The sequence below is a fragment of the Mus musculus genome, chromosome 8 (genome assembly GCF_000001635.26).
Source record: "Mus musculus strain C57BL/6J chromosome 8, GRCm38.p6 C57BL/6J".
Lineage (NCBI taxonomy): Eukaryota > Metazoa > Chordata > Mammalia > Rodentia > Muridae > Mus > Mus musculus.
In genome coordinates this window covers 103,987,991-104,060,079 of record NC_000074.6, presented here as the reverse complement: position 1 = coordinate 104,060,079, position 72,089 = coordinate 103,987,991, and the positions used below count along the sequence as shown (strand labels likewise).

Below are 72,089 nucleotides of genomic sequence, written 5' to 3'. Positions count from 1 at the left end.
TAACACCCATAATGATGCATCCCTGAGACCACTCTCTGTCTGCTGTGGGATCTGAGGAGGAGGATGGGGTGAGGAGAGCCTCTCCTTCCCTCCCGTGCTGCTTTGCCCTTTCCCTTCTTCATGACAGAATGCAGTCTGTTCTGGCGTTATCCTTACCTCCTGCCTCAGCCCAGGCCAGTGGTCTTGCCCTGGCCCTGGAGAAATACAGTGCTGGCCTGGAAGGTTTCCTGCCAGGGCTTTGGAAGGGTGACCCACAGGCCAGCAGGGACACAGCCAGGACATCCTTTTCCTAGACCGTGGGTGCATTCCTCTAACCAAAGCCCTTGCTATTGGCTTGCCGTGTCAGCCTCAGGCTTCTTTCATATTACCGGTCCAGGTCAGGATCTGCTCAGGAAGCAACCAGGTTGGGGGTCAGGCCAATAATCTAGTGTGGATGTTTCCTCTATCCGCTTCTCTCATTCCCACCTTGTCCTAAGAACACCCCCCCATCCATTTTCTTAATAGAGATAAGGATAATCAAGCTTGATTATTCTTATAATAATAATCAAGGGTCTCAGGTATGATGGTGCACTGGAAATCTCGGGGCGATTAAAACAGACACGAGTGCCTGGGATCTTAGAGTCCCCTGTATTCCCATTTGAGCCAACCTCTTAGGAGACGAGGTCTGGACACCAGCATTTAAAACCTTCTCCCAGGCCAGGCTGTGGCAGTGCCTGGCTAGAAATGCAGATGACAAATACACAGAACAGACCTTCAGCCAACGAGAGTCCGTGTGTCACTGCTGTCTATTGTGCTGAAAGTATTAAATGGCATTATATGTTAAGCTGTTCATTTAGTGAAGCCTGTGAACTAAAGCGCTTCATTAATTTAAGAAATCCCTAATAGAAGAAATACAAGTTTACCTACGTAAAGGGGGTGTCAGCGAGAATAAGCAGATGTATTTGGCACCCCCCCATGGACAGGGGAGAAGAAGAGGAGGGGAGGAGGAGGGGGGAGGGAGGAGGAGGAGGATGGAGGAGGAGAGGCTGGTGAAAGGAAGTAGTGAGTCTGTAGGATGGAGAGGTGGAGGAGGTTGTCAATGGCCTGTGGAGAGCAGGTATTGGAATAGGAAGGGCTTAGCAGTTTGGAGAAGTCCCCCACAGCACGTTGGAAGCTTGGTTGCTGGATCTAAGAGAGGCTGCCTTTGTAGGATCTCTAAGCTAAGGCCCCAGGGGCTGCCTGAGCCGAGATTTTCCACAGTGAAAGAAAGGAGGGAGAGAAAAGTCGAGTCCCTCTACTTGGGAAGGTGGAGGTGGGGTGGATATGAATATTTAGAGGACTGGGGGAACTGGCTGTAGATATAGATCCCCCAGGCTTTTTCTCTGATGAGGCAGGCTTACTTCAGTTTGAACTCAAGGCAGTCAGTCTCTCAGTACCATAATCTTGACTATCCAGGCTGCGCCCACCCGACCTCAAGAAATAGAGGTTAGATTTCGCATCACCTAGGGATGGAAGGCATAAAGTTGGACTTAATTGGCTATTTAAAAAGGTGCCATGATGTTGTTACTGTGACAAGAGGGTATAAGATTCATACTTATTGTCCTCCCGAGATACAACTAACACAGTTGACTACAGAACAGTGTTAGCAGACCACAGGGGAGCCTAGCAGGTGGCCCGGGGGCTCCTGTCTGAGAAATAAGTTGACTGAAAAAGGCGAACTGTGCTCAGAGCCACCCTTCCAGCATAGGAACTTCAGAATGGCGGCCTGGAGGAGAGAGACACAACTCTTCTTGCTCAGGATAAGGAGGGTGGGTCTGGGAGGCATGCATGTTTAGGATGATGGGACTGGAGGTTGGGAGGTGGGGATGGAGCTGTTAAAAATACAGATCCCTGGGCCTTATCTCAGTTTAGAGTACAGCAACCTGGGGACCTGGGAATGTGTGTGGTTGACATGCAGACTCTAGGGACTGACATTCAGTGTGAGAGGTAGGGAGAGCCAGGGACCAGGGCTGCCCTGGATAAATGCGGACAAAGTCAGCTGAAGGAGGAAGCCAGGGTACATGTGCGCAGGACCAGATTTCCTGACAATTTCATTCTGCTCCTGCCTTGGGGCTACAGACTAACATTGTTCCTGGGGAGCACATTTCAAGTTCCCCCCACTTGGTGTCCACTCCTGTGGCAGGCTTCTTCCCCCAAGTCAGGTCCTAGTTGAAAAAAAAAGTGTGTGCGTTTCCACCTGGAATTGTCACATCTACGGAAACATGCTAGTCTGTCTAATCTAAGCATCTAAATTGGCTTTTCTTTCCACAATGCTCACCTAGGACACCTGGCTGCTCTGTTTGCAGATTGCTTTTCTCTGTGATGAGCAAGTTGCCTAAGATGTAAATAGAGGAGTGGAAAGGAGGAGAGGCGAGGGAGATTTCAGTGGTGCCCGCCTTGCGTACTGCTTTGGAAGCTCATCAGTGTTGGTCAGTTTTCTGTGTCGACAACAAACAAAAACAAAAACAAAACCCTAGACGAGCCACTTAGAGAAGAGAAGGTTTATTTGGGTTCATGGTTTTTGAGGTTCCCGTTTGAAGGATCAGTTGGTCACGTTGCTCTGGATCTGCGCTGAGGTTAACACGTTATGGCAAGAAGCGTGGCTGAGCAAAACTACTTCAGGCACAGGTCTGGGAGATGAAAGGGAAAGGGAAAAAGGAAGAGACTTGGGTACCTCCAATTCTGTCAATGACCTAAAGGCTTCCTGAGAAGGCCCCCTCCCCTCCAACGGTCTATCGTTTTTCCATTTCCTGGGGACCAAGTCTTTAATGCAGGAGAACACTGAATATCTGAACCCCAGCAACACAAGTCACATGGCAGGGAGGCCTGGGGTTCCAGTCAGAGGGTAGGTTGACTTTAAATGGAGAATGATGCTCGGGGTCACAATCCCAACATAGGAGTTTCAGAATAATGCTGGGGGGGGGGAAGGGAAGGAGAGAGAGAGAGAGAGAGAGAGAGAGAGAGAGAGAGAGAGAGAGATATTGAGAGATTCCCACCTTTTCTAAGTCTAATTTATTCACATCAGCTTGAGGGCTGATGGGCTGCAGGGTTTAGCAGATACTCAGCACAGCATCAACATCAGCATCAGCACCAGCATCAGCACCAGCATCAGCATCATTTCCCGGGATGGATCCTGTTTGCCACATCTACAAGTTCCCATCATCTAACTGACACCCTTCCACACCTTCCCATCACATTAATCCTACATGCTGCAAGGCCTGGCCTTGGAGAATTCTTTAGCCACACTTTCCCATCAGTTTCTGGGTCTCTAGATGTTCTGTGCATCATTTGTTGAGCACGTGACTGACTCATCCAAACACAGACGTATCTTCCATAGACCTATCTTCTCCACACTGTTGCTTCTGCTGATGACCGTGCATACCCAACTCCCACCCCATCAGGTTCGAGTTCAGTGTTCCAGAATCACTGGGTCCAGATGACAGCTCCTCTGTTCCAAGTCACTTCTGGGTGCTGCCAGACTCTGAGGTGCATACTACCTGTTTTGTTTTGTTGTTTTCCATATTCCCACTTCAGCTGGTCCCAGGCTGCTATCTTTGCCCATTCCCCAAATGATGTTTGCGTACAGGAGAGAGGTCTTATGGCCTCCATGATAAAACAAGATAAATCATTTCTTTCATCCCAGCACTAGGAAGGCAGAGGCAGGAGGATCTCTGTGAACTGGAGGCCAGCCTGGTCTACGTTGTGAGTTCCAGGCCAGCCAGGGCTACACAGAGAAACCATGTATAAAACAAACACCACCACCACAATAATAGCAACAAAAACTAAAGGCAAAATAAAGATAAGAAACATTTCTTCTCAGTGGTGCTCAGTCTCTGTCTCTAAGAGATAGACTTGATTGAGGTGCAATTGGGGGCAAACTGATCAGCAACCTGTATTTTACTGGCAACTGGGCTAAGGGACCACATTTAGCATCCTGTATCTGTGAGGGGTCTGAAGTTCTCCTGCCTTAGTATTTTTCTTGTTGTGATGACACTCTTTGACAGAGACACAATTTAAGAAAGAAAAAAAAAAACAAAACTTGGCTCATGGTTTTCAAGCCTGTCCTGAAAGGAGAAGTCTTGGTGATGTACAGGGCAGCAGGAGCTTGTAGCTAAGGCTTCACGTCTTGGTGGCAGGAAGCAAAGAGCTCAAGTTGACACCAGGGCTGGCTATTACTCATAAAGCCAACCCTTTAGCAACCCACTTCCTCCAGTTAAGCCCTGCTTCCTAGAGGTTCCACAAATTCTCCAAACAATGCCACATTCTGAGGGCCAAGTGTTCAAATACAGGAGCCCATTTGGGACCATCTTAGTCAGAGTTTCTACTGCTGAACAATACATCATCACCAAGAAACAAGTTGGGGAGGAAAGGGTTTATTCAGCTTACACTTTCACACTGCTGTTCATCCCCAAGGGAAGTCAGGACAGAAGCTCACAAAGGGCAGGAACCTGGAGGCAGGAGCTGATGCAGAGGCCATGGAGGGATGCTGCTTACTGGCTTGTTTCCTCTGGCTTGCTCAGCTTGCTTTCCTATAGAATCCAGGACTACCAGCCCAGGGATGGCCCCACTCACAATGGGCTGGGCCCTCCCCCACTTGATCACTAATTGAGAAAAATGTCTTACAGCTGGATCTCATGGAGGCACTTCCTCAAGTGAAGCTCCCTTCTCTGTGATAACTCCAGCTTGTGTCAAGTTAACACACAAAACCAGGCAGTACAACTGACCCCTTATCAACTTGACACACATACACATCCTACTACGTCTCACTCCTTACTTTCTTCCTCATCTTCAAGATCTAAATAACTTTAAAAGTCCCACAGTCTTTACAAATTCAAACATATTAACATTTCAATTCCTTTAAAATATCCAATTCTCTTTTGAAGTTCGAAGTATTTTTCAATTCAAAGTCACTTAACTGTGGGCTCCACTAAAACACTTTCTTACTTCAAGAGGGAAAAATATCAGGGCACAGTCCCAATCAAAGAAAAGCAAAATCAAACTCTAACCATCCAATGTCGTGGATCCACTCATGATTTTCTGGACTCCTCCAAAGAGAGCATGGGCCCCTTCTCCAGCTCTGCCCTCTGTAGCACACAGCTTGTCTTCTAGGCTCCAGCTGCCTCCATGCCACTGCTATCACTGTTTTTGGTGCTCATCTCATGATATCGGCTTCTCCAAATCACTTGTGTCTTCTGCTGCAACTGGGCTGTACTTTCACAAATAGCCTCTCAAGGGCTCTTTTCAAGGGGCCAAGCCTTAACTGCTCTGCATGACCCCTTCAGTCCTGGGCCTTCAACTGCCTCTGAGGCTGCACCTTCACCAATGGCCTCTCCTAGCCTCTTGCAGTGCCAAGCATCAGCTGCTACCCCTTCATGTTTTCAAAACCAGTACCACCTGGGTGACTATCATACATTACCAAGTCTGGCCACTAACACAAGGTGCTGCCTCTGGAACACAACTTCCCCGTGTCCTCAAGAAACACTTCCCAGAATATTTTGCCTCAGAGATGCTGGTCTCTTCTTAATCACTGCTAATTTCTTTGCTCCAGCTTACCAGCATCAGTGGAACCAGCAATGCAAAAGTTTTGCTTTAGTTCTGGTATCTTGTTAATCACAGCTGATTCTTTAGCCACAACTAACAAAAACCACAGTATCCTCACAATCAACATAGCAATGGCCCTGATAAGAGTCTTTAGTCTTCCCTCTGAAATTTCACAAGCCAGGCCTCCATCATCTGCACTGTTCTCAACATTATCTTCCAAGCTCCTACAGAACATCCCACAGAGCTCTTAACAACAAATGGCTTTTCTAGCCCGAAGTTCCAAAGTCCTTCCACAGTCCTCCCCAAAGCATAGTCGGGCTGTCACAGGAATGCCCCACTCCTGGTACCAATTTGTCTTAGTCAGGGTTTCTATTCCTGCACAAAACATAATGACCAAGAAGCAAGTTGGGGGAGGAAAGGGCTTATTCGGCTTACACCTCCACATTGCTGTTCATCGCCAAAGGAAGTCAGGGTAGGAACCTGGAGGCAGGAGCTGATGCAGAGGCCATGGAGGGGTGCTGCTTACTGGCTTGTTTCCCCTGGCTTGCTCAGCCTGCTTTCTTATAGAACCCAGGACTACCAGCCCAGGGATGGCCCCACCCACAATAGGCTGGACCCTCCCCCCTTGATCACTAATTGAGAAAAAGCCTACAGGTGGATCTCATGGAGACATTTCACCAAGGGAAGCTCCTTTCTCTGTGATAACTCCAGCTTGTGTCAAGTTGACACACAAAACCAGCCAGTACAGGAACATTTTACATTCAAACCATAGTGTGTGAGCACACACACCTATGCATATGGATGCATGTGCGCATGCACACACACACACACACACACACACACACACACACACACACACACAGTGGTACAAGCCCTCTCCCTGCTATGGAATGTAGACTATGATGATAACAAGCCTTGGAGGAAGGCATTCTTGCATTTGTACCTTAGATCTATTACAGGCTTGACAAATTCTCCATCCTCTCTGAGCCTTCATTTCCTGTTGAGAAACAGGATGCTCTTGATACCTTCTGAGCTCGTAGAAATGTGGGAGATAGTTCTCTAAGTATGTGCCACCTCCTAGGAGCTCAATACATGCTGGCTGGTGTGGTTATCATTTTTGTCATTAGCAGTGCTGATGACTTCATTTTATCATCTGGTTGTAGGTGGTAGTTGTTGTCCCCTCCAGCTGTTGGTGCCTGTGCTGGGATCACCCAAGGCCATGAAGCTGCCTGCCAGGGCTATTTCATAATTAGGTTGGCAGATGCAGGATGCTGAGGACCCCCTGCCGGGGATCACAAATTAATTAGTGTAGTTTGTGGAGGAGGAGGCCCTTCCAATATGTTTGATGGTGTTAAGCCAGGTCTAGGTGTCTAGTGACTCAGCAGAGGGCTGAGCCCCACCATCATCAGTAGGAGGCAATGCTCTTAGTCTACATAAGGGACCCAGGTAGTCTGGCAGGTTGGGTGGGGCTCAGTCTCCAAGAATTCCATGCTGGGAAATTGTGCTGTACCCTAATCAGGTTTGTCAGTTTGCTGGTTTATCCAGAGCTGGGATGCCTGCTGCACATCTCAAAACTCCCAAAGGAATCCCCGGGCCACATCCATCTGTTATCCTCTTGAAGCCCCCCTCCCTCCCCGGAGCCTAGAAATCCATAAATGATAATGTCATGTCCCAGGGCAGTGGTTGAGAGCCACTAACACTGCGACCCTTTAGTTCCTTATGTTGTGATGAATCCCAACCGTAAATGGATCCCATTACTACTTCACAACTGTGATTTTGCTACTGCGATGAATCATAAGGTAAATATCTGATATGCAGGATATCTGATGTGCAACTCCTGTGAAATGATCTTTCAACACCCAAAGCAGATAGCAACTCACAGGTTGGAAACTGTTGTCCTAGGGGGTCATGTGTCTTCCCTAAATATTCTGGCCTTGCATCGTCCCTATGGGGGAGTGAATAGCAGCTACAACCTGCCTTGTTTATTCCAGTCCTCCTTGATGCCAGGTTGGCAGAGCTATCCTCCTGCCTCACTAAAGGACCTTGGACAAACAGCTTTGAATCATCCACACTTACGGTATGTTTTCCCCAAGTTTCTGGTACTGAGAACGTCTTCACACATATTAGTTATATCACTTAAAAGCCTTGGTGCACTTTGCAGGAGACATTGCTGCTCCCATCACATGTAGTATAATTAATTAATTTTTATTTTATGCGCATGAGTACTTAACTTGCATGCATACCTGTGCACTGAATGTGTGACTAGTACCTGCAAAGGCCAGAAGGGGGCATGGAATCCCCTGGAACTGGAGCTACAGATGGTCGTGAGATGTTATGTGAATTCTGGGAGCTGAACCTAAGTCGTCTGCAAGAGACCTCCTCTAACCACTGAACCATCTCTCCGGGAGCATTGTAAGATACAGAGAGGAAGATTTTTCAGGGAACATCTCTCCTGTTCTCAACTGCTCCTGCAAAGGACACAAGGCTCAGCGCCCCCCCCCCTCCCTCCTTGCAGGGCCTTAGGGAGAGTTCCCTGTGCCTATTTTAGCAAAGATTTTGTTGCCTCCAGTTAAGTGAACATCACCCTCCAGCTGGTTTCCTGGCAGTCAAGGAGTTGAGACTCCAAAAGCAATTTCTCCCCAAGGAGCTGTTTTATGGGTCATTCCTGCAGAAGACTCAGCCTCCCTGGGCAGTTAAGACTTCGAAGGAGATTTCTTCCCTTGGAGATGTTTTAGGGGTCATTCTTACAGAAGACACACCCTCCCTGGGCATCCTGCCTGGTGTGATGCCCTGGACCTGGGAGAAGGGAGCAGAGGGCAAGCCCAATCAGGGCAGAGCTGTGGGCAGTGCGACACCCAGACCGGTGAATAGTGCTAGGACTGCCTGGAGGTAAGCATTGTTATTGCAACCGGGCATACTTTTCCTCTTCTCTCCAAGACGAAAGTAGGCAGAAAACTTAGGTAAGTGCCTTAATAAGAGGGCTGTCACAGGCTCAACAATAGCTATTAAAAACTACCAATTATTTACATACGGGGGAGGACTTTTAGGTGCACTTTTCAAGCCCACATGGCGTGGATAGCAGAGTTAATTTCCTGCTCTTGGACTGTACTTAAACATTGGTTACCAAGGGCACTAGGGAGTTAAAGATCCCTCACAAGCATTCAGACTTCAAGCTAATGGAATTTCCACGGGCCTCCGAGGCACTGCGAAGATTCTGCACTCAGCACAGAGGCGGGCTTTTCAGGTGTCTGACCCAGAAGCCAAGCTCAGGAGATCTCAGGAATGCCCTGAGGTGTGCTGGATAGAGGGGACCTGACCTTGTTTTTTTCCCAGCCTGGAACTTCCCATTCAGAACATTTGCAGTGGATGTCGATTCCTTTGACGGTCACTAGGGGGAGCCAGGGCTCTCAGCAAAGGCTTCTCTTCTGCTGCTTAAATCTAGCCCAAGGAGGTTGTTCAGCATTCGGGATTCTCTTCTCTCTTCCTTTCTTTTTTCACTTCCTTTTGAGACAAGGTCTCTATACGTAGCCCACGCTGGCCTTGGACTTGCGGTCTCCCTTCCTCAGGCTCTTGAGCACAGCCATTATAAATGGGCACCGCCACTCTTGGCTAGTATCCGGGATCCTAAAAGCTCTGTTGGCATAGGGACAGCGTGGATGGTGACTGACCTGGAAGAGTGTTCACATAATCTCTTCCAGGAAAACTTCTAGAGGATTCTCACCCCCACCACCCATCTATGACACCCCTGGCTTTCCTAAGCCCCCATGTGATTTCCCTGGGCACTGACATGGCCTCTCTAGGAAGAAGGAAGCCAAAGACAGGGTCTACTTGTTCTTTCTCTTCTTAATCTTCCTCCCAACATCACCTCTTTTATTACACTTTTCCTATGTTCGGGGGTTGTTCCATGTTCTGGGTTTGTAGGAGCTGGAGGATGGTGGACGTGAGCCACGGAAATGATGAGTTGGAGACACGGGGATTTGATTAAAGCCTGGAACATTTGCGGAAACATGGAATATGGAAAATAAAATCCCATTTGGTGAGCAGGTCTTTTTAATTATGGCTCCACATGGAGCAGCCAACGTGCTGTTCTGTTAATGCAGCCTGCTGGGTGGGGGGCTCACATGTAAGATGGGGTCGGTACCCCCAGTTACCCACAACCCTGTGTGGGGAGCCACATAGAGCAATGGGAGAGAGGTTTTCTTATCTGCATCACCCACAGCTCTTGTCCCCAGATGAGACAATGCATCCTTGTTTTTCTTCCAGTGCTCCACACAAGCCCAGTTAGGCTGTTGGCATGTACCGCCCCTCTTGGTCTGTCATTGGACAGTGGATTCCATCAGAGTGAGGATGGAGGGCTGTCTAAGCAGCCTGCAGCTTGTCACTTCTCAGGGAGTGGTTTGGGCTTCTCCATCGATGATGGTCTCATTCATGTGGGTAAGGACTTAGATATGATTTTCAACTGTGGGGATTGGTACTGGCCACGGGGACTTACGGGTCACTCTGAGGAAGAACTGGCCCATGAAGCAGGTGGCACAGGGCTCTGGGATGAACATTGAGCCCTGGAGACGACTAAGTTGCAGGACAGACTGAGGTACCATTTTCTTCAGGTGGCCCAAATGCTGCTACAGTTAAGTAATTAGGAGGAATTGCCAGAAGCCAGATTCAGTGTTTGCAGCACTGGATCACGGATGAGAAAGGGATACTTTGAGAGCTCCACCATCATGTTGGTGATGTAATGGCCAGTGTCCATGGACTCTTCAGCTTTGCCCTGCCCACCTGCTCTTCCGCCCCCACCCCTGTCCCCTACCCCCCTTGAATAGAGATCGAGTAGGATCTGGGCTTGGCCCTGCATCTTCAGCAGGCAGCAGTCTTCCATTTGGTTTAACTCGCTGTTTTCTCTCCCGGCTGCTACTGAGAAGGTTTTCATACGCTGCACAAAGATATATATGATTTTCTTTAAATATATTTTAAGAATTAAACACGAATTGAGTCATTCTAAAGAAGAATAGTAAGCAATCAACAGCACTGGTGGTATGGATGCGAATGTGCCCCAAATCCCAGTGTTGTTCACGAAGGGTGGGAGGCATGTTGGGAGCAGTCTATGGAGATTTCAGTTCTGACTCACACACTGGGGGCGAGGGGCCTTGGATCTCTCGGAACTTAAGTTTCCACATCTATAAACGAGGCTAAAAATGACCTAGGTGGGTATCCAGGAGGAACCAGTGAGGTAATGCTCACTAAATACTTGTACATCACTAAAAGTTAGATTGCAGCTAAGGTGGGTGGAGACTGTAGGGGAGAGAAGCAGTTTTTCTTATCCCCAGTAGAGGAAGGGTGCATGGCTCTAGGTCATGAAGGGAGGAAGGACGTCCCTTGTGGAGTATTCAGGAAGGGGCCAGGGAATATGTGCAGGGCCCATGGGATGAGGCAGAAGAGCCCTTCTCACCTCTACCCCTGATTGGCCACCTGAGTTCTCCTTCTAAGATTTTAGACTTAATGTTCATAATAAAATCCTGGCTATGTTAACTTTGGAGGCTCCTAGTATGGAGGGCTGGGCTCTCTGCTGGGTGTTCAGTAATAATATGCTAGTGAGAATGTTTACAGCTGATGAGAATTGTAACCATCACCCAACTGGAAGGAAAGAGGACCGTGCCTGAAAAATAACGAGTGGCTCTCTCCTCTGCTCATTCATTCATTCACCACATATTGATCGAGTAGCAGGTGTTAGTGTTATAGCCTTCTCTGAAACCGGGAGCTCTTCCCTCTCTGAGACAAGCCTAATTTTAGTCCTTTAAACTCAGAAAAAGGCAGAAATTCCAGGGACTTTGTCATTTGGATGTGTGTGCAAGAAGTCTGTGGTTCTTTGCTTTTTAAGTATTTACGTGGCATTCAGTTCTCCCCTTCTTCCTCTCTCCCTCCCCTCTCTGTCTCTGTCTGAATGTTTGTCAGTCTCTCTTGCTCTCTCTCTCTTACGCACACGCGCACACACACACACACACACACACACAGAATATAATGCATCCATCTATCTATGCAGATTATTGGATTATTAGCCTTGCTAGTCTATTGGGGGTTAAATTTAGAGCCTCACCCATGCAAGCGAACACCAAACCACTGAGGTGTTCTTCCGGTCTTGCTCTGTTTCCTCAGAAATTAAGCAGGAGAGAACAAACACCCGAAGCTCAGGCTTAGGCACATTTCCTGGCTGCTCTGATACTGAGGAGCTAGCTCCTTCCAGAGACAGACTTTTCTCACCTCCCACATGAGGCTGGCTTAGCTTCCACATGGTTCTCCGCATTCCCACAATGCTCATCTCTAAGCTTCCATGCATACTGCTCCCCTTGTCTGGAGACTTCTGTCTTCCTCAGCATCAGAGACATCTGTCCTCCTTTATGTAGCTGTCCCCAGACTTTCCAGCCTTTTTTGTTCTGGTATTCCCACATTCCACATTCCAGATCACCGCCTGGGATTGGAGATCTGTTCCATGAACACTTAGACTCCCATTTAGACTCGGCTTTAGTCCTGAGCCTGGGAGGCAACTCATGGCAACACGTCTAGTTTTAAGACCCACATTTGCAGAAAACTCTTTTATGCATGAAGGTCAAGTCCAACTTGAGCAGGTGAGCTCTCTATGATCTCATTCATAGCTCATAAGAGGCATGCACTAAATATATGAGAAGGCGTTCAACATCATTAGCCATCTAGGAAATGCAAAGTCAAACTACATCAGAGAGCCCTTCTCACTCCATTCAGAATGGTTATCACGAAAAGAAAATCAAACAATAATGAATACTGGCGAGGATGCCTGTGTGTGGGGTGGGATGGGGAATATAAACTAGTCACTATGGAAACAGTATGGAGGCTCCTTAATTAGAGATAGGACCACCGGATAATCTCACATACTGCCCCTGGGCACATAAGTCAGCATACAATAGAGATCCCCACACATCCATGTTTACTATGGCCAGATTGTGGAATCAGCATATGTGACCAGTAACAGATGAATGGCTAAAGAAAACCTGGAACTAATACACAATGTGGTTTTATTAATTTATAATGAGCAATGGAATTGTGTAATTATTAGGAAAAAGGGTTATAACTGGAGATCATAATGTTATGTGAAATAGGCAAGTCATAAAGACAAGGAGGGCATATTTCCCCTCATATATGAAAGCTGTAATCAGAAGGAACAGTAAACCATAAAGCAGGAGGGAGACAACTTGGGAAGAGGAAGGGAACTGGAATATGAAGTGGAGGAGGGATAGGGGACGAGAGCAGGGGATGGAGGGGAGAGAAAGTACATGACATTCATGTGTGTAAATGTTATACTGAATACACACTAATTTAAAGCAGAATTTAAAAGACATCCCTAGGCTTACACAGCAGGGAGAAATAAAAAGGACAAGGATTTGAATATTATGGTCTAGTCCTTTGTTCATCACTGGCACAGTGCTAGGCTCAGGGGGAGCTGAGGAAGGAGTCCTCTGAATGCAAGCTGCCCCTGCGATGGATTGAACGTGGAGACCTGTCTCATGGGCTTTAAGGGAGTGTAGACATGTCTAATTGTGGCTTCTGCTGCTGGCTGCGTTCTCTCTCTCTCTCTCTCTCTCTCTCTCTCTCTCTCTGTCTTTCTACAAAGCCCCTCTGACAACTCTACCACATGCTTTTGCTGCTCGGCGCTGTCCCTCCCACACTTAAACTCCAAAGCATTTATTTTGCTTTGTTTTATTCCCCAAAGGCTCTGAGATGACTTACAAGAAAACATTTGATAAGAGTCATAATAAAATATAAATAAGAACAGCGAGGGAAGACACTCTTCACACTAGGACGATGCATTTCCCGGATCCTGTGACCCTTCTGAACCACACTTCCCTCCATTGCTCAATCCTTGGGTGCAGAGAGGTCTCACAGTCACACGATCTAAGGACAACACACAGCAGCCTCCTGCTCCGTGTGCCTCCTGCAGCTTCCAGGTAAAGACGCAAGGCTTCCCCAGGGTCCTTGTGCATGCACGATCAGCAGGTTCCTTCCCAATCAAAGCCACTAATTTGGAAGGCGAGTCACCTTCAGCTTTTCTTAAAGCTCCCTGTCTCCCCTTCTTGATCAGCCTCCTCCTGGTGAGCTGGCTCTGCCTGCTCGCCTTAATCCAGTGGCTTTGCAGGCACAATAAGAATGTTATGCAGAGGGACAATGTCAAAGCCATTGAGGACAGAGCTGAAGCACGTGCCAGAGCTTCATGCCAGGCACTGGGAAGTGTTCCTCATAGGACCCAGAGTGTGGGCTGCAGAGCCACAGGGCTACCAGTCCACCCCATTCTCACAGATGCCTCAAGGCCATCAACCACTGAGCCAGTTGCCTTGCTTTAGAAGGTTGGGTTATTTGGAAGCCCAAATATTTTCCTCCTGGGAACCCCTCTGAAGGATGAAGACGCTGAGCAGTGGAGATGCCAAGTTATGCTTGTTAGGTGATAATGAGATGTGGGAATCTGGAGGGAGCTGGCTTGAGCTCAGAGGTCATCATGGTGACATCTCTCTCCTCTGTTAAGTGAGTGACCTGCAGCTCCATTGGTAGAGGTGGTTTACCCAGGACGTGTGTGATTGTGTGTGATTTTGCAGGGCCTGGGGCCTGTATATCAGTGGACTTGGTCACTAGACTAGAGGAGACCATTTTGATGGATGGTCTATTATACCTTGGAGGACTGGGGTTAGGGAATCTGTAATGGTTTGTATATGCTCGGCCTAAGGAGTGGCGCTATTAGAAGGTGTGGCCCTGTTCCAATAGGTGTGACCTTTTTGAAGTAGGCGTGGCACTGTGGGTGTGAGCTTTAAGACCTTCATCCTAGCTGCCTGGAGGTCAGTATTCTGCTGGCAGCCTTCAGGTGAAGATGTAGAACTCTCAGCTCGACCTGCACCATGCCTGCCTGGATGCTGCCATGTTCCTGCCTTCATGACAATGGACTGAAACTCTGAACCTGTAAGCTAGCCCCAATTAAATGTTATCCTTGTAAGAGTTGCTGTGGTCACGGTATCTGTTCACAGCAGTAAAACCCTAACTAAGGCAGAATCCCAAAGGAGGAGTCTTGGAAAGGGTCATGTTCAACTTCAGCATTGCTCTTGATCAGCTCTGTGGCCTTTGACATTCTGGATCGTCAGGCATTTGGAGGAGGACTGTGACATTGAGCTCGACACACATGGGATTTGCAGAAAAGGTCCAGCCCCACTAGGAATCTTCTCTCTATCTCTCACCTAAGGTAGGTAATCTATAAACAGCAGAAAACTTCTCCATAGCTCAGGAAGCTGGACAGTCCAAGATCAAGGCACCAGTGATATGATGTCCACTGGGGACCCTGGCTCTAGCTCGGCCTTGAGCTGCATCGTCTTCAGGAGGCAGATGCTATGGAATGATGAGGGGTAGACGAGGAGTCAGCCCTCTGAAGCATCTTTGACATGCAACTGATCCCATCTCAAGGCCGCTAAGTTTCAGCACCCAGGGGTCATTTAGACTGCAGCAGATCTGAATCAAATGATCTTTGAACCTTCCTCATGCTTTGGAGACACAAGGCTTGGACAAGAGTGAATCCTGGAATGATCTGGAGTCTGTCTGACAGGAGCTTAGCCTTTCCTGGGCGTCAACAATTATGTAAACAGAAGCTTCCTATGACGGAAGAACTTGCCCTAGTGGATCTGAGAGGCGACACTTAGCTAGATCAGAGTGGACAATAATGATGCATGGTGGCCAAGAAGAGGTAGGAAGTTCCAGTCTGTGGGCAGGATAAGGGCCTCCTAGACCTATAAAACGGCATGAAACCAGGGCCAACAAGACAGCTGGGCATGGTGAGGGAGTAGCAATGAGCAGGTAGTGAGTGGGACACACTTTGAGATTCAGAGAGGAGAGTGGACACGTACAAACGCCAGGTGCAGATTGCCAAAGCAAGGAACGTGGGCCTGGGACTCTCAGTCTCCATTGGCTCCAATATCCTAGCCCTAATAATCTCAGGTCAGTCATCTGAGACAAATTTCAGGTGAGTTTTCAGAGGTTGGTGGGATGCTCGTTGAATTGGTCAAGTTTCTGCTTAAAACCTTTTAATGGTTCCTTGCTGCCTCCTGACTGAGACAACTCCTATCTGCTCTTCAAGGCACTGGGGTGATCTAATCTCATCGCTTTCCTTTCTTCAGTCCTCCATCTGCTCCCCTCACACACTCTTCCCTATCCCCTTTCTCAATCCTCTGTACTTTAAGTATCCTCTGTAGCTCAGTTCGGGCATTGCCTCCTCCAGAAGCCCTCCCTGATGCCTTTTTTTTTTTAAAAAAGATTTATTTATTTTTATGTATATGAGTACACTGTAGCTGTACAGATGCTTGTGAGTCACCATGTGGTTGCTGGGATTTGAACTCAGGACCTTTGGAAAAGCAGTCAGTGGTCTTAACCGCTGAGCCATCTCTCCAGTGACACCCCCCTCCCACCATGCCTTTCAGAATCCCATGGTCTTCCATAATTGTCCATCTTTTAACACACTCCCCTTTCATACTTTGTCTCCCCAGCAAGCTGGCAGCACCCCCAAGGTGGGCTAGGCCTATCTTTTCCCACTATACTTTGGCATCTGGCAGTGCCTGGCACTTAGTAGGTGCTCATAAATCCTTTCTGTTTGAATATCTGATGCAGCAAGTCAGGGCAGGTTGTCTATTTCCTCCTGGGCCTCTGCTTGCTTCTGGATCACAGCTGGGACTCTCCATGCTCCCCCCTAACGCTTCAGAGGCCCCAGGACTAAGATTTCAGTGTTTAGATTCTGCACAGATTTTGTTCTGTGCGTCCCTCTTTCTGGGTTTTCATTTTCACCGCTGGGTGCACACTCTGCATTCTCACATCCCTGAGCCCACCCACCCGGTTTCTGATGCTGTAGAGACCCTCGAATTCTTCAATAGGAGAAACTTTCATCTTTGTGGGCTCATCCTTTTTTAGAAATGCTTTTCAAAGCTGCTTGAAAGCCTGGAAGGTGCAGCTTTGATGTCTGTGTTCGCTTCACTGCAGGGGACAGGACAGCTTACTCAGGTCTCTTGGGGCCTGAGGATAGGGAGGCAGGGCCCTTATGGGATCCTAGGGAGGTATGGAGGGCCCAGGGCCAATCAGCTAGGACTGGAAGAGGCAAGGAAATTCTTCCTTGCTTAATAAGCTCCATTGTAGACACCCCCCATCAGCCAACAGCTTCTGTATTCTGGCTTCTGCACATAACCCGTCTTTACAACCCTGTCCCTAGTGCCTGGGTGATGGAATATCTAAATGGGGAGCTGTGCTCCCCATTAGAAATTGTCCATGTCCATGGGAACTTTTGGTCTCAATTTCCTCAAGGCTGAGTCTGCTGTAACTAATGTCTGACGGATGTTCTGAGGGGAGTAGTTATAAAGGCTTGGCTCCCGGTTCTCAAGTTAGTCCAACTTCAGAGGGGCTGTCCTTCAGAGATGCCTCTTGGGCTCAGCTGTGACTGCTATTACCATCTGGCTAGCCCACCACGCTCATGCTTTCTCAGGGATCTCTCCTGGGCTCTCTGCATGCTATTCTAACCCAGGGTCCATTTGCCTAGACCTACTGACTCAGAGCCCTACTCTTTACCTTAAGCACTTCACCAAGTTTGAGATTATTAAGTATTCTGTGAGGACATGTGGAATCAGAGCTCCTACCTTAGGACTTGCCTCTTAGCCTTGTCCCCAGGCTGGAACATAGAGGTTTTACTATAGGACTTTAGTGTTGTGGATTCGGTTGATGTGAGTGGCATATTTCCTGTGTTCTTTAAACCATACTGTTCAGTGATCCCTTGCTGGCTTCCAGGGACAGCTGCAGCTCTATGCCCAACGAGCCCAGCAGCATCTCCGGAAGTGTGGAAGACCACGCCCCTTTCCTGCCCCAGCTGCATGGGGTGCCTCTCATCTGTATTGCAAACACGGGGAGGATCTCCCACATCAGGCAGTCCTGACTCTAGTACTTGACATTTCCCGAAGTCTCCCAAGGCTTGATTCTATCACCGTGTGCTGATGAAACTGTGTGACTGAAAACTAACAGTACCACTTGCAGTCTCTGCAGATCCAAGCCGATGTGGGGTATCGCAGGAGGTCCGTTCTCTGCTATTTCTAGCATTCACTGGCTGTCTGCCTTCCTTAGCCCGTGACTTCTCTCCATCTGCAAAGCCGGTAGTACAGTTGCATCGCTCTCATATCCTCAGACCCTCTTCTCTCTCCCTACTCAGGGCATTCCAGGATAATCCCCCGCATCCTGAGATTAGCTGATCACAGAGTCCTGATACCATCTGCAATTTTAATTCCCCTTTGCCATGTAATATCAATTACATATGGGTCCTGGGGGTTAGGACCATGAGACACTCTTTATCGTATCACCTCTGTTGTGGTTGTTCTAGGAGCCCATTTTTTCCCTAGATGCCTCCCCAGAGTCACTTTGCTCACTTCTCTACTGGTGATCTCTTGGGTAAGTAATTTGTACTCAAACCCTTGACTTGGGGTCATGCTCTAGGGCACACAGAAGGGGGTTAGAGCCAAATCACACGCTCAGCAAACTTGTATTAAAGACACAGTGGAAAATGTGAAATTCACAGATAATCAATACCAAATATTATGCTGAAAAAAAAATTTAGTAATCCTGGGCTCTGAGATGAGACAGAGAGCTGTGTGTTTCTGTAGGACATGGCCCCGTGGATTCTGTCTGGGCAAAAAGCAGCTCTCCCACCTAGCAGAAGGAAGTCTGAAGGGAGGCAAGTTACTTTCCACTGTACGCACGTCATTCTCCATCCACAGGACTCCCACATCCTGCCAGGTGACACACATGACTGTGCTAATAACTACCTCCCCATTCTCCTCGCTTAGCAAACTCCAATCTTAAGTAATTGCTTCAATCAAAGTTATTAATTGGGTCCTTAATACACTTCAGAGTTGGAGCTGGTTTTGATTAGTGCCCATCACTATTAAAATGGGAACGTTTCCATTGGCTGGTGATTTTCCTCCGTAGTTTAGTCGCCATCGGACACAGAATCCACTCTGTACCGTCTAAGCTTTGAATCGTGCCTTCTCTCTCTCTCTCTCTCTCTCTCTCTCTCTCTCTCAAAGAAGCGCTTCCCCATCATGGCCCTTCCTAGCTGGAGTCAAATAACCAGTGGACTGGTGGAACAGTTCTCCCGGCCATTTAAAAATAAAACTTAAAAAAAAATGCATCACGCCAAAAATAACAATTCTCTTCTCCCTGTTAACATTTAGCACAGTTCCCCTAAATTGCACAGGTATTATATGTCTAAAGGGCTCCGTTGCCCATGAAGAAATTCAGAATACGACAGATAAATCTTAGGTTTCCATCTCTCTAAATCCTAATCCCCTCTCTTCCTCTCAGCGGTATTCTCTATAATGAGTTTGATGTAGTCAGCCCTGGAAGAAAAAAGAAAAGCCGTTCACAGGCGCTCACATATCCATAGGCAACAATGGCGTCCCTGTGTGTGTTGTCCGGTTCACAAATGGCATTATGCTATTCACAACACTCCACAACTTGCTTTATTTCATTCGACAATGTGATCTCTGGGTCTGTGTCCAAGCTGGCAATTATAGTTGATTTTTTTTTTTATTAAACGATCATGTGCTAAACTTAAAAACAAAATCATTCTGTTAATGGGTGTGTGGGTTAGTTCCCAATTCCCTTTGCTCTTTGAATCAAGGCTGCAGGGTGCAACCTCCTGTATGCATATGTGTGCAGATGTGAAGGGGTCTACAGAGATCCCAGGCACGGAGACCATCTGGACATTGCCAGGGGATGGTGTTCACAGTTGGAATGGAAGCCACTGTTCAGAAAGACTGTGCTGATTGTACCCCACCTGTAGCCTGGGGTACCCCACCTGCAGCCTGGGGTAGCCCCACTTCTCCTGTGTCCTCATCTGCACTTGGTAATGTCTGACTTTTGCCAGTCTGAGAAGATGCTATGTCTGCTCTGAAACCAGGTTAGTCTCTGGAAGACTCGCTGTTCTATTACTACCTCTCTCCCTCAGCTGTTTATGAAAGGGGGGAGTCGGCTAGGGAGGCATATCAGTGTAAGGTGTGGTGGGTAGGGGTACAGGATTGCACAATAGAGTCGGGGACTGATGAGGGCGGCCAGGATGAAGGGGTATCAGGATGACAGGGCTGGGCTTGCATTGAGCCTGACAGGAATTTGGAGCCAGGAAGGCAGGGCTGCAATGACAGGTAGGAGTCAGAGGAGGGCACTGATGCACTGGTGTTGGGAGCTGGCTGTCCTGGGACTACAGAGAGGTGTCTGCGTGGGTGTGATTCTGGAATCCAGAAGGAGAACCGATACGAGTTAGCGAATGAAGTACAGGCTAGACGCTTCATACTCTCCGCTGGCTGTGGCAGGAACACACACACAGATGATAGGGTGGTACACACAGATGTAGTGTTGAGCAAATGACATGGGGACATAGCCCATAAATACGGACACCCTTCCCCCTTCATTGAGTACTATACCTGCAGGGCTGACACAGACCAATTCCCATTCCCATCAAAGATGCTTGGGGTGGTTAGCGTCACAAGGTGTGCGTGTTTGGTACTACCACTCAGCATTCTAGGCCTTCCCAAGGAAGAGCCATGATGGCCCTGGTGACCATTTCAGGGGGAGACTCAGGTAAGAGTTTCTTACTTGAGAAGGCGGAGTCCTGGAGTCTTTCTGTTGGCGGGTCCCCTTCGCAGAGAACCATGGGGCGCACTGAGCAGGAGATGCCTGTGTGATTGACAAAGGGATATCTTAGCTCCACCCACTTCCTCTTCCTCCTTGCTCCGGTCTAGCTTAGGGTTGGCGAAGGTGGGCGGAGGAGGCTGTTTGTGTATAGGACGGAAAATGTTTCCTTAGCTCAAACGGTGGAGAAGCACTCACAGACAGAGTGTGTGTCCAGCCCTTCTGCCACGGGGGGAGGGAACCGTGGTCAGAGGGAGCAGCATACGTAACAGTGTGGAGCTTCAAACATTCCTGACCGGAAATGCACAGTGTGAAACCTGAGGCCTGGGTGACTGGCCAAACAGAATTTAGTTTTAGATTTTTGAAATCAACGGAAAACCTAACTCATTAAGTAGGACATGCATCATTAGATTCCCAGTCTCAGTACCTTATCCTGGGCACCGGAGATGGAGAGAATCGCATACTGATGATGACAACTTGGCACTCTGTTCTGCTCAAAGGATTTACATTTATTATTGTAATTCTACAACCTGTCCTAAGAAAAAGGTGTATAGGACAGCTATGGCATCCTTCCCATACCCACAGTCCACCTGGGACACCTTGCTTCTGGGCATAGACCAGATGAGGTAGGTCTCTTCCACCTGTCTGGCTCTGGGTCCCATACTGGAGGCGTAGGTAGCTTCTTTCCACAGACATACAACTTGGGGTGGTCACACCAGCCTAGGAAAGCAAGCCGAGCCTTGTGAACATACTGCAAGTCTCTTAGGCTGTTACATCCACTGAAGTTCCTATTGGCTCAAACAAAGCCACATTATGCCACTGTGAGGCTGCGGAATTATGGGAAAGGTTTATTTGCATTTGGGAGTAGTGTTCACTCCTCCTAAAGGAGCTTATTGTTGTCTTCATTTTACAGAAGGGGGTGAAGGGATGGTCTTTCTCCAGGGAGTCCAGCCAGCATGTAATGAACCAGCCTAGGCTTTGTTCTGGCTGGGATTGAAGCTCTTTCTGCCTGTGGATTCTTCTTGGCTTTTGTACTGCCATTATTCAGAAGCCCACTGTAATATCCAAAAGAAATTCGAGACTACCCAGTACTTTCCCCCTTCAAAAGGACTTTCCAAACTGTACTAGCAGGTCAAGTACAGAGTCAGATAAAAAGCTGGCTGACTAAACAAATATAGAAACATAGTTTTAATGGTCAAAATTACTAAGCTTCCAAAACAAGATTAACAATTTCCCTGCCCCACCTCAACACTAAAAACCTCAAGGATAGACAAAATGAGAGTCACCCTCTACAAACCAACCAATGTCTAAAAAGGTTATTGACCACCAATTAAAATAAGCCAAACTACCCTGGTGCCTATATCTGGCCCTTACAAAGTAATAAAAAGTGTGTTCTTTCTTTGTTCTGGGTCTCTCCTCCGGCCTGTGTGCTGAGAGGGGGTTCCCCAACATGTTGGATAAGTAAAATCCTCATGCGTTTTACAACGATGGCGCTCTCTGTGGTCTTTGTGTGAGTGGGGGTCTTTTGACAAGCTACAACATCCACCACAGCCACTGGGCCATCCCCGAGGTAGAGACTTCTCTGTTGATCATCCCCTCTGGGGAGGACCCCTTTCTCCAACACAGGACATGCCCCCTGTTCTGCCCAGTGTGTATGCTGACCAGCCTGTGTGGAAGACTCTCACTTACGCTGGTCTGAGAAATAAAACACCCAGTTCGGTTGCAGCCAAATCCCTCTGCTGTTTAAGGGGCCATGGGCACCGTCTCATCTGAAAGCCTCCTTCTGGGATGACTTTTCTGGATCTTGGGTAAGTAGGAGCTTGTGTGTGTGTGTGGGGGGAGGGGGGGGACGACTTTGAGACCTGTGGGGCTAGGCCCAGGGTGCTATGGATAGCTTGGTAGTTGCCACTATGGTTCTGGCAAAGCTGTTCTGAGTCAGTCAGTCCAGAGTGGGCGTTTTCCTCCTTCCCATGGGATGCTGGAGTGTTCTGAGAACAAGCCTGCTCCTTGGTGACAAGCCTTGCTGAGGCAGACTGGCTCATTTTCTAGATGTCTGCTTCTGAGATGTTATTTACCTAGTTAACAGTCACAGCACATGCCGCCTTCCGCCCAGGCTCTATCCGTTTTATGTCTCAGAAGGAACAGCATGCAGGCCCCCGAACACCCTGGATACGGGTGAGAGTGTGACCCAGGGTGGTCAGCCTTGAGTGGCCCTCCGCTGTGACTCTGAGAGTACCCATTACTGCTCATGATAGTACAATCCGTTGGAAGTGAGTCTAGGGTTATCCAACTGGCTTAGTAGCGTCAGGAGTGGTGGCTGTAGGACTATACCACTTCCCTTCCCATTCGTTCTGCGACGCAGACCTGGGTGAAATTGGTCCCACTCTCCGAATGATGTCAGAGGTCATTTTAATCTGCAGCTTTGTTTCTCAGACATGCTCAGAGTCCCGCTGAAGAAGAGCTGTCTGTTTAATAGGAGTCTGGGGAAAGGTTCCTGTTTATCAAAACACACCCACGCAACAAAACTGCCGAGGAGTTCGCGTTGCCAGAATCAGCCTAAGGCCAGGGTGAGGAGAGGAGATAGGATCTTATTTATTAAAGGAAACAAGATTTTCCCTTGCTGCTCCGCTGCAGGAGCAGATGCTCTGAAGATCGATGGAATCCCAGGGCACAGGGAAGGGGTGTGGCGTGGGCTGAAGTACAGATTTATTCAACACCTTGGTTCCGGCCACTCCCACCAACCCTTTACTAAGTAGCCACTAATTTGCGCATGCTCAGTGGCCGTTCTGCAAACAAGACTGTAGGATCTCATCTAATCTCCTATTAGCCATAGGAGGTATTAAGGTATTAATACCTCTGGTAGGTATTAAGATTCGCGCCCCCATCCCCTCCTTGTTTAAGATCACAGGCTTTGTAATGCCACCTAGCCTCCTAGCTGCGTCTCTGCACGTGGACGTTTCTTTGGTTCTCTGGTCTCGCTTAAAGTTGGGGATAAAGTTCACTTGAACCTATCCTCTTTCACTCTCACTTCCTTGTTTTTCCTGCTCCTGGGTTGCTTGTAGGTGTCCTCAGATTGTAAGGTCCCAGGGTTCACCAAGAAAAGCGGCGGCTGTGTTCAGAGTTCTCTCCCGGTGTCCCCCAGTTCCGTACATCTTTTCTGGTATTCTCTGATCTACTGTGTTGCTGTTTGCAAGCATATCACCTACTCTTCTTGTTGTTGCGAGGAAATACCCAAGAAGAAACATTACAAACAAAGAAGGGGTCCTTCTGGCTCCATGATTAAGGGACTGTGGTCCATCACGGCAGGCAAGGCTTGGCATTAAGAGGATGCGATGCTGGCCACATTGCTTCCACAGTCAGGAAGCAGAGAGGTGAGTGCCGGTCCTTACTGTGTTATATCGTTTTCCCTTTTTATTCAGCCCAGGTTCCCAGCCTGTGGCATGGTGCCACTCACATTCAGAGTGGATCTTCAACCTTGGTTAAACTTCTCTGGGTATGTCTTCACAGACTCACCTGGAAGTGTGTCTTCTGGGAGATTATTGGGTTTAAGTCTTCAATCCATTGGAGTTAGTTTAGTGTGTAAGTGCATGTGCACGCGCATGCGTGTGCATTTGTGTGTTATATGCACATGCATGTGTTTAATGTTGGATGTTTTCCATGACCACTTTATACCTGATTTTTTTTTAAAGACAGGGTCTCTCCCTGAATTGGAGCTGACCAATTCAGTCAGCGAATTACAGGGTCTGCTTGTCTCCATAACACCCTGACCCTCAGTGTTAGGGTTACAAACATGCACACACCAGGCTTTTACATACACAGGGTACTAGGGATTTGTCTTAGTCAGGGTTTCTATTCCTGCACAAAACATCATGACCAAGAAACAAATTGTGGAGGAAAGGGTTTATTCAGCTTACAGTTCCACACTGCTGTTCATCACCAAAGAAAGTCAGGACTGGAACTCAAGCAGGTCAGGAAGCAGGAGCTGATGCAGAAGCCGTGGAGGGATGTTCTTTACTGGCTTGCTTCCCCTGACTTGCTCAGCCTGCTCTCTTATAGAACCAAGACTGCCAACCCAGAGATGGCACCATCCATAAGGGGACCTCCCACCTGGATCACTAATTGAGAATATTACAGCTGGATCTCCTGGAGGCATTTCCCCAACTGAAGCTCCTTTCTCTGTGATAACTCCAGCCTGTGTCAAGTTGACACAAAACTAGCCAGTACAAGATTCAAGTGCAGGTCCATCTATACTCTATCCACTGAACAATTTCCCCTGGTCTGTTTGTTTTTGTGTATAGTGTACAGCAAGCATATTAGTTGTTTAGCTATAGCAGAAGGCAACAGACTGAGGGGTCTTAGAGTTCTGGAGGCAGGAGTTCAAGATCAAAATATGAACCCAAGTTTCCTTCTGGTGAGGCCTCTCTTCTTGGCTTGTGGACAGCCTTTGTTCTTATTTATTGTATCCTCATATACCTTTATGTTGTGTGTGTGCAGGGTAGGAGGGAAGAGAGAGAGAGAGAGAGAGAGAGAGAGAGAGAGAGAGAGAGAGAGAGAGAGAGAGAGAGAGATTCCTGTTAGATTAAAACAGGTTGAAGAACACTGCTCTAGGGTCTTGTCTTATACAGATGTCTTATTTTATTCCTTTTATTATTCATTTCCAGTTGGGAGATAGGAATTTAGGGCTTAAATATTCAACAGGTCCCAACAGGTGAGTTTTGGGAGGTCACAGTTCTAGGGTTCCTGTTTTATTCTGCCATTATATATGTCCCTAGGTTTTATTCTGCCATTATATATGTCCCTCAACCAACTGGAGCTTTGCAATACGTTTTCACACCAGCAAGTATGGATTTTCTGAGATGGTTTTTCAATTTCGGGCTTATTGGAGAGTTCTTCTGCATTCCATTCACATAGTAAAACAGAATTTTCTGTTGGTAATGGGGTTTTGATGGGGGGATCACATTGATTTGTATTCTTGTTATATCTTTTTGTGTGCTGTTAAAATTTGATAGTGTATCTAGCAGTGGCTCTAATCATGCCGTCTTCATACGTATACGCCGTTACACTTTCCTCATCCCTCCCTCTCTTCCCCTTCTTCCCTTTTCATTCTTCCTCCTTCTCAATCCTTGCTTCCCCCCCAGACAGTGTCTCTCCTGCTTTCAGGGTGACTCCCTGTTCCATCGATATTTCTGTCAGTGATATAACTCTATTCCTCCTTGTAACTGAACAAAACTCTGTCACGTGTACACACCACATTTTCTTGGACCAACTTTGCTGTCAAATTGCCAGCTTAGCAATATAAATATTTAAGGTCCATGACATGTTTATTTTTCCAAATGGCTTCATGTTGTGGTCTTTGTTTCAACTTGAATCATTTCGTGTGGCAGCTTCCCCACACCCCCAGATCAGCTCTGGCAGAATTAACTCAGGTTTTGTTTACATGAAAACATTTAAAATAGTTTTTTTTTTTTTTTTTTTTTTTTTTTTTTGCCAGCTCTGGTGGCTTGGCTGTGTCTTGCCATTGCTTTCCACCCTACAAGGTTACTGTCCATAGCCTTATAGAAGCTTCCTTGGATGTGATGATGTGATGAATTGCTCTCTCTTTTTTTTTTCTTTTGCTGTTTCTTAAGATTGTCTCTGAATCTTTGACTCTTATAGTTTGAGTGTAGTGTGTCTATAGATGTAGGACTCTATGTGGTTCGTCGAGCTTGAATGTGTGTTTAACTCCTTCCTTGGATTTTGGAAGTTTAGGGTCATTAGTTCTTCACCTGTCTTAGCCCCCCCCCCCCTCTCTCTCTCTCTCTCGATTTCTATAGTTTATGTATTGCTTTTGTGGATCTTGGTGAAGCCTCCTAAGGCCCCTAAGCTCTTCTCAGTTTCCTGCATTCTTCCTTCTCTGGCCCCCAGCTCAGTCTTCAAGTGAGTTGATCTACCTGCTACTGAACCATTTAACCGTGAGTGCTACTTAGTATTTTTTCCATTTCAGTTATGGCATTTTTCAGCTCCAGGATTTCTTGAGTTTTTTTTTTTTTTTTTTTTTTTTGGTGGGTCTTCTGATTTCCGCTCATGGCTTTCTTTAATTGTCTATTTACATTCCTTTCCTCCTTTCCAGTTTTATGAGAGTTGAGTATGGTTATTTTGACTTCCTTGTCACGAGTTCAGCCATCTGTATTGCCTTAGGGCTGGTTTCTGGAGTTTTATTTACTCACTGTTTGCCATGTTTATATCTTTATTTACGTGTCTCTGGAGCCCTTGTTGTGATCTGAGCATCTGAAAAACCTCCTCTCCTCACATTTAGATATTGGTTCATGGGCAGATGAAGGCTTCTACCAATAAGCCAAGATGGAGCTCTAAGACCCCTCAAACCTTTCCTGGGGATATGTCCTCTCTGGGTGGTAGAGGGACTGTTAATAAGTGGCTGGGCTTGTTCTTTTCGGGAAATGCCTTTCTTGTGCTCCCTGGTGTCTCCATGTGGAATTGCAGGATCTTTACCCTGGCTTCCTTGAAGTTTGCCTGATTGCTATGGCTTCCTAAATGGCCATTCACATCAGTGCTTAGGTCTGGAGAGAAACCCCAGGGAGTACCCAGAGAATCCAAAATACTGACTGCATGGCTCCTTGGCTGTGTCACGCTGCACTGGGTCCAGGGTTTTTTTTTTTTTTTTTTTTAACTAAATAAATAGTACACTAGTTGGTGATGCTATGAATTAATTGTAATATATTTCTTTACGGAATATATGTAACATATACACAGCCATAGCAGCTGCATTCTGACCTTCACAAGGCCAAGGAAGAGGATACAGCCTCCTTCCTGGCTGAGCCCTGTGTGAGTTTGCTTCCATTGCTTTTTTTTTTTTTATACTAACCTTCTGGTTTTTGTAAACATCTCTAGTAGGTGTTGTTATCCCTCTTATGCAGATAAGGAAAATGAGGCCCAGGAATGTCCTATTACTTCCTGTGCTGTAAGCAGTTGGAGGTGTAGGCAAACTCAGGTCTGCTTTCCTGCAAAGTTGTCTCGCTGTTCCCATGACAATGGATACAGAGACCCAATCTTAATCATGTGCCCTCTCTCTAGTCACCCTCTCTGTGCTGGCAGGGTCTAGGAAGGGCTTAGTGTGTAAGCAGGCTCCATATGTAACTAGTTGTTGCAGGGCAGTAGCTTTGCTGTCCCCTGCCCTCTGATTTGCCCCAGCTCCCTTGCTTGTGTGGTTAACTTCTCTTTTTCTTCTGCACATGTTCTGGAAGTCTGGAGCAGGACATGCCTTTGAGCCTGGGACAAATAAATAGAGGAAGGATAAAATCAGACACCAGGCCAGACAGCAATTTAAACACACCAGACAAGAATCCCCCTTCCCTCCTGCCAGTTGCTTCCACCTTAGGGAAAATTGTCAGTGTATTGGTTTTGTTACTCTAGGTCTCTTTACTGCCACCTGCTGGAAGTTAGTGGCAACATATGCATTTCTGATTATGATCCATAAAGATATCCCCAAAGGCAGTGCAGACTCTTAGGCTATTTGCTTGAGTGGCCGTTCTAGAAGACAAATCTAGAACATTCCAGAAACATCGGGGAGGTTCATGGATCTTCTTTGCTGTTTGAGTTTAGGCTTCTGGGTCCTGTACAGTATGAGTCTCCAATCTTTAGACTCCCCACACTGGTTCATACCTGTTCATGTACCAGTGCTTGAAAGGAGCCTTGGTTGAATGAAGGGGGTTGGAGCACAGCACAAAGGTCCTTGGGCCCACAGATCTCCAGAGAAACCAGGAATGTTAAGCACACATGACGGTCTTTCTAATGGGAAAGATGAAAATCATATTCTTTCATCTAGAAAGGTGGAAATTGGAAGTGCTTAATAGCCTGGTGATCTGTGTTGGTCCATATCAAGCCCCTACAACCAGGACTGGAGGTGGCTAGTAATCTAAATGACCCTTAAAGCCAGGGCATCCCCAAGTTCCCACAAGTGGGACCAGAGGTACCAAAAAGGCTAAATGACTGACTCTTACTTACATTACCTTTATAGCCAGAGGCTCCCCCAAGCTCCCACAACTAGGACCTTGCTATTGGGTTAATAGCCCAAATGACTTCTATTATGTCTGTATGATGGAGACCAGGCCAAACCCTTCTATAGGTTCTTAGCCCAGTATAGGTAGACAGCCTATCTCTAGAACCCATTTTCTTGGAAGAAATGACATGTTCCCTGAGTCAAGTTTTGATGTAATTACATTTCCTTGTGTATTGGGGATTGTAATTATACCAGAAAAGTTTGTCCCCCAATTATACTGTTGCCAATTATTCAATGGGAATAAAACACCTGGGAGCAGATTCCTGGAAGTCTTGAGCTAGGTCAACAAGGTCAGTCTGAACCCAGTTTTCATTCTTACCTCTTTGTGGTTTGCTTCTCTGTCTGCCATGCTCCTTATATGGCGCCCAACATGGGATCAACCTTACGCTATTCATTCATCCACCCATCCTTTCACTAATTCACAAACTATGGAGGCAATTCACGTCTCTCCAGGAAACCGTTGTTATGGCAGGCACTGAAGGATCAATGGTGAGAGAGGAAGATGGACAAGCACACGGGATGTAGAGGTACCTCTGTGCCTTTCTCATGCCAGGCCTTCCTTCACCACCTCTGATGTCAGTCACCCGGTGACCAGTTCTGACAGCTCAGACTCACCGCTCACCTTGCCTATATATCATCTATGTCAGGAACCTGCTGTCTTTCTGTTCTTGGCCTGTCTTCATTGTGGGTCTCTCTTAGTCCACATAGGCTTGTTCACACAAGCCAGTTGTTAATAATCATGCAGGACTTATTTTTTTTTTTAACAAGATATGGTGAGAGACATCCAAATATGGAACTGACTGTTAAAAGGAAGACATCCGCTGTCATGTATCCCTAGGCTCAGGGTGGATGGGATTCTGGAAATATTAGGATTGATCTGGAGGCTAAAGAGGCAAGGGAGAAGAGGGCAGGAGTGTGGGGAGTTCCTGAAGAAGTGGGAGGGCAAGTGGATGCAATAAATTAGCGAAATATTGAATAGTTTGAAAAATTGGAGTATCTGACTCTGGGGTATTGCTTGGTCTGAGAAAGGAGTAGGGGATGTGGTTTGGTTGGTTTATATCAAAGATGCAGCGACTTAACTATCCAAATGGGCTGGCTCTCAGAGGGGCCGTCTCTCCAAATGTTAAAACATCCATAATATGGAAAATAGAAAAAGAGTTCACATCAGGCACCACCCCTCCCCCAGAGCTGCCGGTGGAGCCTGTGAGTGTGTGGAGAAATGCTCCCCCTCTTGTCCTTCAAGGGACCCCGTTCCTGAGGCCTTCCTTCTGTTGCCTAGAGTGGCTTTGCAAAGCACTTGTGCTTTTCTGTGTGCTTTCCACACACACACTTTGAAGATATTTTTCTTCCTTCTGTCATTACCTCTTAGGCCATCAATCCTGTTCCTGAGATTTCACCCTCAGTCTTGTGTCTCCTGTGCCTGTTGGGAACCCCACGTAAGCTACCTAGATCTGGCAGCCTTGGGTCTTTCTTTTTTTCTTTTTTTCCTCCTCCTCCTCCTCTTCCCCTCCTCCTCTTCCCCCTCCTCCTCTTCTTCCTCCTTCTCTTCTTCCTCCTCCTCCTCTTCCTCCTCCTCCTCTTCCTTCTCCTCATTTCTTCTTCCTCTTCCTCTTCCTCTTCTCCTTCTCCTTCTCTTTCTCCTTCTCCTCCTCCTCCTCCTTCTCCTTCTCCTCATCCTTCTCCTTCTCCTCCTCCTTCTTCTTCTTCTTCTTCTAGATATATACATGTATATATGTACATATACATATATAATGTGCCGGTGGTTTACCTTCATGCATGCATGTGTGCCACATGTAGGCCTAGTGTCAGATCCCCTAGTAGTAGAGATACAGATGGTGGTTAGCCACCCTGTGGGTGCTGGGAACTGAACCTGGTCATCTATAAGAACAAATGCTCTTCACCACTGAACCATCCCTTGATCCCCTGCTTTAGAGTTTTGCACAGCACTCAGGGAAGCTTCCTTGAGAAAACCGAAGAGTCTGATTATTGGTTGGAAGGACTGGGCACAGAGCAGCTCAAGCAGGGAGAGCTTCAGTGACCAGACCCTGGGGCTAGGAGGAGGAACAGCCTATTCTAGGAAGACTTTCAGAGGTGTCCCCCCCCCTCCCTGCCTATGACTTTTTGCCAGTTTTTATAGTATTTCGGTCTTCACTGCTCCACAGAAACAAAATCCCCAGCATGCCTTGCACCAAGATCTAGCCACACATCACAAAGGGGAGAACTCATTTGAGTGTGGATATATGCCTATTCAATTTTGAGTATGTAAAGGTAGGTGAGTCCCCATATAGTCAAGGACAGAAATTCACAAGTAATTAGATTTAAGAAGCAAGTATTTGGCTTTGTTCCTCAGGGTAGTGGCAGCAGTGAGAAACAGTTGTTGTTTTTCCTTCTTCCTCTTAAGAGTCTCCAGATATTCGTCCTTTTTAAGTCTTGGGGCTGTCACAGGCTTTGCCTGGGTCTCCATACCACTAGCCTTGAAAAGGCATCCCTTGACCCTGGTCAATTTACTGTGGTAAGCCCCACTAGATCTCTGGCTTCATGACCTGATCCCCGATGCTAGGCTCCAAAGAGCTGGAGTCTCAAGATTTTGCCCTTGCACACAAGCTGAGGTCTAGGGTCTACTGGTGCTGCCTCTTCTTAAAGTGAGTTTAGTTTTTCTCGTTTATTCTCTTTGGATCAGGACTGTGATGTTTAAGTTTTACCTATGTAGGACTTGATAATTCTTTACCTTCAGTTACCTCAACCACATAAGGATGGTACTGAGTGTGACCCGAGCGACAGTAAAAGGTTTGATATCACCCTTTTCAGACTCTAGAGTTGGAGTGAATATCTGAGGCTGCCTTGATCTCCGTTCTCTTACGCATGTCTCTACGCGACGATTCCGGCCGCCGCCAGGGGGCGCTGTGGTCACGCGGCCGTTCTCCAGCCTCCCCAGCCTGGTGAGCCTAGCCTTGCCAGCCTAGCCTTGCCGCCGCCCCTCTTGGAGCGCTGACTAGTAGCAGCTCCGACTGGCCTCTGTGTTGTGTCCACATTCCAACCCGTCCGCCAATGCATGCTGTCACAGTTGGGAACTCTAATGAGATTCGGTACCTTCTGGCCTCAGTTTGCGAGTCTGGAAAGTGACTCTGTGGCACTGCCTGCTGCCCTGTGGCCACTCAGAAGCTCCAGGTCTCCTGGTTTCTCTTCCTGGGCTCACTGGGTCCTGGAACTTGGTGCCTAACTCAATTAGGTCCCTTCAGTTGTCTTGACAGAGAAAGCAACTTCTCTTTTGCTTCTCCCACCTTTCTCTTATACCTCCTCCCCCTTCCTATCTTTTACTGCTGGCCAACTGAGGACTTAGTTCGAGTCTGGTGTCTTTTCTCCAGAGGAGACCTTTGTTCTAAAGCATGATTTTCCCACCCTCAGATCCATTCTACAGTTGCTGCTGCCTACACAGGGTGAAAACTTAGAAGCCTCCGTCTAACAGCTTTGTTTCCAGCCCCGCCTCGGCCCCATCCTAGGAGGGAACAGAATTTAGGGATTTCCAAGTTCCAACCAGACTGGGTTGTTCTGGAGACCACCTGACACTTGCTCCAGAATGGGGATAGAGGACGCTTAAATATGTGCGCTTTTAGGTGGCTCTGGACCACTGAGGCAAGCTGCCTCTGAGAGGTGGGTCTTGAGCTTGCATTTTAACGTTTCACCCAGGGCGAGGCTGACCCTAGAGATTGCTGCTCCAAGAGGAACCTCCGACGTGGACGAGGAAGTGCCATCCAATCCCAGCAGGTGCAGCGGGCTTGAGTCCTTGGATCCGAGGGAAGATGGTTGGGAAGCTAAGAGAAGGGGCAGGAGAGAGGAGTCACTCCTGGCCGCAAGTGCTGAGTGGTAGCTTGCAGAGACCTGGGGTGGGCAGGTGAATGTGGAACTGGGGTGGGCCCTGTGCTCTTTAAAAGGTGGAGTTCTTTTAAAGAGCACAGGGCAAAGGCCCATAGAAAAACCTGAAATGACAAGTGATGACTGGTAGCCATTGTCCATCTCTGCCTGGGGGAGGCAGTAGTGAGCTACAGAAGGTTAGTGCTTCCCAAGGAGTCTCCTACCCGAGGGCAGGATAACAAGAAAGACCTAAAAGCCTTGGCTGACTGGAAGGAGACTGGACCACAGAGCACAGGCTGTGCCCTCTGCTACCCATCTTTGGGATGTAGGTCTTCCTTTGTCACCTGCTTCCTCCTGGCCCTCCCGAGGAACCTGTTATGACAGTGTTTGCAAGAAGCTGACAGAGCAATGAGAATAATTTAGAAATGCCGAACAGGGGACCCACACATCCATATTTTTTAAAGGCAGATATAAAAAATGTAAAGAGTGTAAAAGCGTGGCTCTCCCCCACCCCAACCCTGGCCTCCCAGAGACTTCCCCCAGGCAACAATTAGTACACGGGCTTCCTGCACAGCTTTCTACATACTGTGAGGCTACAAACACGTACGGCCATATGTCTCCCTTTAAAAATACAGCGCATTATACAGACTCTTCTACACCTTGCTTCGTCCTAAAAATACGTTTTAAAAATATATCTTCCAGACAGCTCAGTATCGCCATCTGAGGCTGCTCTCTGTCTCCCTGCGTGGTTGACGCTGTGTCCCCGGGGACAGCAGATCCTTCACATGCCAACTGACCACGGGCAGGTTGCTTAATTGGTCTGTACACCAGTTGCTCATTAAAAGGCGAAAGACAACAATCACAGCAATGACACTCATTTCATGAGCTCATGAGGAGTCAAGGTCACACACACACAGAAAACAGTCCGTATAGTGCCTGGTGGGCAGAAAGGGCTCAGCATACTACATACTAGTTGCCCATTAAAAAGAGACGACAACAACAACAACAACAACAATAATAATCTCATGAATTCGTGAGAATTCAAGGTCATAAGCAACAAACAGCCACTCCACATAGAACAATGATTCTCAACTTTCCTAATGCTGACCCTTTAATACAACATGGGGGTTCTCATGTTGTGCTGACCCCCAACCATAAAGTCATTTCATTGCTACTTCCTAAATTTGTATTTGTATTTTTTTTTTTTTTTTTGAGACAGGGTTTCTCTGTGTAGCCCTGGCTGTCCTGGACTCATTTTGTAGACCAGGCTGGCCTCGAACTCAGAAATCCTCCTGCCTCTGCCTCCCAAGTGCTGGGATTAAAGGTGTGTGCCTCCACGCCGGGCTTAAATTTGTAATTTTGCTACTGTTAGGAATCATAATGTAAGTAACTGACACACAGGATAGCTGGTAGGCGACCCTGTGTCGTCGTGACCTACAGGTTGAGAACCACTGGCTATGAGGTCTGGCATGCAGTAAGTGCTCAATGAATTTGGGTTACTAAGGTCATCACATTTTCACTCTGAATGCCCTGCCCGGCAGTGGGTCATGGAAGAGCTCTTGACTCTTGCCTCTCTCATCAGCTGTGTGCCCTTGAAAAGAAGAAAACTTTCCTGACTCTCTGGTCCTCCTGAACCATCTATAGCGTTTGATTTTAGCCACTTGCGGGGGGTGGGTGGGTGGTGGGGTGGTGGTGGTGGTGGTGGAGGTGGAGGGGACGAGATGAGATAAAGGACAAACGTGGCACCTGGGGAAGGGCCTAGCACATGTCAGTAATGAGAAACATCAGCAGTAGCTGTCCTTTAAGCCTTTACTGTGAGCCCGGTGTGGGACTTAAGTGGCCTCTTGTGAGCTCCTGGCAACCCTGTGCCATTTATCTCCCAGCTTTCGCAAGCCCTCCTGTGTGTCTGATGTGTTCTGTGCTTCTCAGTGGGCTAGCTACCGTATTATCCCTATTTTACAGCAAGAGGGTCGGATAGCCGAGAATAGTTCGGTTTAGGAGCTGGTGAGATGGCTCAGTGGGTAAGAGCATAGATAGACACCAGGACCCACATTTGAGGTCCTGGTACCAACATAAAAACCAAAAGCCAGCTATGGCTGTGCATGTCTGCAACCCGAGCTTTGGAAGGCAGAGACAGGCTGATTGGTTCCCAGGGCTCCCTGCCCAGCAAGCCCAGCAGAAATGGCAGGTGCTTGGTGAGAGACCCTTTGTTAAGGCAATGAAGTAGAAGGACAGAGGAAGACACCTGACACCCTCCTTTGGCCTCCATGTGCACACATGTCTGCACAATCATATTCATGCAAAACACATATACATATACAACACACACATACACATATACACATACATACACAACACACACATGCTTGACACACACATATACACATGCACACACATGTGCACACATGCATACACAACATATACATACACACATGCACACACTACACAACACACACATACTTGACATATATACACACACACTACACACATGCACACACATGCATACACAACATACATACATACATACATAACATACATACATACATACATACATACATATGTGTGCACACACAGAAAGAGGGGGGGTAGAGGGAGAGAAGGAGAGATATTGAGGACAGACTATGAATTTCAAATGTGCCTGGTGATTCCCTGAGGTTCCTAGAGACCTACTCCTGGGCCTCCCTCCCTCCCTTCCTCCTTCCTTCTTTCAGTTTCTTCCCATCCATGTCTCTCCCCTTTTGTCTTCCTCCCTCTGCCTCCTAACTCCCTTTCCTTATGTTCTGATCTCCCTGACTTGTCAGACTCCGGATGTATCCAGAGTATGTATACACGGCCCTTAGATACAGGAGCAGAAATCCAAGATACTGCAGACACAGCCAGTCTGTGTCCATTCGCAGCTTCTGTGCCAGCATGCCTATGCATGCCGCATGTGCCTGTGGCTGCCCCTGGGTGATGAAACCACAAGCCCTCTTAGTGTGCCCCATCCCTGTGTGGTGCGAACAGCCTGAGTGCCCAGAACTTCCCCTGTTATTCCAGATGTGGTGGACCAGCCGTCATTTGCCTGGTGAAACTGTGTCATTAGCTCCAGAGGGAGGTGGCCAGTCTTTGCCTTCGTTCAGCCTGGCGTGCCTTTTGACTCTGTTGCCCCTGTATGAGGCAGGCGCGCCCAGCAGGTTGTTTGGTAGCCAAGAACTGTATCTGGTTTGGGTTGTGCACACTTCTCTTCTAACAATGCACCTTCTTCATCTGCGTGTACTTTGCACACACACCCCTCTGTGAGCAAACCACGTAGCAGTCTGAGACCCCTACCTACACTGACTTCACGGATACTCCTCTCCAAACATTAAGTGTAAATTTCTCTGTGTCCGTAAGATAACCAGATTTTGGCAGTTTTTATTCAAATATATTGCCAACAAATCTGGGTCAGAAGAGCAGCAGGCTGATCAGGCCAGAACTAGATTTCAGTGCATGCGCATAAGGCAAACCGTGTTCTCAAAGCTAACCTTTATGGGGAGCTCCTAACTTACTGCCTAGCATCTATGCATACTTGGGCACACATGTGATTAAATGAGATGCATTCTGGGAAGGGACATGGGCAGTGGGATTATATGATCTAATTTCTCAATCAAAATGGAGACCCGCCCAAACCACACCCCATTGTAGCAATCTCTCTTTCCTTTACATCCCATAAAAAGATACCCTAGGCTGAAACCTGGGTCCCTTGAGTACCCTAAAGAAGTGGCCTAGTGTTCCCTCATCTTTTCTATTGGTTTGCCTGAAGTAAACTTTCCTTGATACTTTTGAAAATTTGTGGGGGCTTTTATTTCAAATCTTCGAATAAGAGTAGGTCAAGAACCTTCGAAACATTTGGGCCTGTCCCCAACCATGGATACTATTTAATAGTTCTTAGCTCTGCAGCCTGGGTAGAATTGGGCTGGTAACATCTATGGAATAAATCCTGTTGTGTCTGGGTATAGTTTTTACCCAGAGAGCTCATATCTTGGTGCTTGGGATGGTGATAAAAGGAGCAGTGGAACCTTTAAACTGTGGTCTCCATCCTATCCCATCCCGTTGCTATGGTGACACCATCTGCCAAGAGGTTCTTATCTGAGCTGAGCGATATCCTTGAACATCCAGAACTCTGAGCTCAATAGACCACCTTTCTCACTAAAAATAACTTGCCTAGGGGATTTTACTCATAGCAACAGAAACAGATTAATACAGTGGAGAAGAAGATATATAGGAATCTATGAGGCTAAAGTCTGGTCCTACGTAGAGAGAGCAGTTTGCAGGGAACAGATTGCCACAATGTGACCCAGCACATCTGACTGTTCAAACCCACAGTCCACTCCTAGAAGGCTATGGACATGTGTCCTTGCACTGTCCTACGATCCAGAGAAGCTGGGATCCTGAGCTGGGTGAAGTCTCCCACAGGGAACAATTCCAACCCATGTGACTATAGCAGCAGTGAGCTGGGTGAGAACACACAGCCTGAGCAGCTGGGCCTAGACCCAATATTGCAATCTGTCTGGGGCCTCAGATGATGAGGTTGTGAAGGAATGTCTGCGGAGGTAGGTGGGTGTGGCCTGGGAGCCTGGATGGCACCAGTTGCTAGGCTTTCTAGCCCTGGCTGCCAGCATCCTTCCTGGCCAGCTCAGTGCACACACATCTGGAGGCAATTGTCTGAAGCTGCTGGGGTGGGGCCCAGGCTGTGGCTGGAGCTTTGTGCTGTGCAGACCACACAGGGTCCTCACTTGCTCTGGTACTTACTCCACGTGGATCAGGAAGGCAGAGGAGAAAGAAAGAAAGAGAGGCATGTGGGTGGGAGGATGTGGGATGCACTCAGCACATCTCTTTCTTCGGAAGACTTTTTGGCTTTCCCCAGCGAATCAGAAAGTCCAAGGGAGGAAGCTGACTGCACTCTAGCCACACCATGTCTAAATCAAGCAGAACCACAGCACACATGTTTTTACTTTTAAACTCATCAAAGGAACTTCTGGCCTGTACAGAGTCCTAAAAATACACCCTGATCTCTCCTCATGCCCCACCCTCTCCTCTGATTTCTTTTTTCCCCCGCCGTCGTGACTTGAACACTGTTGGCAGTGTGCTCTCTTTCTCTCGTTTTAAGCAGCAGGGCCACATTCAAAAGTTCATACCAAATAAATCTACTGAGGGTCAGTAGGACAGACGTGGGGTTCTGCTGGGAGAAACAACTTGTTCTTTGGTACAGAGGGTGTTAGCACTAGAGAAAACCCAGCCTAGAGAGGAGCAGGGATTTATTTTCAACTCACAAAAGATGTCGGACTGCAAGCGCTACCCCATGAGTTGCTATCCCCTCTCTGGGATAACTGGGATTGTGTCTTATGTGGGATGAAACCTCATCAAGGCGAAGCAAGGAGGCTTTGTGGTGGGAGGCATCAGGCAGGGCTGGAAGAGAGAAATCCTGTCCTGGTTGCCTGGATTCAGTTTCCTAACTCGTTTATTTGGCCACAATGAACTCTCAGGTCCCCATTTGGAAACTGTAATGGAACAGGAGCACCACTGTCTTAGTCACGGTTTCTATTCCTCCACAAAACCTCATGACCAAGAAGCAAGCTGGGGAGGAAAGGGTTTATTCAGCTTACACTTCCGCATTGCTGTTCATCCCCAAAGGAAGTCGGGACAGGAGCTCACACTGGGCAGGAACTTGGAAGCAGGAGCTGATGCAGAGGCCATGGAGGGGTGCTGCTTACTGGCTTGCTTCCCCTGGCTTGCTCAGCCTGCTTTCTTATAGAACCCGGGACTACCAGCCAAGGGATGGGCCCAGCCAAGGGATGGCACCACCCATAATGGACTGAGCCCTACCCACTTGATCACTAATTGAAAAAAAATGCCTTACAGCTGTTTTTCATTTCCTCAAGGGAGGCTTCTTCTCTGTGATAACTCCAGCTTGTGTCAAGCTGACACACAAAGCTAGCTAATACAGTCACTAACATTTGTGACTTACTGAGCAATGAGTACGTAAACCCCCCCATATCTCATTTCATCTGATCTTCCAGTTTCAGGCAGGCACTGGGGATTCTAGGCTGAAGAAAAGGAAAGCCAGGCTCCGGCAGATGAATTGACTTCTCTAGGATGTGCAGTGAGTTCAAACCCAGCCCACTGGTGACTCTTACCTTCGTATTGGTTGCCATTTTCTTTGTTCCATAGGCTAGAGGTGAGAGTTCACAGAAATCTTGGGTAGGGTAAGGTAGAAAGGCCTGCGATCACCATCAGCGTGGCAGAGCCCTGTGAGACATGGAGGTAGAGGATCGGGGCAGAAAACATCTCTTGCTGGCCCTCTTCCAGCTTGCCTTCTTTTTCCCTTGTCTTCTTTTTCTGTGGGGTACCGCAGCCTCTGGAGCTGAGTCCTAGCTCCTCCCGCATCTCCTGACTCCCAGAGGACATCTGAGATAACTCTGAGGTAATCTGTGGCTATCAAGGTGTCAGTGGATGAACCTTTTGGATCAGGTACCTCGGTTGAGCCAGCGAGGTTCCTGGGCAGCTTCTGAAATCTAGTCCTGGGGATGGCTTGATCCGCTGGCTGCTCCTGCTTCTGTCAAGGCACAATCAGATTGCACAGTTCCCACAGTGAGAGTGCACGTGACCAGCTCTCTTCCACTACCCAGCCCCTTTCCTGGTGGCTGACCTGCCTAGGACCTTCCAAGTGGCTGACAAGAGGTTGGGGAAGACAGTCTGTGGCCAGTGCCCATGACTTTCTAGGTAGCAAGGACAGCACTGGGCTGCCCTAAACTGGAGTTACAGAGGACAGAACTCCAGATTGGCAGCTGGCTTGGGTGGGGCTCTTCCTAGGTGTCACTGACCAAGTGGATGAGCTAGGGACTTCTCAACCAATCTTCTCTAGCTTGGGGACCGGGTGGAATCCATGTTCTGAGCCCAGTGCTGCCTACTGCTGCGTGCACATATTACTCGACCAGGCTAAAAACATTTCGTCCTTCTTCAGAGCTGGGCATTTATCTAGCGCAGATGAGATAAGGAAGGCAGGGTTGCAGGAGGTTTGATGCTGGGAATTGGAGGGCAGCTCAGCCTCCGTGTGGAGCAGCTGCGTGAGGTCTGCAGCACATTGTGTTCTGGGGCGCCAGATGAAACAGTATTGGAAGAGAATTACAGGTTTTCTTTGTGGGCAGCAAGCAGACAGAGCATTCCCAGGTTTCTAGGCTCCTTTCCCCCTCTCCACCCTGGCTTGGGGCTGGAGGGATCGCTGTTATTGACTGTTGGAGCGTTTGTGTGCTCCAATCCTTTGTCAGTTGAATTTAGCTTTTGACCTTTCTTAATTTAACCCAGTTCTCCTGGATGGATGACATTCTGGATGGAGTCTACAGGAGTTGGTGGAGGTAGTGCCCTTTCCCCTGCAGCCTTCAGGCTCTGGCTTGTCTTTAGTAGGAGCTTCAAGAAGAGATCTGGTGAACTTTGAAAAGGTGGAGTGTTCTCTGTGATGCTCCTTCCCACTGAAGCACCGAGAGAGGAAGGGTGTTCTTGGAGCTCAGGAAGCTAAGAAGACTTAAACACTACTGCATCTCATGAGAATGAATTGTCGGGGAGTTCTTCCACCCATTGGTGGGCGATAACCTCATAATGTCGGTCTTTGTGTCCATGCAGAATTCACATTCATGGACCTCAAATGTGAGCGATTTGGCAACTGACCATGATGGAGGGCAGAGATGCCATCTCTGGTAATGGTGCTTCAGAACTGAGGGGGTACACCAGTATGGAGCTAAATCAAGTCTCCATGTCTCCCTTCTGTATCTCTCCCAGCACCCACACCTTCTCTACAGGCTTCTGTTGTGTTTTTGGCATTGTCTCTCCTGTTCTTTGGATTCCATTAGCTGTCTAGACCATTCCTCTTCCTTGACTTGAGGATAGAGATGGGGTGGGGAGTTCTTCTAGCCTTCATTGCTCATGGTCCCTGCTTTCTCCTCTGCATGAGGCAGAAACAGGCCATGCTCAGGGAGGAAGCTGTCAAGAGGAGTCTAGAGCGCCACTCGCGCCACTCGAGAGAGCAGGACAGGTGACTAATCCTGCAGCTTCCCCGTGATCAGACACACACTCGTCCTGCAGAAATAGGGAGCTGATGGGCAGAGAGTGGGATTAGCCGGGGTTAAGCCCTGGGTTTTTATAGTGTCTGACTTCCAGGAGAGCCAGCAATGGTTTTGCTTCTTTCATCTTTCTGAAAAAGGAAGCAAGCAAATCCTAGGGACAGCAGCTGGGGTCTCATCAAGACTATTAAGAGTGTGTATGTCTGTGCCTGTAGGGGACAATGTGGTGTGGTGTGGTGTGGTGTGTGTGTGTGTGTGTGTGTGTGTGTGTGTGTGTGTGTGTGAGGGGGGGAGGAGCATATGCATGCATGCATGCATGTACAAGCAGGTGAAGCCCACCCATTTATTTGCTTGGTTTGGCTTGTACACCCCTCCACTTCTAACAATGTACTTACCAGCTTGAAACCCTTACCTGTGTGTGCTGTCCATACACACCCCACCCTGAACGGTAGAGCAAGTTTCTCTTCCCCTCAATAACCATCAAACGTAGACAGCTTTTATTTAAATATCTTCCCATCACATCCTGGTTTGGTAGGAAGGCTGATCTGGTCTAGACTGACTGTAGGTGCATGTGTAAGAAGGTAAAACTGTTTATGTAGGTGAACATTTAGCGGGAATCTCCTATTAACCATCTTATGCCTATGCATCATTGGACGTCCATGTGATGAAAAGCAGATGTGTTATAGGAGGGGACAAGAGCTGTCAACAATTCTTTCACCCAACCTATCAAATCGAAACAGAGAACCTCCTTTACTATGTCTCTTGAGCCTCTCAGATGATCTCTTCAGGCCCCTCAGCATCTCCACACTTATGCCAGTTGCTCTCTTGTGTAGTCTGATTTGTTCTATAGTTTTGTTTAAATAAAGTTGACTTGACACTTAATCCATGAGGCTTTTTATTTTAATTCCCTAAAAAGGGGCCAAGAACCTGGAAACACCCAGCCCATGTCACTATTGCGTGTAACATAGGCTGTTTATACTATGTGGGAGAGGGAGGGAAGAAGGAAGAGAAAGAGGGAGGGAGGGAGGGAGGGAGGGAGGAAGAAGAAGGAAGGGAAGGAGGAAAGAAGGGAGGGAAATACAGAGTGAGAGTGGAGGGAGAAGAGAGAGATTGATTATCGACATTATATAAAGGGGAGAGGCTGGACTCGTTTGATTTTCAAGACTTTTAGAAGCCATCCAGGGGCCTTTAGAGACAGAAGAATGGTGACAGGTTGGCTCACAGGGGCCAAGACCTTGGCCATATGTGAGAGGCTGCGTGGCTCAGCTTACAATCTCTGTGCACTCTGTCCTCTACCTATGAAACTATCAGCTGGGGGCAGGGATGCAGTGTTAAGTGACATCTTTGAGTTCTTCTGGCCCCATAGATACCGGCTCTGCTTCCCTTGTAGGTCTGGGGTAAATTAACTTTTTCCACAAGTGTTTGCTTCCTGCCTTTAAGATAGGGTGTTAAGGATTGATCTAGAACCCAGAGGAGCCCTTGAAGAAGGATACTCACTGTGGCCTTGGATTGTGGATTCCAGTGATTTCTTCTCTGTTCTCAGCTAAGGGGCCACCTACCTGAGGCTGAGTCTCATGAGACATCGTCTCTGAGAACCTGTGGGCCCATCACACCAATCTTCACTTCCTAAGGATCAGGCAGATTTGGTCTGGACTTAGGGCCTGGATGTGTGCATAAACGCCACAGGGAATGCGTTTTCAGCAGCACAAGCCATTTAGAAATCACACCCTCCTCCAGTGGGAGCATCATGGCTGTGGGGACTCATGCAGGCTGGGGCTGTACCTTAGTCACACAGCTGCCCAAATGCAAGGTTGCTCCTGGCGCTAGGGCAAAAGCAAGGACCCTAGAGGCAGATGAGCTGTAGTCCCTTCCATTCTGCACCTGTGTGGCGTGAGGCAAGTTCCTTGGCCTTCTGGGTCTTGGTTCTTTGCCTGCAAACACTGTCTACCTATCCCACCTGCCTGGCTTAGCAGACATTGCCTCAAACAGTTCTAACCAGGAATTTGCATGTCTGGCTGCATGTGTGTGCACATGTGTGTGTATGTATGTGTGAATATGTGTGTATGTGTGTATATATGTGTGTGTGTGAATATGTGTGTACGTATGTGTGAATATGTGTGTGAATATGTGTGAATATGTGTGTGTATATGTGTGTGTATGTGTGAATATGTGTGTGTATGTGTGAATATGTGTGTATATTTGTGTATGCATGTGTATGTGCTGTGTGTGTGTATGTGTGTATGTATGTGTATATATGTGTATATGTGTATATGTGTGTATGTGTGTGTGTATGCTTTGGGTTAGCACTGTCCAGTGACAGTGAGCATTCTGGGGCAGAGCTTAGAATGCAGTGGAAGAACGGGAGAGCTCTGTAGACTCTGGAGCTTCAGGTACTGTGTTTTATGGGGGATTGAATTGCCCTGGCAAAGTTATATCTGGCCTGATGCTGGCCCATGAATGTCATCTTTTGGGAAATAGCATCTTTGTAGATGTAATCAAGGGGTCAGATAAGATGATGGAAGGCATCCAGCCCCAACCCCTTGGGGCTAGTCTTCTTTCTGAGGAACAGATGAACACATGCTTGAAGCCATTGAACTGATCTATGGAGCTTTTCTCTGTCACTGTAAACAAAATAAACAGTCACAATCGCCATTTTTCATCATTCATTGTCAGGTGCCCCGAGAACACATCTCATTTACCCTCTCATAGCTCTGTGAAGTGGGTTTTAGTATTGCCCATTTCACAGGCAGGAAAACTGAGGCCTAACAACTCTAAGTGATAACTATCTACACTCAGCTACTAAACTGGGTTTCTGTGACTTAACCCCACATAATTTTTGTATCCAAGATCATGTTACTAATCTCAATACCTCCCGGCTGCCCCCTGGAGCAGCTTGAAGGTAGAGATTATTTTTTTTTCCTCAAATATTTCTGGGTGTCCAGCAGAGTGCCTTTCACATAACAGCCTGTTAAAACGTATTGATTTTTGCATTTGTTAATGATCTCTTAAGTCTTGACAAGAGAGTTTAGTTCAGTCAAAACTTTTGACAAATCCCAGACCAATTTTCCCCACTCTGTTGATTTATTTATTCTGTAAACATTTGTGCAGAGTCCCTGTGTGCCTGGGATAGGTTGCAGTGGATTTTTATTTTTATTCTTTTTGGTTCCTTCCTGAACAGACTAACTACACATGCAGTTTGGATAAGGCAATGTTTTTATCGGTCTTAGAGTAAAACACCCCAAATGTCCTCCTATAATGACCTCACGGGGAGGCCAGTATAAAACAAGAGAGCTGGACGCCGGCTTCGTCTACAGAGGCTCATGCTTTGGTTCCTTCCATTTGTGGCTTTGGGGCATTTTTATGGCTTTAAAGCAACTAAACTCTCCCGGTGGCTGTCTCTGGTGGCTGTCTCTTCTTCCTCTTGGTGAACAGGGTACCTTCCTGGCCATTAAGATGTCTGTTCCTGGGCTGGTGAGATGGCTCAGTGGGTAAGAGCACTGACTCCTCTCCCAAAGGCCCTGAGTTCAAATCTCAGCAACCACATATGGTGACTCACAACCACCCGTAATGAGATCTGACACCCTCTTCTGGTGTGTCTGAAGACAGCTACAGTGTACTTATTTATAATAATAAATAAACCTTTGGGCTGGAGTGAGCAGAGGTCCTAAATTCAATTCCCAACAACCACATGAAGGCGCACAACCATCTGTACAGCTACAGTGTACTCACATACATTAAATAAATAAATAAATAAATAAATAAATATTTTTTAAAAAGATGTCTGTTCCCAGTCCCACCTGGCTGTGTTTGGTGGTGGGGAGTTCTGAGAAATGGGGTGTGTGAGCTTCCCTGAGGTTGCCACAGGGAAAACAACTCAAACAATAAGATGCCATCTCTTGCCCATCTGTGGGCCGTGATGGACTCTTAACAGCGACAATGAAAGGACTGTGTGACAATGCCCCGGCTGCACCGTCTCTCCCCATGACAGCACATTACAAATGGTGCGAGTCCCCCAAAGAGCGATTGAGCATCATGTGCTGAACCTTAAACAAGCTGGTCACCTTTTCTGTAGCAGTTGCTTTCCTAGGATGGAAGCCGGTTAAATCACAGATGCAACACACTTTAGATGTGGCGTTGCTTGTTGGTCGCTATAGTAGCAGAACTTTGGAAAGATTAAGTATCCAGCAATTGGGCAGTGGTTAAATAACTTCCCCCAATCCATCCATTCAATAGAATGGTATGCATCCATTTAAAACGAGGCTTGTATGTATTTGTGTTACTGTAGAAACATAGCACTCGTGGTACTTGCTATTATAATGATGCCAGGCATGGTCCTAGACTCCCCAAGAAATGACTCTGGTAATCCTAGCAACCTCTCCATACAGGCGGAATGTCACACTGACATAATAGATGTGGAAACGACCACCTACTAAGGTGACAAGTCAGGGCTCATCTGCCTTGGTAACACTGCAGGATCTTGAACCCCAGTGTTGACACTGCAGGATCTGTTTTTTAAAGGCATTTTTTATTAGATATTTTCTTCATTTACATTTCAAATTCTATCCCCAAAGTCCCCTATACCCTCCCCCCTGCCCTGCTCCCCAACCCACCCACTCCCGATTCCTGGTCCTGGCATTCTCCTGTACTGGGGCATATGATCTTCGCAATACCAAGGGCCTCTCCTCCCATTGATGACCGACTAGGCCATCCTCTGCTACATATGCAACTAGAGACACAGCTCTGGAGGGTACTGGTTAGTTCATATTGTTGTTTCTCCTATAGGGTTGCAGACCCCTTTAGCTCCTTGGGTACTTTCTCTAGCTCCTTCATTAGGGGCCCTGTGTTCCATCCAATAGCTGACTGTGAGCATCCACTTCTGTATTTGCCAGGCATTGCCATAGCCTCACAAGAGAGAGCTATGTCAGGGTCCTGTCAGCAAAATCTGACACTGCAGGCTCTTGAACCCCAACTCTATCCTGACCATTTACCATTCTGCTTCTCACTGTGACCACGGAAGTAGAAAAACTAAACATACAAAACATGCAGTCAATTCCAGTTTTTCTGGAAAAGAAATCTGTTACCTACTCAAAAAGGACCAGAAAAGGGCCAAGGAGAATACTCAGTAAGTACTGCTTGCTATGTGGGTACAAGGACCTCATTCAAGTTTCCAGCACCCTCATTAAAATACAAAACAAAACAAATGACAACAACAACAACAACAACAAACAACAACATCTAGGCATGACAGCATGAATTTGAAATCCTAGTGCTGGCGGGAGATAAGTGACAGGTAGATTCCTAGTTTCCCGGTCAGCTAGTCCTGCCCAACTGTGGGGTTTCAGGTTCACTGAAAGATCCGATATCAAAAACATAAGGGGGGGGGGTTGGATCCAAAAGAGAATGAGACCTGACATTGACCTCTGACCTCCACATTCATGCATACTTACTCCACATACATACATACTTACCTTACAAGCACATAGCCCCTCCCCGACTCCCAGCCACACATATACACATTGCCACACACACAGAGTCACACACATAGAGTCAGTCTCTCTCTCTCTTTCTCTCTCTCTCTTCTCCCTCTCTCTCTCTCTCTCTCTCTCTCTCTCTCTCTCTCTCTCTCTCTCACACACACACAGCTACATACAGCCACATATAGCTTGCCTCTTCAAACACATAGAGCCTCATACACTTACATGGAAACAGCCACACATACAGTGACACACACACATACACACACAGCTTCACACACATCCACACACAGCTACATACACATGCACACAGACACACAGAGACACATAGGCACACACACAGAGCCACATACAAACTCATACATACAGTCATACGCACACAGTCACACATAAAAAAACAAACAAAAACCCCTTTGCTTCCCTGAATACATAGCCCTTGTCAATATTTAAACTGGTAACACAAGGCGGATTCACTCAAAGCTCCTAAGTTTTCTTCCCTGCCTCTTAGACTGACACAAATGAAGATTACCAGCTGCCAGGTTTCCTTAACCATTTCCTTCTAAAGATAAAAGCTGCTTTAAGGGGCTGGGATGTTGGCTTATACAGCAAAGTTCTGCAAACATGAGAATCTGTGTTCAAATCCCTAGTGCCCGTGTTAAAGCTAGGCATGGTGGGTCAGTGCTGGGATAGGGGAGGGTGGAGACAGGAGGATGCCAGAGACTTGGGAGCCAGCCAGTCTAACCAAGGTACAGTCTGGTTGAAGTGGCATGCCAGGCACCTGAGCATACTTGTGGAACACAAATGTGTACAACACACACACACACACACACACACACACACACACACACACACACACACACACACGAATCATGTGTTATTAGGATGACCTTTTAGGACCTCAGATTGTCTGGCATGTCATCATTTCTGCTGTCTTTCCAAACAGAAATGGCCGTTTCTTTGTCTTCCATCTCTTTTCAGTGGTGAGTAAATAAACTGGATTTGGCAACATTGCTCTTTGTAGTAAAAGCGAGAAGGAAAGGCCCGGGAGGTATCTGTCTGTGTGGCAAGAGAGCCAGTTGCCCTGCTCCTGGCTGTGGTTGCAGTGGGGTGTCTACGGTGTGGTATACCCTTCCTCTGGCTGTCTTTGCCTATGAAGTGAGAAACAAAGAACCTGATGCCCTCTGGCCCCAGATGCAGTTTACTGTTATCAGGCCTGAAGTGTGGGTTCTCTCTGGAGGCTGGTTTTGGACTTCTGTCTAGGGTCTCCTCTGGGATCTCATAGCAACACATCACAGAGGTTGCAAAGGACCCTGAAGATGGAGTTCGGGATTGGTTGGTCTTCTCTTCCTTTTTCTCAGTGGTAGGCTGCTTCAGTTGCCTGCACTGCCTTGAGTGTCTCAGTGGCAGGAGATTGAAAGGCCTCTTGGGCGAGGTGGGGGAAGGAGAAGATAAGGTTTCCTGGATACTGACCTGTAAGGAGGTAGAGATGTAGAGATAGCAGTTTTTGAAATGGGGGCAGGGGTAGGGGCAGGAGTAAGAGCTTGGGTACCAAGGCAGCCAGAGAAGAGGACTTTGAGGAGATATCCAATGCCTCACTTCAAAGTCTTTGTATTGTTGTGATGTCAGCTTTGCATTTTCAAGCCATGTCCCCTGACAAGCGTCACCTCATCTCTTTAAACTATAGGTGGCCGGCAGTTGGGAATCACCTACGTTTTAGGGTCATGAGGATGAGGAACGAGAAAGGGATGGTGGTCATCCTGGGCTCCTTTGCAGAGGACCAGTCTTTCTCCTTCCTGCACTCTGATCTGTTTGGCAGGTGAGTGGGCTTAGCCTGTGAGAAGCATCCTCGGGGATTGGGTAGAGAAGGCCGCAGAAGCTAGAGTATCTTTCCTCTCAACTGTGCCTCTGGTAGGGTTTCCCCGCAGATTTTTGGGAGTGCTTTTTCTTTGAGACAGGGTGTCACTATGTGGACTTGGCTTGACTAGAGTTCACTGTGTAGACCAGACTGGCTTGAACTTACAGAGATCTGTCTACCTCTGCCTCCTGAGTGCTAGGACTAATGGTATGCATTACCACAGCTGGCTCAGGCAGTCTTGTGTCTCTTTTGTGTTTCTAGCTCATCACATAGAGCGATCCACTCAGATTCCAGCTTCCATTGAGTGGCCACAGACCCAGCCTCCAGTAACATCACATCTTTCTTTTGTCCCTTCAGCCCTGGGATGGTAGCTTCCTGCTGTTTCTAACTGTATTATATTGAACTTACCTGGTTGGTTTAACAGCTCACTCTCTGGGTTTTCCATACTGCTAAGACACCTTGAAACCCCCAAATAGTTGGTCTAGACAATTGTGGGTGCTGGAGAGAGACCTCAATTTTGCAGTAGGCTAGATACTAACTAGCTAGTGGGATAGCTGCTGTCTGAGGTGCAGAGCCTTAGAACCAGCAGCCCCAAAGGTAAAAACAGTCCTGAGTTCAAGTTCAAAGACAGGAGATAAACTTTGCAATTCAAAGACTGTCACACTGAGTTATTCCCCTTTACTCTGATAAAATTAAATTTCCTAATTTTTGTCACTATGACCAAAATAACTTAAGGAGGGAAAGGCTTGTTTAGCTGCTAGTTTCAGATGAGTGTGTGTGTAGGCTTCCTTCATCTAAGTGTGGAAGGCATTGTGGGTCCCTCTGTTCTCTGTGGTGATACGAGCCTTTGGACTGGGAAGTGGAGACCATGGTCAGAAGGCAGGACTGACCTTCAAAGGCCTGCCTCTAGTGATCCGTATCCCATATCCTGAAAGCTCCACCGTCTTCCAAATAATGCTACCTGCCCAGGATGGAGTGTCTAAAACATGAACATCCGGGAACCATTCTAGACTGAAACCATAGCAGCCAGCCATCTTTTTTTTTTTTTTTCCATCAGGACCATATTGTGGGGGGCAGCATGCTTTATTGGTGTATGGTATCAGCTGCCGATGTCATCCAGGAAAGACAATACCATAGACACACCTAAAACAACATGTAACCACATATCTGAGCACCCCCTCCATCCAATTCAGTAGACATGTAAAATCAATCTTTAGACTTATTCTCTGAGTTGGTTCCAATCCAGTGATGTTTCCCTGATTGGACTCTGTTTGATGCAGGGATGAAAGTTTGCTTGTGACTTTGGTGTTCTGTTTTTAGATGGCTAAATAGAAAAAAAATGTAAAATTCAATGATATTTCTCAAATCATGCGCCATCAACGACTGAACGATGATGTAAGTTATTATGACCTCATGTTATTGTAACATGACAATGTATATCTTTTGGATTTATCGTTAATGTCTAAATTAAGGTCTACTTCTAAATTTATAGGTTTGTACTCTGAAAACATTATAAAATAAACTGTTGATATTAAAATCTCATTAATTGTTAGAATTGTGAACTATTGGGAGAATAAACTGTTGCAATAATTAATTTTGCTGATGAAAGTTAATTTTATTTATTCAGTCATCTTCAAATATTTTCAGTCAACAAATAACAGAGAGATAAACAATGGCTAACACTCAAATACTGAGAGAGTAAACTAGATAGCTTTAGGAAGAATATTATTTCCTTTCTGAGGCAAGCAATATTTATAATTTTAAATAATAATACAGAACAGAATAATAGGAATTAGATTGTATCACGATTACAATATTTGTGGAACCTGCATTCATAACATTAAACAAAACAAACTGTAATAACCGCATTTAATTTTTAGCTATTTAATCCTATCTAGGAGTTCTATCTAGGTCATGAGAATTTCAAGAAAAACATTTGAATGTTTCTTGATATCCCAAGAGAATGAATTGGAAGCGAAATGTCACCTTTGCTACTTCAAAACAAGAGGAAAAACTCCCAAATTATGTGCAATAGTCGCAATGAATCTGACCCAGATGTAATAAGAATACAAAGCATAAAGATTTAGGGAAAGAGGAGGCGACCCAGATAGTTGCTTCTCCCTTGAACTCATCAGGGAGAGAACGGTTATTTAATATCACAGATTTGAGCTGAGAAGTGCTAGGACCACCCTGACTGCTAACAGCCCTGAGGGATTACTGTTTCTGCCTTAAGGCAGCGGCTCTTCCAAAACCGACAGCAGAAACATGAAAGGTAAGTTTTGGTAATAATACTAATACTAACATAATCATAGAATAATTAAATAATCATTATTTAATATAAAATATAAAAATATATCTCATGTAGCCTAGGGTAGCTTTGAACTCATTAAGTGTGTAGCTGAGGATGCCCTCGAACCACTACCCTCTTGCTTCACCTCTCAAGTGCTGTCATTAAGGCTGATACCACTGCACCCAGGTAATCATAATGAATATCTAAAATAAAATGCAAAGAATTATTTTTGGATAGACCATCCCCCATCCCAGCTGTCTTCCTGGGGAATGGTGGTATCCTTGCAGCCTAGAAGCTCCACCCTTGCACCCTGCCTCTGCTAGGTGGCCATCCCAGCATCAGAAGCAGATTTACTCTACCCGGTCCACAGAGCAGCAGCAGGAAGAGATGTCAAACCCCAGTGAGGATGAAGCCCTTCCGGGACCCGAACTCACAGTCCCCAAACAAACTGTGAAGCCTTTATTTTTTTAGATAAATTTATTTGGCAGAGACCAGGTGCCAAAAATTCTCCTTCTTCCCTAATCTAGTCACCTCAGCCTATGAGATCATCAACAACCATGTTCCAGAAAAGAAAGCAAAGTGCACATAGCCCATGCCATTTGTCACTTGTCCCAATCCACTGGGCTAGTAAATGGCAGAATTTGGGCTTGAACTGTCACCCCGCTGATTGCAATGAATACACACCCGCTTCCTCAGCCTGGCAGCAGGCCTTCTCCTAGAATGTTCAAGGCCATGCAACCCAGTGTCTTTATTTGGCTGATGAAGAAAGGAAGAGGTTCAAGGTCCATATCGAGAGGGTGAATATCACTGTGGGTTGATTTCAATTCCGTGCCCAGGGCGGTGTAGACAGAGCCAAGCCATATCAAAACAGTATCTGTTGTATCCATTCTCCAGCTTCACGCTTGGGATCCATCAAGACAGATCCTGCAGGCTTTTGGAACGTTCCACAAGACAGTGGAAAAAAAAAAAAACCCAGAACACTCCATTTGTTGCCAGTTGTCGAGGGAAATGCTGGTTGCTTTTTAATTTACCTTGGGAAATGGCTGCTGCTGGGCATGTGTGAGCTGTGTATGGCCACTAGATCATGGGGCTGAGAGCCAGATACTTTGGCCTGATCCCTGCTCTGGAGGTGACATGGGTGGCCGAGACCACAGCCTGGGAACAATGTCGCCAACTCCCTGAGCATTGTCAAGCAGGCTCGGGAGCTGGCTTTTTGCTTCAAGGCATTTTAATTACCCAGCGAAGTGGCAGTGAGGGGGACAGGGCCAAGCTTGGAGACATCAATGGTTTGGCTGGAATGAAACAGCCCAGATGTTGGTGCTGCCTCTAGTCTCTCTGTCCTGATATGCCTGCTAAACATTCTATGCTGTCCAGTAGAAACATAACGTGAGACACATATGTAATTTTAAGCTTTTCTAGCAGCTAGAGAGAAAGAGCTAAGGGATTTGGTAGGATGAATCTTAATATATTTTTGTCTAATGTGGGCATCTCATAGAGTCCACTGGGCAATGCTTCCATGGTCTTTCTGGGTACAGAAATCTATGGTGCTCACATCCTGTGTAAAATTGCATATAACATTCAAGATTATTTATAACACCAAACACAATGGTCGTGCCATGTAAATAGTTGAAATTATGTATTGCTAAAATTATGTATTGTTTAGAGAACACACACACACACACACACACACACACACACACACACACACCCCTGTGGTGTTGGGCATGGAACCCTGGGCCTCATGTTTTAACACATACTCTACACCGAGCTACCCATTCTGTTTAGGGAATGTTGACCACAAAAGTGACAGACCTTCACATGGCTCTCTATCTGTATCACTGAACTTACTATCACCCTTCTCTACTCAAAGGCCTCCAGCATCTCCCACTATTGGACTGTTAGAACCAACCTTGTATTGCAGCAATTCGTGTGTCTTTCTGCTTCCCCCTCCAACACAGAGGAAGAGTTTTTAATAGTGTCTGGTAAGGTATTTATTGTGTACCTATTATGGCCAAATCTTAGGACCTTGAGCTTTCTGAGCTATGCTAATTATATTTTCTGTCTTCTCTAATACAGCTTTCTGGGACAGAAGGGTGCACCAGGCATTGTGTATGGCTTTTATGAGTCTCCGATTTCATTATTAGAATGACTGCAAAAGGGAGACATTTAACCAGTGGAAAATGGGGGCTTACAGCAAAGAATTCAGCCCAGATATGATGATTCTATGTACGTGGGGCAGCTCTCTTGCTCAGGGATCAGACTCAGTGTCTCAGAAAGTCTGAATTAACTCTAAGTTTTGAGTCACCGTATCTTTCTTCGTTGGGATGATAAGAGCAGGCGGGATGGAGCTGTCTCCTGACTCCTATTCCCTTTCAGATTCCAACTTAGTCTGTAGAAATGCTGACCTTTGCCTCTTTGGGAGCTGGATAGAGCAGAACCAGCTCTCTAGGTAGCTAGGCGGCAAACTGGAAGGTCAGAGTGTGATAAATGTCTGTGTGGTGCCACACTCTCCTATATGGTGCTTCTTCCCTGGGCTTCCCTAGACATGCTAATATTTATGAGATGCGTGATTCACCTTCACTTATTGTCAGAAAGTATGATGTTGTGCCTTGGTACTGTATTGAGGGCACAATAACAATAAAGATGTGTTACTAATAAGATGTCAATTAGTATTACAGAAAAAAAAAGAAAGCAAAAGACTGACGTATATCCTCTCAGTGATTTCTCCCTAATTAGCCAAATAAATATGCAGGCCTCCCACTCCAGTGTGTGTTTGTTTGCTTTAGAACACTGTAATTACATTCCCACCCACAGCTTGGGAGGCTTCTAGGAAGCAGGAAAACCTCTACACAGGGGCTTTGGCTAAGAGGAAGTGAGCCAGCCAGTTTCTACTGGGCTGAAACTCCCTCCTGCCCAGTGGTGTAAGTTTCAGGAGTATGGAAGTTGTAACGATTAATTTTTTTTAATTTTTATTTTATTTTATTTTATTTTATTTATTTTTTTGTCAACTTGACACAAACTATAGAGTCACCCAGGAAGAAGGAACCTCAGCCGAAGAAATGACAAATGACTCCATCAGAATGGCCTGTGGGTATATCTATGGGGCTATGGGACTTTTTTTTTTTTTTTTTTTTTTTTTTTGATTGCTGATTGATGGAGGGTAGCCCAGGCTACTTTGGTGTACTGGCTGGTTTTGTGTGTCAACTTGACACAAGCTAGAGTTATCAGAGAGAAAAGAGCCTCCCTTGAGGAAATGCCTCCATGAGATTCAACTGTAAGGCATTTTCTCAGTTAGTGATCAAGGGGGGAGGGCCCAGCCTATTGTGGGTGGTGCCATCCCTGGGATGGTAGTGCTGGGGTCTATGAGAAAGCAAGCTGAGCAAGCCAGGGGAAGCAAGCCAATAAGTAACATCCCTCCATGGCCTCTGTATCAGCTCCTTGCCTCTAGGTTCCTGCCCTGTGTGAGTTCCTGTCCTGACTTCCTTTGGTGATAAACAGCAATGTGGAAGTATAAGCTGAATAAACCCTTTCCTCCCCAACTTGCTTCTTGGTCATGATGCTTTGTGCAGGCATAGAAACCCTGACTAAGACATCTGGGCAGGAGGGTCTGGGCTGTGTAAGAAAGGTCTCTGAGCAAGCCATGGAAACAAGCCAGGCAGTGTTTCTCTGTGGTCTGTGCTTCAGTTCCTGCCTTGGCTTCCCTCAGTGATGGGCTGTGACCCCACAGTTGTAAGATTAGACAAACTCTTCTTCACATTGTTTTGTTTTTTTTTCTTTAGTGTTTGTTAATTAATTAATTAATTAATTAATTAATTAATGCTTGTTGTGTATGTATGTGCATCATGTGTGTGCAGGAGCCTATGAAAGTCAGAAGAGGCATGGATTGAAGAACTAGAGTTACGGATGGTTTTGAGCCACTGTGTGGGTGTTGGGAACTGCACCCTGGTCCTCTGCAGGACTGGTTAAGTGCTCTTAACTGCTGGACCATTCCCAAGCCGATTTGGGTCAGTGTTTTAGGACAACAAAAAGCAAGCTAGTATACCTGCCATTATGCCAATGTTTTGTGTGACTCCCCTGAACTTCCTGGCAGGTAAACCAACTCCATTTTGCTTAGAGGAGAGTAGAGTGTACTAGGATGAGACCATAGAGAGATGAGTTATATACAGCTTTGAGCAAAGTCCTGAAATCTCTACCCTTTTGCCTCCCCTTTGGCTAGAAGGAGGCTGGCCTGGCAATCCTGGTCCCATGGCAACCTTCATTTCCACTACCACTGATGTCATACTCCATCTTTCCAGTGTGTCCATACCTCCCTGCTTCTGCAGAAACACGACCTCACTTTGCATTTAGTTTGTAAGCATTTCTTCCATTTCGGGGTGTATTACATTATATTTTGAGAAATGTGCCCCTCCACAGCGCTCATGCTGCGAAGAGAGTAGAATGTGTATACAACTAATAAAAATTGATCCACAGGTTGGTGATGTGTCATGAGAAAACTTGTTATCCAAAAGCTGCTCGGTAAATGTGGTGAGACAGCTAGTTCAAAGAACAGGGCCATAAAGATGAGTAATCGGGAGTCATACGGCCAACTTTGGGGTCTTAATCTTTCTTCCTGTTAACTGCAAAGCCTGAGCAATGTTTAATCTTCCTTGTTCAGATGTAGGCTAGTCTGCTTTGGTGGGCTTAAACTTTTCATTATTGGTTTGTGTGTGTGTGTGCTCACGAGCATGCACACATATGCACGTGCGCATGAGTGTGTACATCTGTGTGTGTATATGTGTACGTGCATGTCAGAGAACAACTTTTGTGGAGTCTGTTCTTCTCCCCATCTCTTCATGGGTTCTGGGGATTGAGCTCAGTTGTCAGGATTTTGCAGCATGCATTTTTGCCCACTGAGCCATCTTGGCAGTCCTTGGTGGAACATTTTTTTTTTAGGGCAACGATTCTGAGGGGTAGATGACACAATGCAAGTGAAAAGAACCAGAGAATGGCATCCTCTGTAGAAAGCTAGAGGCAGATTTGATGGAATAACCATTCTACAAGGAGCTCAGCAGACAGCTCCAGAGAGGCGAGGCAGTATTCAAGCACACACACCTAACGTGGGCTTGTGCCCAGTGTTTAACCTCAAGTTCATGACTTTTCCACTGCAGCCTGGTCCTCATCACCTGCAGTGTGGCTTGGGGCTCATGCTTTGTCTTGCAATGTGTCGGCTCCACAGCTCCTGCCATATCTTGCTATATCTTGTCCTCAGATAGATTTACACACAGAAGATGCTACTGACCCTATGTAATAAAAAGGAATCAGGATCCAAGGAGTCTATCTAATTCATTACTAAAGATCATTTCCTGTTATTATCTCCCCTGTAGCAAAATTAGCTGCTAACTCTCCTGTTAGCACAATCCAGGCAGAATTACTAGGAAATGAGGGGAGAATCAGCTCACTGCTGTGTGGGCCGAGCCCAGGGAATTCCATCTCCTTGGTGCATATTAACGTTATGCCTTAGAAGTGGAGGGAATGTTCTGTTAAGTGGAAAAAGTTGCAGAAATTTTACTTTCAAAAGTCAAGTTAAAAGTTCCTTTTTTTTTTTTTCCCAAGTCAAATTAATTTTTGTCTCAGGGCAAGAAAAAGTAAATTAAAAATCACAGACTGCCTCTCCTCCCAGGCCCCGTCTCCTCTTGGGTTTCCTTCCCTCTTGGCTTGAGTTCCAGGTATCTCTGGCCCAGTTTGGGCCTCGGAGAATCCCCAGCCCCATCAGGTTCTGCTCCAGGGAGCCTCTGACTATGGCAAGGTGAGGAAGTCTGCCCTTCTTACTGTCTTACCTTCCAGAAGGTTCCCTTCCACTTGAGCACGTGTAGTATGATGCGCAGTAGGACCAACATCTGGCCCTATGGTTTTGCGGTGCTGCCCACTCCCCTCTTTTCTGATAGTGAGGGAACAAGCTGGAGGTTAGAGGTCATCCAAAAGCTGGCAGTGAGTTCGTGACAAGGGCTGTATGTGTGCACCGGAAGCACAGGCTAACCAGGGTGTATGTGTGCACCGAAAGCACATGCTAACCGGGGTGTATGTGTGCACCGGAAGCACAGGCTAACCAGGGTGTATGTGTGCACCGGAAGCACATGCTAACCGGGGTGTATGTGTGCACCGTAAGCACATGCTAACCGGGGTGTATGTGTGCACCGGAAGCACATGCTAACCGGGGTGTATGTGTGCACCGGAAGCACATGCTAACCGGGGTGTATGTGTGCACCGGAAGCACATGCTAACCGGGGTGTATGTGTGCACCGGAAGCACATGCTAACCGGGGTGTATGTGTGCACCGGAAGCACACGCTAACTGTCTATATTTCCACGGGACCATGCCTGTGTGCCTGTGGAGGACACTCAAGGAGCCACTAGATTTGTAATGGATGGCCAGGGGTATCGTTCTATCTCCCAGTGGCTGTTAGGTTCCTCACTTGCTTGGTTTTGTTCTCTTTATCTGGATCTTTGCCAGTTCTGGGGCTCAGGTGAGGTTGCAGGGGGTGCCTGGAAGCTTTGCCTCTGATAGCTCCAAGGTCGCAGGAAAGCCCGAGTTGCTGTGCTTGGCCATGGGCAACCCCTGAAGTGTCTGTTCTGTGTTCTGGGAGCCCAACTACACTGACTCCTAACACATCTTCTCCGGGGCTTGCTGGTTCTTGAGCCTGGTAATTCTCATGAACGCTAAAAGACAGAAAAATCCTTAAGTCGGAACATTCTGTGATCAGGAAGCTCAAGAGGGTGGCCAACTTGGGCTCATGCGTCCAGAATTTTCTCAGTTGACATCCTGGACTCTGGGAAACTCTTCCCACCCTCAAAATGGGGCATTAGGTCACTCATATACCTTCTCCATCTTAAAGGTGGGGGGCTTAGGGAGCTGGAATGGTAGCTCAGACAATGGTATACTTGCTGGGCAAGCCTGGGACCTGAGTTCAGTCCCTAGAACCCATGTATAAAAGCCAGGCATGATGGAACACACCCGTGGCCTGAGCGTCGAGAAATCGAACCCAGGTGAATTCTTGGTGTTCGGGTAGCCATCCTAGCCAGATCAGGGAGAAGGACACAGATGGTACCTGAGGAACATTGGAGATTGACTTCTGAATACATGCATTGTGCACACACATATATCAACTCCTACCTGGACTTCTGATCTATATACATGGATTATATGGGTGTGAACACACACACATACACACACACACACACACACACACACACACACTCCTACCTACCCACCCCAATGCCCAAGATAGAAGGAAAAACAATAAAATAGACTCTGGTTCAAAGTCAGAGGTTCAGGTACTATCCTACCATTAACCCAGCTTTCTGGCCAAGGACAGGACCAGGGCTCCACCCACATGACATCTATGAGCATCCAAAGAGAGAAAGTTTTCTCCAGGGTCATGCCACCTGTTGGTATCTGACTTACAGTTGTTCTCTGTTAACTCCATTATCTTTAATTTGCTAGGAAACAGCCAGCAGGGAACCTCTGAACACTTTCTCTTTAATGAAACACAATTTGATTACAAATCATCACCATTCCCCAGCAGACAGCCTTTTCTGGAGGGCTTCAGCCTGCTGCGGCCATACCTGCATGATATCTGCATTTCAGTGGAGCCCAGTGGAGGCCTCTGAATTGTCTAATGGCTCCCAGCACCCGGGCAGTCTATGTATTAAAGCCAGGTAGACATGCCCTCCCTTGTGCCTTTATGGGTAACACTTCTTTGTAGACCCCTGGCTACAGGACTCCAGAAAGCCATGCAGGTTCTTCAGAGAGTCTCGTGTTCATATGAAAGAATTATCTTTGAAGCTGGCGTGGTGGTGCATTCCTATATTCTGAGCAGTGGGGAGGTGGAGACAGAAGGATCAGGAGTTCAAGGTCAGCTTGGACTAAGTAGCAAGTCTGAGGCCAGCCGGGGTTACAAAATATTCTCTCCCCCACACAAAAAAATATTTTATTTTTTTGTTACAACAGCCATTAGTCACCACCATGGTTAGTCTGGATTTGAGGTCATTCAGTCAGCCTAAGGTCAAAGCTCAGAGCCTTGAAGCCAAGTTGTGAGAACTGCTGCTTCTGCCGATACCAGAAAAGTCTTGACTCATGAATATATAAGGTGGTGTGGGCAGTGACAGCCCTCCTCTTACATAGGTATTTGGACCAAAGAGCACAGCAGGGATGCAGTGTCCTTAATGGAGTCATCTAGATGTCACGGTGAGACTTGGACACACAGTATCTGAGAATAATGACTGAATACCCTTTCACATCTCTAGTGGTTCTCGACCTGTAGGTGCTGACCCTTTTGGGGGACCGTTTCACGGGGGAACCACATACCAGATGTCCTGCACATCAGATATTTACATTATAATTCCTAACAGTAGCAAAGTTACAGTTCTGAAGTAGCAATGAAATAGTTTTCTGGTTGGGGGTCAGCAGCACATGAGGAGCTGTGTTAGAGTGTCACAGTGTTAGGCAGGTTGAGGACTATGTGAGGCACTGAATTAAAGGATGTCAGCATTAGGAAGGTTGAGAACCACTGCTCTTGTCCTTGGAGCTGGTGAAACATTTGTCATTCTGTCCTACAGTGGCCCAGGACACTGAGAACCACAGTCCCCCAATTTTCTTACACTGTTTCCTGTTGCTCAGACTCCACACTCTTCTTCAGGCTCCAGCCTTTATTGACCCTTGCTTCCACCACGTCAAGGATGCATAAACCCAAGCAGCAGCAGACACAGGCACGACAGGGTCCAAGTCACACTTGTGACACTGTGGGTTTGTGAATCCCCATTGTGGCTGATTTTATTTCTTGGGGTCAGGGTGGGGGAGCGGCTCTCACTCCTCTGGGCGTAAGTTTCTTAGCTGGGAAATGGGTTTTACATGGTTGCCATAGTGATAATGAACAGGGCAGAACAAGGGAGAGAGAATTTGCTAATAGCAAGTAGGTATGGGATGTAGGAAGATCAGATTAGATACTGGTCTGCCCTTTGGGCCATGAAGGTCTTGAGGACGTTATCTGACCCCTTTAGCTATAGATTGGGACAGGAGTTGCCCTGATGTGATAAGGAAGAGATGCAGGTACAAGTAGGTACAATGCTTAGCCCACAGTGGGCTCCAGAATCCAGTATGGATGTGTGCTTTGGACTGGACAGTGTGGTGGTCTATACTCCATAGACCAGAGCGCATATTGCCCTGGGGCAGCTCCCCATCATTGACTTGTAGGACCAGAGCCCAACAGTTGTAGAACAAGTGGACTAGGGCTTTGTGCACAGTTAAAGTCAAGGCCAATTCCAGGCACCGGGTCTGTGCTTTCTGATTGGAGGATCAGTCTGGGCCTGGGAGAAGGCTTTTGTCTACACAAAAGATGGATAACATTGTCCTTAGCATAAAACATTCAAGAGGTGCCTGGGGCGCTGGTCATGAGAACAGGGTCATTATAATCCTTACTGCAGCAGCTATGTGTATCTTTGGGCAGGTAGGTCACTGGTCAACCAAATGTCCCCATGAGTCACACTGAAGAATTAGATTAACGTATCCCTTGGATTTCTCTGTTTCCCCATTCTGCAGTTTTCTTGGTACTGTCTCTTTATTTCTTATTCACAGTTTCACTCCAGTCCCATCTCTACCTGCCATTCTGGGATGCACATTCCTTTGGAACAGTACAACTTCCCTGGAGAAATCTAGAAAAATAGGATCAGAGTCTGGGCTTGCATAGCAGTAAAATCAGTCTCCTACAGGGAGGCAATGTGGCAGGGTACATGGGCTGAGTCCATTCCCCAGTTTTTTTTGAAGCAACAATATTTTAATTGCCGGAAGCATTGTTGATCTACCCAGCAGCCCAGGGAAATAGCTGCTTACATTCCATTCACATCAGGCAACACAAAGGCCAGGAGCTTTCCATCAAAGACAGAGGCTGGAGAAAACAAAGCAAGGGCTCCTTGCTTGAGGTCCACTCAGGATGACACCTGTCATCCCACAGTGGATGAGTGACTGGGACTCTGACGTCTGTCACTTACATGGGGCTCTCCTGACTTTGAACTCCTGGTTCACTGCACTCTTCTCTCTCTCACTAGTTCCACGAGTTAGACATAACTCTCTGTGGTTTCCTTCTGTTTCAGAGTTTGCTGGGGTTTCTTGGCAGAGGGTCCTGGTTCTAAGATCCTCTCCTGTCCTCTCCTCTTCTGTCCTTTCCTGTCCTGTCCTGTCTTGTCCTGTCCTGTCCTGTCCTCTCCTCTACCTTCCCTTCCCCTCCCCTTCCCTCTTCCTCTTTCCCACTCCTTTCCCTCCTCTCCTCTTCTCCTCAACTCACTCCCCCTCTTCCATTCCCTCCTCTTTCCTTCCCTTCCCTTCCCTCCTCCTTCCTTTTCTTTCTCTCCCCTTCTCTTTCTCATCTTCTTCCTTCCTCTCCCTTCTCCTCTCTCCTATTCTCTTCCCCTCTCTCCTCTTCCCTTCCCCTCTTCTGCCCTCCTCCTCTTCTCACACCCCATCTCTCCTTTCCCTTTTTTTTTTTTTTTTTTGCTTTCTGTGGTCCCCACTGGATAGTCTTCTTTGAAGGAGGTCGCATAGTGACACTTGGGAGTAGATTCCAGCCTTGCCCTAGAGAACAGAGGGGCTGAGCATTGTTGGCACAGTCCCTTGTCGTCTGCTCCTCACATACTTCACACTAACATTTAAAGTGCTAAACTTGGGATCAGAAGGGAAGGGGTAACTGAACAGAGTGTTGATGCGGGTGGTGTTGTTATTTCTAGAAAATTCCTTGGCTTGAACTTGATTCTGTTGGGGTCCTCGGTGAGTCGGTTGATTCACCCTCTGAGACTCAGCTTCACGATATGAAAAGTTAAGGCATTGAAATTAGTAAACCACAGTATTCATTTTAAACTCTGTAGAGGGGAGCTCATCAGACATAGTTGACCCTGGCAGTCCTCGGTGATTCCTAGCACACTTTGTTTAGCCTTCAACACAGCCCTTTGGGCGAGGTGCTGTTAGCCATGTATTTACAGATGAGCAAACACGCTTGCGTGAGGGTAATGAGCCTGCTCAGTGAAAATAATGTACAAAGCCATCTATTTTTTTAGGTGATGGAACTTGAACCCAGGGCCTTGCACATGCTAAGTACCGTGGAGTAACACTCTTTCCCCAGGCCAAATTTTTGTTTTCTATCTGCAAAGATAATTCTCACTGTATTCTCTCAAACAACAAGGTGAGAAGGGTGAATTCCTTCCCTGCCTCTGTTTGCACAGCATGTCCTGTGTGTGTCGTGGAGGGCTTTTCTTTCAAAAGATGTTCAGCGGACAAATGATGCATTATTTCTTCAGTTTTGACAGCTTTCACAGAATGACCTCAATAGACCCTTGGCATTTCAAGCATGTGCTGTTATGGAATGCTCTGGTTTAAAAATTTTTAATTGAAGGCTCTTACCTGAATGGGCCTTGATTAGCTGGTGTCTTGTCCCTGGCTCCCAGGGAGCCATAGAGCCCTACAGTCCCTCTTGTTCATCTCCCCCTAAAGAGAGCGAAGGGCTGCCCTCCTCCTAGCTGCAAGCTCTATTCTATTAGCACAGCCAACAGGCTCCGCTGGGGCTCTTGAGCTCACTTGCAATTTGGATGTCAGTAGCTGGGAAAAAAAAAATCAACCTTAATATTTGATGACATTCCAAAGTCAACCTGCTCTCTTTTCATCACAGACAAAATCCAGAAGCGAGTTCTTATCAGGACATCCCCTGAGGAAGCAGGAGACAGTTGGTCTGGGAGCCACAGCAGACTAGTGAGGCGCATGGGCCAGGGACACAGCAAGCTCTGGCTCTGGTGTCGCTGGCCAGACTGTTGTGTTGACCTTGGGTGAATCTCACACTATTCCTCTGCAAGTGTTTAACTTCTTCCTCCACAAATAACTGAGCTGCCCGACTCTGCGTACTTTGGTCTGAAGTTCCACAGCTTTAACAAAGCTTAGCTCATGATAGCAAACTTTAGGAATGGCCAGCGGCTTAAATTTAATTTTATTTTGAGGGGAGGAGTCATAAAAGTAAGAAGGGTCTTTTTGGGCCAGCCAGACCCAAAAAGACCCTTCTTACTTAGGAAGGACTTTAGGGAGGGTAATTGGGAGGGAATAGAAGGAGGAAAGGAAAGAGGGAAAGTGATGTAATTCTATTGTAATTAAAATAAAGTTTTTTTAAATAAAAAAATAAAATAAGTAAGAAGGGCACACTGGAGACAGAGGAGGAGGAAGAGGAGGAAGAGGAAGAAGGGGAGGAGGGGGAGGAAGAGGAGGAAGGGAGGAGGAAGGGAAGAGGAAGGGGAGGTTGCAACAGGGAACAGTTCTTCTTGAAAGCTACACAGGTTCAAGATGGCTGGCCCATCACTGTGCTTGGAATCTAGGCTGTGGTTCAGAGGCTATGGGGACCCACAGGAGAAATGAAGCAGCTCTGAGGACAAACCTGGGCTTTACTTCCCTTGTCTATGTTTTGATGCTCAAGAGAGGCTCTGGATTCCATTATCATACCCACCCTGTCCCGTTTCCCCTGCTACCCCGAGTCGGAGTGTGTCCTCACCCAGTGGTGCAAAGTAAGACAATGAATCTCCAGGCCTTGATCTCATGTCTGTAGGCCCCACATCTCATGTTGAGCTGTGTGGCTTTCTATTATCTCCACAATATTGTTATTTCAGTGTCATGGTTGTTTTTTTTTTTTTTTTTTTTTTTTTTTCTTTCCAAATCCCCATGATGCAATTAAAGTAATGTAAGCCAACAAGGTCAAGTAGATTCCTGAAGAAAACGATAAAGGGCAGACTCATACTGCATCTAGTTTTATTTTACCATAGCAACAATGTTCCAAGCCACTTCTTTGTGGACCCAATCATTTAGGAAGAGTCCTATTCCAGTATGTGTGTCTCTTCAGGGGCCTCCAAGATAATGCATCTTATCCCCAGAGATAAGGCCACCTGAAAGAAGGCACAATTGATAGCGGCAGGGTGGGAGTGGGTGTGGGGGATGGGGTTGGGGTGGGGTGGGGGTGGTCTCAGCAAGGGCATATATGGTGCTAGGATATTACCTACTTGCTTTAACAGTTCTATGAGTGATCTTGGGGAATGACACAAATCTCCCATCTTTTCCTGGTTCTCAAGAGTAACTTCGGGATGTCTGGCTTTGTACCACCTAATGCTGGCTGAGAAGGTGCCGTTCTGCTCTGTCTCTTAGAAACAGTATCCTCCAGTGCACTAGCCTTACAAGTCAGAAGAGGCTGGGTTTGGAGTCCCTCAACTGAGGTGCAAGTAGGCATGTATGGATGAGACTCTATTTGTTCTGAAAAGCTCTATTGGCCCCAGAGTGTTGAGTGACTAGCATGTTTTACCTCACTACTGAACTGTACTTTGCAAACTGAGTCACAGAACTTGCTGTGTGCATGCAATCGGTCTTATAGATCTTGAGCAAGTGGCTAAAATGCAGCTTAAGAGCCTGCCACCCACTGCTGGACTTCAGGACAAGCATCCGTGTCCAGAGGTCTATATGATGGACAAACAGGAAACTGAGGTGAAGTTCCTCTTTGGGACAACAAGATGACTCAGTGGGGTAAAGGCACTTGCTTTTACATGACAAAGTGGGACCCACGTGGTGGAAGGAGAGAACCAGTCTCTGCAAGTTGTCCTCTGACACATGCTGTGGCACATACCCAGGCCCCACAGGTTAAGGTCAGAGGCAGAGTTTGCCGAACACAAAAGAGCAGTGGATGGGCTGATGAGTTGTTTTAGTGTTGAGAGCACTGGCTGCTCTTCCAGAGAACCAGGGTTTAATTCTCAGCACCTACATGGAGTCTCACAATTGTCTGTAACTCCATCTCAGAGGATCTCATCCCCTCTCCTGGCATGCACAACATTTAGGAAAACACTCATATGCATAAAATAAAAACAAATAAAATCTTAAAAAAAAGTCTCAAAGAGGAACAATGGAATCCATAGACATGTATAAGTTCACTTGAATCTTACTTAGTACCTGAAGGAAGTCCACATGTAGTACTGACTTGGAGAAGTGCTTGCATTTCATGCAGGGAACACGATTGGAGTTTTATAGGAGACTCTATCTGAGCAGAGGATGCTGACCTTATTAGGGGAACTTCTTCAGTGCCTCAGAAATATGCATGTCCCCCACAAGCCAACAGGATGAGCTCCACTGGAGGAGGAATGACTGGATGTGCCACTGTGTTCCATCCTTAGACATGAATGCTTTGCCCTTCTACTTTCTCTTGGGGACCCTGGTCTCTAATGCAGAATATAGGACAAGTTAGGTCATGCTTTTCTGTAATTTAAAAATCCAGTCATTTTTGCCTTGGCTTAGTCTCTTGAAGACCTCACGTGAAAGAAATGACAGGAGATTTTTGTTCTTCTTATAGTACTTTCTAAGGTGGGAGACCAAAGCCAGAAACTTAAAAAAAAATCAATGTTTCCCAGGACTTTAAAAATTGTCATAGTTCACGCTAACACAAACCAGGGAAACTCATGAGGCCTCAGCCCTACACAGGCAGTTTGAGGCAGCTAAGGAATCCTGAGAGAGGAGTAACAGTATTCCCCAGGGCTGAGCACACCCACTCATACCCAATGCCAAGTAGTCAGCCATGAAAACATATTCATACAAGCAACATCATACAGACGGAGCAGTTGTATGCATGCATTTATGAATATGTACACATCCACACATATGTATGTAAGAACAGTTAAAGAGGCCATGAATTTGAAAGAGATCAGGAGAGGGGTATTATATATAGGAAGTTTGTAGGAAAAGAAAAGGCAAAAGGAAATGATGTAATTATATTGTACTCTGAAGACAAAAACAAAAAAATACACACAACATATAGTCACAGTTTAATGGCCATGAGCAAAACAAAAAGATGAACATCAACTTGGAAAGAGACATGTGTGTTATCTCAGAGGAAGGGCTGGTTCCTCTAACATATTAATAACATCTACAGATCAATAAGAAAAACAGGCAAGGAATATAAGTCAAGTCTACAAAAGGGAAACGAAGCTGTGTTTTAAGCATATGAAAGAGCATGCATGCAAACAAAAAGCAAGCTAGCACAATGACCGGAGTTCAATTCCCAGCATCCTTGTGCAAAGCCAGGTGTGATGGTGCCTGCTTGTCATCTCAAGCTGTGGGCGGAGGCAGTCTGGAGTATTGCTGGGGCTTGTTGCCCAAGCTTTCCCAAATGGGTGAGGTCCAGAATCTGTGAAAGAGTTTGTCTCAAAGAAGACGGAGAATAGGATTAGTGAGACGACTCAGTGGGTAAAGGTCCTTGTTACCGAGACTGATGCCCTGTGTTTGGTCTTTAGAACACACAGGGGGGAAGGAGGGAAAGAACTCCTTCAAGTTGTTCTTTGTCATGGCATGGCATACTCACATGTGAGCATGTACACACACACACACACACACACACACACACCTCCCTATATTGATGTAACCACACACAAAGACACAACTATATTGAACTATATTGACATAATATTTCATTTCTAGGTTGGCAAAGATAAGAAATTTTGAAAATTCCAGGGGAGGGAGGAAGGAAAAGAGAGAGGGAAGGAGAGGGAGAGGGAGAGGGAGAGGTAGAGGGAGAGAGAATGAATGAGTATAATTAAACTGGGATAGCTGGCTGGCAATGTCTTATTTACATATAAGTCAAATTGTGCTTGTAAAGCCACAGATGATAAAGTTTGCCCCCTGCACAACAGGTTTTCCTAACATGGAAGAAGTTTCCAGGAACCTAAAATAGTGGCAGGTGTAATGAGGGCAGCATCTGGTCTATATTCAGGAGCTGCTAGCATCTCCATGGCCAGCTGTGGTAATGCCCACTGCCTCCCTTAATAAAGTCTCTCCACCCCCACTATCTCTGTCCCTGCTCTTGAAATGCTCTCTAAGTAGGAGACCAGAGCCAGATCTTTAAACAAATTCAATACTCTGGTGTGTTGCCTGGGGACAGGCTGTGCTGTCTGTGACAGAGACAAGAAAATGGCAGACGCTGCTCTTCCAAGAACCTCCCTGGTGTGCTTCTAGAGGCCAGAGTCTTTGCAGCATTCATTAGAAGAGACACAGCCTTTGGAGACAAGCTGTTCACAGATCATGCCCAGGACCTGTTTCCACCCCGGGCTCTGTTGCTGATCAGTGCCAGGGACCTGGCTCCATGAGCCTCCATGGAATTCTCTTGCAGAATGTCTCCAAATGTGTGGACAAATCTGTCTCCTGCTTCTCTTTGTTTCAAGGTGAGACAGGGGCTCCTTTGGGAAGGAGATGAGTACTAATTACTTGCTCACTGCTGAGCTGTGTGGTCCTCCCACCAGGGGAACTGTCTAGAGGCTTTGTACTGTTTCTTGAGACCAGTGGGAGTCAACATGAAGATGACTAGTCTCATGGGTTGTGCTGGCCGGCTTCGAGTTCACTCCTCTGCTGCCTGATCCCCACGGGGAGATGAGCCTACCTGCCAACCACTGCCTACTGTCCCATGTTCTCTAGGGAGCTAGCAGTCTTTCATTTGGGACAATAGCCTTGAATGTCAGCATCCATTAGAATCACTGGGGAACATTTAAAGGAATTCCAACAGGCTAGACCTTATCACCATAGGCTATAATTGAGTTAAGGGGTTGATGGAGCTACCAGGTGACTCATGTGAAGTCCCCCTCTGGCCTAGGATGGCCATACTCAATGGGATGCTTCTAAGAGTGAGTGGAGGTATGTAGGAACTTTATTTGGGAGCATTCTGTATAAATGGTAATGGACTAGTTTTTCTAGGAGTCATGATATCCTGCTTTAACCTTGACAGACCCTGACGTTCACCTCCTAAGAGCATATGAGATCACAGTTATTCCTTCTATTAGAATGACGTCCACGACACTTTTGGACATTGCATACAGTTATGTGAATGTGATTTTGAATATGATTTTGGATTCTGTTCTATTTCTCTCTCCCCCCCCCCCCCAAGACAGGGTTTCTCTGTGTAGCCCTGGCTGTTCTGGAACTCACTCTGTAGACCAGGCTGGCCTCGAACTCAAATCCACCTGCCTCTGCCTCTGCCTCTGCCTCTGCCTCTGCCTCTGCCTCTGCCTCTGCCTCTGCCTCTGCCTCTGCCTCTGCCTCTGCCTCTGCCTCTGCCTCTGCCTCTGCCTCTGCCTCTGCCTCTGCCTCTGCCTCTGCCTCTGCCTCTGCCTCTGCCTCTGCCTCTGCCTCTGCCTTCCGAGTGCTGGGATTAACGGCATGCCTCACCACCGCCTGGCTCTGTTCTCTTTCTTTCTTTCTTTCTTTCTTTCTTTCTTTCTTTCTTTCTTTCTTTCTTTCTTTCTTTCTTTCTCTCTCTCTCTCTCTCTCTCTCTCTCTCTCTCTCTCTCTCTCTCTCTCTCTCTCCCTCCCTCCCTCCCTTCATTTCCTTCCTTCCTTCCTTTCTTTCTTTCTTTCTTTCTTTCTTTCTTTCTTTCTTTCTTTCTTTCTTTCTTTCTTTCTTCTTTGGCTTTTCGAGTCAGGGTTTCTATTTCTAATGGTCACAATTTACATCACACATGGGGTGAGGAGGGTTACAGTTTCTAATCACTCCAAGCCCTTGATATTTCTCCCATAACTGTGGGGAACGATACAGTAGAGCTCACCTGGCATGCCCACAATATCACTGTCTCTTGTGTAGCATCTTGGGTCAATAGCACTTGATCTGGATTCAGGAAACCCTTCTTGACTCCCCACCCCAACCCCCACCCCCAGTTTCTTCATCAGTTAAATATGGGATATATTTCTAGCCTGTCATATCAGGAGATATACTTCATTCAGCATGTGCTGAGAGGGACCCAAAATTGGGATGCACTGTTCATCAGAGAGCAGAGGATAGATCCGTCCCCACTCTCGAGGTAGAGATGCCTCTTCCACCGTAGCAGGTTCCTGTGCTCATAGCATTGTCTTCAGTGGATGACCATCTTTAAAACTTTATAGAAATCATGAGTGATAACTATTGCATTGTTAAGGGGGAATGAATGAGTGTTTCACATTTACATGACACTTTGAACAAACCAAGTCTATTACAAATGTTGTATTTTTCTTGCATAATGTGTTATAAATAAACAAGTTCTGAGACTGTCTGTCTATTCTGTAGATGGAAAAACTGAGTTACTACAGGATGGAAAGTCTCACAACCAGGCACTGCTGCAAGGAGGATGTCTCAATCTCTTGCAGATGCTATAACAAAACACTGTAGATAGGGCAAGTTTGCAAACAGTAGAAGTTTCTTAGGTCAAAATGCTGGCAGGTTTGGTGCATGGTGAATACTCACTTCCTGGTTTGTAGATGGTAGCTTGTTTCTGAGTCCTTACATGGTCCAAGAGGCAAGATGGTCTCTGGAGTCTGTTCTATGGTGACCATAATCCTACTCCTGAGGGTCTCCCAAGAATGACCTAATCACTCCCTGTTGAAGTTTGGTCTTTTGCTATGTATTGTAATGTTAAGTACGGGCCCCAAAGTTGAGAGTTTGCATGTAGACTGAAGTGACATTATGTGACTTTGCTCCCAAGTTATTTCTGATTGGTAAATAAAGATGCCAACAGCCTATAGTTGGACAGAAGAGACATAGGCAGGGTTGAGTGTTCTGGGTCTGAGAGTCAGAGGAGAACCGTGAAAGAGAGGAGAAAAGTGAATGGAGGAGAAGTCACCATGGGTTAGGTGAGTCATGAAAACATGGCCCCGAGGGCTGGCCAATTGAAGTTAAGAACATCCCAAATGAAACATAGTAAGTAGTAACTTGGGGTTACCAATTGAAAAATAGATTCTAATAGCACAGAGGGTAGATATCTATCTGCCCAGCTCTTGTGCTGTTTATTTAGGCTTATGGTGAATAATAAAAGTTAGGTGTTTTTATCTAGGAACTGACTGATCTAAGGCAGGTTAGGAACTCTGGGTTGGGATTAAAAAATTCTACAACTCCCCTTCATGGGTGGTAAGATTTCAGCCTATGATTCTGGACAGGGTGGTGCAAACACATTCAATACAAAGAATGGAAAAGAATCTGATGTTTAGTGAGGATCTTAACTTGTCATTTTTGCTTCACCTCACTTGATCAAGACACTTCAGTAGTCCTGCTATGTTGTTGACGTCACCCCAATGTCTGGGCTGAGGAAACAGATTCACAGAGATTGTATAATTTCCCTGAGCCCATGCAGTAACATGGTCAAGTAGGGAGGATCTGATTCAGCTTGACTAAGAACTGGAGCCCAAGTTCTGTCACGTGTGACCAGAGATATTAGATACAGATCTGGGATTTTCAGAAAATCCCTTGTTCCATTTATACCCCTTTATACTTCCACTCCAGTCATGAGCTTGGAAGAGATATTGGGGCCATGACAGTTGGGGTCATGGCTTTATGAGGCAATGCCTTCTGTGTTAGCCTTTACCTTTCTTGAGTGGCATTTGTTGACCTCCAAACCTGTTGAATTGTGTTCTACCTGGTAATGTCTATGACCTGGTTCCCACTGTTAGGGGGCTTCCAGTCATCAAGGGAGGCCTCTCAGAAAGTGGAGAAAAGTTAGAGAGAGATATGTTCAGGAGGGTGAGCAGGGACAGGGTGTGCTGACTTCTCAGCCTGCAACAGGGGACACCAAACCTTGCCGACAGACAGGAGGTCCAGCCTGGAGGAGGTGAGTTTTGACTCTGGAATTAGAAGCAACTTTAGATTGGTGAGGGGGAGAAGGTGTAGACAAGAACACGTGAGGAAACGTGTAGGCAAGAAAGATACCTTTAGACACAATATCTAGAAGACAAGATCAGTCATGCTATGCAGGGCAGAATAGACATTTGGGCCAATGGGGTGTGGTGGGAGGCATCCCCTAGGCTTCCCGCCTCCCTCTGCTATAGCTGTGATGGATTCTACCAGCACGCTCCTTCTCTTGCTGAAATCCACACCTAGCATGCAGAGTTAGCCCGTCCCCAAGATGTGTCTTTTCAAATTAGGCTGAGCAGGGAAAACGGCTTTATTGTGGTTGTTTTCTAGTTGCTTTTCCCAGGACCCCGTCCGGCTGCATCTGTCTTGGGCTACCCGAAGAAGATGGTGTTTTGCACCCGCTGCTGATGGGCCTTCTGGATCATTCCATCTGCCATGCCACAGTGACTCTATTAAGCTTTATTCTTCGGGAGGCCTTTGCCACTGTCTAATAGCGTCCATGCATCTATCATGTCTGCCCCACTCCCACCCCCCTTTCTGAAAGACCAGACTTGGAAATACATTCTGCATCTGTTTCTTTGGAACAATAGAACACATTTAAACCCTGCTGCTGTGGCTCTCTGAGTTTTATTAGCATTTCACCTGTGGTTTGGTGACACACACAAGCTGGCTTGAAAAACATTGAAAAGGGGTTCTTTGTTGAGCAATTTGTTTTTCTTTCTCATGACTCTCTGCCACTTAGGAGATGTTTAAATTGTGTTTTTGCTACTTCGTGCAAAGCCAGTCTGCTCAGGCTAAATGATGTCATGGGGGGAAAGTTGAATTTGAAATTTACGGAGTAAAACACACCTGGATGAGGGAGGGGCTTCGGTGGGCTGGAGGTCTAGCGTCTCTACTGATGGCAGTTGTTGGCAAGCTTGCTACCATTCCTGATGTCTGTCGTTTTTTGACTCCTGCTCTGATATTTTCAGGAGCAGAGTACTCACTACCTTCATATAAGCCAGGAGCTCTGCCCATGCTCATTGAACTGTGTTACACAGGAAATATCACCGGCTCTACTGGTTCCTGTTTGAATCCCGAGTTAAGACCTCAGAGTCTCAGACTAAGATATTCTAGAGGGTCCATGGATTCACATGAAGAGGAATGTGTTCTCCCCAAAGTCCCTGGAGGATTAGTAAGAAGACTCCAGAATCTACTGGAAGCAGTGAATGTGCAAATACACAGGGTCCGGGGTCCATTAGATACGGACACCCTGGATCAGACTTTGTTACAAGGACAACATGCAGTATTTTGGGACTCAGCACATCCTCTTCTGTCTTGGGTAAAGTCACTTCCAATCTGTGTGCCACTTATCATTCAAAACAAATGTGCACCTTTGAGTTCTAGAGGGTAAAATTCCATGAAGTCTTCTCTTTATTAACCAGGCCACAACTGTATCTTAAAACCAGCACTGGAGTCACTTACTGGAGGCTTTACAGATGCACTCCTGGACCACATACCAAGAGTGTGGCTGGGGGTCTAGAGGCCTGGATCTTAGGAAGACCAGAAGAGATAAACAGCTGATAACTGATTTTATACCACAGTTCTCAGAAACCCCTGGGATGTTCATTAACCACTGAGATTCATAAGAGCTGAGGAGGGGCCTGGCATTGAAGTCCTAAAGGGCTCCCCAGGAGCCTTGAGCTTGAGCAAGATCACCTTTCAGAGCATTGTCTCAATGAGGGCCATTGCCCTGTGTGGCTGCCCGTCACAAGAGCACTGTGAACAATGAAGAATGTTGTCCTCGTGGTAAGTGATTGTGGAAGGGAAATGCTCCTTACCACAGATTGGTTGTGCCGCTCATTCCCACCCTCTGCTGTCCCTGGTCTTCAGAGAATTGAAGCATCGGAGACTTTTTTTTTTTTTTAAAGACTGGCCATCATGCCAGCAGTTACCAGGAACAGATACATCACTTCTCACACCTTACCCCACTGTGCACCTGGAGAAATTGCTCGTCCTGTCCACCACTCCTGCCCCTGGGAAAAGCTGATTATTCATTTCTCACAACTAGCCCAGTCCTGCCATTTTATTTTTCTCTAGTGCTCCTGTCCAGGGGTGGGTAGAGAGCTGTGAATCCCACTGTGCAGGATGCAGCCGTCAGATGGAGCCTTGATTATCAAGACACATGTCGCACACCCCTGGAATCCAGGGAGGGTGTGAGGCAGGCTGGTGGGGAAGAGGCTGCTGTGAGACATGCCTTTCTCACTTTGGCTTTCCACACATCTTTCCGAAAGTGTCACTGGGGTGGGAGCTTCAGGTACCAAGGTGTGTGGCCATGCTCTCTGCAGGGACAGTGGCCAAAGGTGATGTCACAGGGAATTATACAGAGGTGATTCATCCTATCACTCTTCCAGATTATCTCAGTTGGCTCTTAGGAACCTGCAACATTCTAGCAGACAGACATTCACGACTTTCTCTCTGCCTCTCCCAACTTCCATCTTGACTCTGGTATTGATGGGTGAACATGTTTGCTCAATTCTCTGGGCGTCACTGTCTACACCAGCC

At 46.8% G+C, this 72,089-nt stretch overlaps 2 long non-coding RNA genes across 2 annotated transcripts in view; one reads left to right on the top strand and one right to left on the bottom strand.

Annotated features, from left to right (window-relative positions):
- Gm39236 overlaps positions 1–208 on the bottom strand; it is a 6,265-nt gene extending 6,057 nt beyond the window's left edge. Inside the window, exon 1 of the long non-coding RNA XR_879142.2 lies at positions 157–208. This is a non-coding gene — a long non-coding RNA (predicted gene, 39236). The remainder of the gene's footprint in view (positions 1–156) is intronic.
- Positions 209–23,317: 23,109 nt separating this feature from the next.
- Gm32728 lies at positions 23,318–49,012 on the top strand. Its single transcript, XR_879138.1, has 3 exons — positions 23,318–23,642; positions 47,413–47,544; positions 47,845–49,012. It is a non-coding gene; the product is annotated as a predicted gene, 32728 (long non-coding RNA).
- The last annotated feature ends 23,077 nt before the right edge of the window (positions 49,013–72,089 follow it).